Source organism: Pituophis catenifer, unplaced genomic scaffold (assembly GCF_029215685.1).
Source record: "Pituophis catenifer annectens isolate HBS135680 unplaced genomic scaffold, rPitCat1.0.hap2 SCAF_1, whole genome shotgun sequence".
In the NCBI taxonomy this organism is placed as follows: domain Eukaryota; kingdom Metazoa; phylum Chordata; class Lepidosauria; order Squamata; family Colubridae; genus Pituophis; species Pituophis catenifer.
In genome coordinates this window covers 235,147,413-235,210,384 of record NW_027256881.1, presented here as the reverse complement: position 1 = coordinate 235,210,384, position 62,972 = coordinate 235,147,413, and the positions used below count along the sequence as shown (strand labels likewise).

General features: G+C 39.0%; 7 protein-coding genes across 7 annotated transcripts; 1 reads left to right on the top strand and 6 right to left on the bottom strand.

The window, feature by feature from the left end:
- The first annotated feature begins 11,312 nt into the window (after positions 1–11,312).
- LOC139310410 (olfactory receptor 5AR1-like) lies at positions 11,313–12,275 on the top strand. Its single transcript, XM_070934569.1, has one exon. It carries the CDS (start codon positions 11,316–11,318, stop codon positions 12,273–12,275), a length of 960 nt encoding a protein of 319 aa, XP_070790670.1. The 5' UTR covers positions 11,313–11,315.
- A 6,657-nt stretch (positions 12,276–18,932) lies between these two features.
- On the bottom strand, positions 18,933–19,883 carry LOC139310401 (olfactory receptor-like protein OLF1). The gene has a single exon (XM_070934561.1). It carries the CDS (start codon positions 19,869–19,871, stop codon positions 18,933–18,935), a length of 939 nt encoding a protein of 312 aa, XP_070790662.1. The 5' UTR covers positions 19,872–19,883.
- Positions 19,884–26,024: 6,141 nt separating this feature from the next.
- Positions 26,025–26,990, bottom strand: LOC139327384 (olfactory receptor 4S2-like). The gene has a single exon (XM_070957202.1). It carries the CDS (start codon positions 26,973–26,975, stop codon positions 26,025–26,027), a length of 951 nt encoding a protein of 316 aa, XP_070813303.1. The 5' UTR covers positions 26,976–26,990.
- Positions 26,991–33,001: 6,011 nt separating this feature from the next.
- Positions 33,002–33,958, bottom strand: LOC139327383 (olfactory receptor 4S2-like). Its single transcript, XM_070957201.1, has one exon. It carries the CDS (start codon positions 33,956–33,958, stop codon positions 33,002–33,004), a length of 957 nt encoding a protein of 318 aa, XP_070813302.1.
- A 5,154-nt stretch (positions 33,959–39,112) lies between these two features.
- On the bottom strand, positions 39,113–40,275 carry LOC139327382 (olfactory receptor-like protein OLF1). Its single transcript, XM_070957199.1, has 2 exons — positions 39,365–40,275; positions 39,113–39,146 (listed from the first exon to the last, which is right to left on the bottom strand). Exons 1-2 carry the CDS (start codon positions 40,273–40,275, stop codon positions 39,113–39,115), a joined length of 945 nt encoding a protein of 314 aa, XP_070813300.1.
- Positions 40,276–47,072: 6,797 nt separating this feature from the next.
- LOC139327381 (olfactory receptor 4S2-like) lies at positions 47,073–48,038 on the bottom strand. The gene has a single exon (XM_070957198.1). The coding sequence runs from the start codon at positions 48,021–48,023 to the stop codon at positions 47,073–47,075; it is 951 nt and encodes a 316-aa protein (XP_070813299.1). The 5' UTR covers positions 48,024–48,038.
- Positions 48,039–59,839: 11,801 nt separating this feature from the next.
- LOC139327380 (olfactory receptor 4S2-like) lies at positions 59,840–60,796 on the bottom strand. Its single transcript, XM_070957197.1, has one exon. It carries the CDS (start codon positions 60,794–60,796, stop codon positions 59,840–59,842), a length of 957 nt encoding a protein of 318 aa, XP_070813298.1.
- Between the last annotated feature and the right edge of the window lie 2,176 nt (positions 60,797–62,972).

Here is a 62,972-nt window from a genome sequence, read left to right as displayed (position 1 = left end):
ATATCTCTCTCCCGAATAGATCACCACTAGGCCGGCTGGCACTTCCCATCTATACTGTATTTGGCGTTTTTTCAGTTCATCCACCAGAAAGGCGTAATCCCTTCTAGCTCTCAACATTTTGGGAGGGAATTCTTTCATTGTCATCACCTCCTGGCCTTCCACCTGAAGCTTGTTTTTAAAGGTAGCCTGTAAAATTTCATTGCGTAATCTCCTTGTAGTAAAATATATTACAATGTCTCTTGGTAAATGTTTCTGTCTGACCACCCACGAATTGACACAATATATCTTGTCAATCTGTCAGCCTAACTCCACTTTCATCCCCCCCAACATCTGGGCCAATGCCTCTGACATCATTTCTTTCAAATTATCTTGTTTGTTCTCCTTCACCCCTCTTATTCTTAATGCAAATTCCATATCTCTGTATTGAATCATTGTTACATCAGCTTCAGTCCTCTCAATTTTATTCTGAGTCTCTCCTAATTTATTATCCAGAATTTCCATAGATTGTTTAATTTCTTCAACTTTATCATCCAATATTTCAATATTACCTGCCAGACCTTTAAATGCAAGTAATATGTCTTTCCTAATTTGCTGATTCCGAATTAAAATCTCCTCTGAAACAGCCTGTATTTTTTCATTAGTTTCATTAATTTTTTCATTAATCACAATAGTGAGTTTATTCTGCGTGGCTATTAGGGCTTCTTGTATCATTTCAAACATTAAGGTCTGTGGATCTGTTGAGGGGGGCAGAGGCTTGCATTTTAAAAGTGTGAGCTGGGGAGCTTCCAGCGCTCCCAGTTCCTTTAATAGGAACAGTCTTTACAGGTTTTGAGGCCATTTTCAGTTTGAATTAATCTTTATATTTTAATCAGAAGCCAAAAGGAAAAGTCCATCAAAGTCAAAGATTTTCCCCAGTCTTAAATTGATGCCTTAAAATCCTCCTTCTCTCATTACAAAAGTTCTTTTCAGGCAAGAGGCTACCAGCGAAACTTCCCTTTAACTTTAACTTTCCACGCCCTTTCCAGCCTCAATTGCCATTTTGATGCAAATTTACTAAATCGTTACTTCTGAAGGAGGCAATAAACATTGGAGTTAAGTTTGAATACTTGCAGTCTGACTTCTCCTGGCTTGTTCTGCCTGCAGCAATTTAGGATGTTGGAAATCCCCTCATTTGTTATTGGCAGAATTGGTCGTGGCTTCTTGCTCTGCTAATTAGCAGAGTCATCCCAGGTCCAGAGCAGATTGACAGGCTTCTAGGGAGCTCTCGCCCTTCGCACCCCAGAATTTCTCCTAGGGCACTTGGGGGGGCTCTACCTCCACCTGTTGGCTCTCCTCTCTCCCCTTTGCCTGGGGGGAAGGGTTTCAAGCCTCCAGACAGCTGTTTTTCTGCTGTTCTGGAGGCTTTTACGGTGCCAGGGATCGGGCACTCACGGAGGAGCATCTATGAGGCATGCAGAGCCAACCGGAAGTCGAGGATATGTGCATTTTTAAAGGGTATGGCCCTAGACAAATTTAATAGGCAACTTAATAATAATCCCTACCACTTTAAAAAAATGCAAGAATATGGGAGGATTTGGACTGCCAAATTGGGAATTATATTACTAAATAGAATTGACATGAATGAAAGAATGGATCAAATTAAGAAATATAAGATTACTAACTTTGGAAGGACATGCTTTATGGTATGGTAGAAGTAAGATACATACATATTTTCATAGACACTATGTAAGAAATGCATTGTTATTAGTGTGGGAGAAGGTTAGAGATAAATACTATGTGAAAATTCCAATATGGTTATCCACAATGGGAGCATTGATACACCCAAATATGGTTAATTTTAGAAATATTTTTAGATATAAAGACTTATTTACAGACAAGGGGAATTGAAAGGGAAACAAGAAATGGAAGAACAAGGCAGTGGTGGGTTCCTCCCGGTTCGGTCCGGTTCGGCCGAGCCGGTAGTGGTGACGATATGACGTCACCGAACTGGTTCTCCCCCCCCGCCCTCCCACCCCTCCACCCACCCACGTTATTCTTACCTTTTATTTGGTCCCACCCCCAATCTATTGCTGCCTCCTGAGTCCCAGCTGATGACTAGAGGGAAAAAAACTGTTTAAACTCTTGCCGCAGGGCTTCAAAGGGCTGTCCTATAGCTGATCAGTGTTAAAAGCAAACAAATGAGTTGGGTCATAAGTGCGAGGACTGGTCGTAAGTGCGAGGACCTTCCAGAAATGACTCTGACCAACTAGCCACACCCACCTAGTCACATGACCTCCAAGCCACACCCACAAAATAAGCCACGCCCACAGAACCGGTAGTAAAAAAAATTAGAACCCACCCGTGGAACAAGGGATTGTGATAGACTGGTACACGCATATGCAAATACAAGCAAGGTATGAAAAAGACGCAAAATTATATGGTTTTATTTAGAAATGACAGATTTGGATAAGATACTCATGGGAACAGAGGATAAAATAATTTTAAAAATCTGTAGCTTTATGCTTAGTATGGAATTAGAGGAAGAACAAGTAAAGGAAACATGATTGCTTGGGCAAAAAAATTGTGAATATGCAATTGAGCTCGATAGATGGCAATGGTAATGCGAAAGGAACTATAAACTAACAATGTCCACTGCATATAAAGAGACTCAATATAAAATGTTTTATAAATGTCATATGCTTCCAGAAAAAATGTTTAAAGGCAAATCAGCTAAATGTTGGAAATGCCATCAAATACCAGGATCTTATTATCATATGTGGTGGACAAGCCCAGAAGCTAGATATTATTTGTTAGATCAGGCACAGGAAAAGAAGACACAACCAGCGTGGTCCATTCAGCACTTTATTGGAGTGAGAATAAGACTGGCGGCTGCGCTGCCAGAGCTCTCCTTTTAAGCACTCCCGGCAGTCGCACCACCCAGAGACAGCATTTTGAATTTCCCGCCGGAAGATTAGCCAATCCCCGGCGGGTGTCCTTATAAGGACATAACGCCCCTCCCCTCCTAGTTAGTAAACTGTCCATCAAAGTTAATCAGAGTCACGTAGTCACGCAGGTACACTGGGCATCTGGGCATCCTAGTTGACCTGCACAATCTCACTTGAGCTTTGCCACCAACCCGGATAGGCGGGGCTCCTGTGTCTCCCGGCTCCCTCCCTGGAACCAGACTGGGCTCGGCCGTCGAGTGTGTGGAGTTCGCCCCAGCACTTCCGGCCGGGTCTTGGACTTCTGTCTGCTGGTGATGCTGGTCTTCTTCCTGCCCTGGATGTCGGGTTTCTCGCTGCAGCCGTTCGGTGCAGATCGGTGGGGAACTGCTGAATTCCGGTAAGTCTATGGTGTTCCTTTTTTCTTTTCTGGCCATCGGGGTTGTGTAGTCCGGTTGGGTGTCCAGTTCTCGTTGCCATTGTTGTGAGTCCTGTTGGTGACCTTGGGTCTTGGATGACTGCTGTCGTTGATATTGCTGTTGTTGGTGTTGGTCGACCTCGCCGGGGTGGTGGAGGCCCTCCTCGCCAGAGTCGTGTCGATCTACCTTGCCGGGGTGGTGGTGACTGCCCCTGTCAGGGTGCCGCAGGACTGCCTCAACGGAGTGGTGGAGGTCTCCCTCGCCAGGGTGGCACAGGCCAACCTCGCCAGAGCGTTGCAGGACTCCCTCTTCCGGGTGTTCCTGGTCTACTGCCTTGTTGCGATGGTGGTCTTCCTTGCTGTGGGCTTGCCGGCCAGTCTCGCTGGGATGTTGAGGGTCACCCCCTTCAAGAAACCGCCGGTCTACTCCTTGAGAACGCCGCCGACTGGGTTGACTGGATTGTTGCTGGCCCACCTTGACGGGGTGTTGCAATCCTGCCTCGTCGGGGTGTTGCAGGCCTATCTCAACGGGGTGTTGCAGACCTACCTCACTGTGGTGTTGCAGGTCTACCTCGCCAGGGTGTTGCAGGCCTACCTCATCGGGGTGTTGCAGGTCCATCTCGTCGGGTTGGTTCTATCCTACTTCCTTCCACCTTTTCCGGAGCTGGTCGATGTGACGTCTACAAACTTGTCCATCTTCCAGCTCCACTCTGTAGAACTTTGGGCCGGTTATGCTTTCTATCTTCCCCTTCAGCCACTTTGGAGAGCCGTGAAAATTGAGTGCAAATACCGGATCTCCTGTGGCGAAGGCACGAAGCAGGCGGCTGGCGGTTGCTGGCATCTCTGGGTAATACTGGGGGTGCAGTCAGTCCAGGGGTGACCTTAGCCTTCTGCCCATCAAGAGTTCAGCTGGGCTCTTGCGGGTGGTGGCGTGTGGTGTGATGTGCTGGGTGAGGAGGAAGTTATTGATCCTTTCTTGCCAGTCGCCCGTGCCCATCTTGGTGAGTGCCTCCTTGGTGAGCCTCACCATTCTCTCTGTCTGACCATTCCCAGCTGGTCTGTAGGGTTCTGAGAGGGCATGATGGATGCCCAGCCCAGCCAGGAACTCCTCCATGGGTTTGGACATAAGTTGGGGCCCATTGTCAGAAACTAAGACATCCGGCAGCCCGTGTGTTGCGAATAGGCACCAGAGTGCCCTGATGGTTGCTTCAGATGTGGTAGATGCCATGGGGACGACCTCTAGCCACTTTGAGAAAGCATCCACGACTATCAAGAGGTACTTCCCTTGCATCGGGCCTGCTAAGTCAATGTGTACCCTCGCCCAGGGGCTACTTGCTGTCTCCCACTCCGACGGTTGGGCATGGGGGGAGCGGGGCATACTTCTTGGCACGGGTCACATCTGGAGACCCATTCTTCGATGTCTTTGTCCAGGGATGGCCACCAGACATAACTACGTGCCAGCCCCTTCATTCGCATGATGCCTGGGTGCCCATTGTGGAGGGTTTCCAGCGTCTTCCATTGCAGGGCACTGGGAATCAGCACTCGGTCTCCCCATAGGAGGCAGCCTTTCGTCGTGGACAGCTCCTGCTGCTTCCGTGCGAATGGGCTGAATTTCTCTGCCATCTTCTCCGTTGGCCAGCCTCACAGGACCCATGATATGATGTGTTTGAGTATTGGGTCCTTTTGAGTATGGGCTGCCACATCTGCAGATGTGACTGGGCAGTTTTTGTCAATGTCAATGTGGAAGAGCCTGAGTGTGGGGGCTGGGTCTTCCACTGGGTCTTTGGATGGGCATCTGCTTAGCGCGTCTGTGTTTCCTATGGATTTGCCAGGTTTGTGGACCAGTCTGTAGGAATACCCGGCTAGGAAGATTGCCCATCTTGTCATTCTGGGTGACATGAATGTTGGGGTAGGTTTGTCGCCCGCGAGTAGTCCCAGCAGAGGCTTGTGGTCGGTGATGTTCCTGAAGCTTCTGCCGTAGAGGTACTCGTGGAAGCGCTTGGTGCCTACGACAATGGCCAAGGCTTCCTTGTCCAGTTGGCTGTAGTTCCTTTCCGTGCTGGACATGGTCTTAGAGAAATAGGTGATGGGTGCCTCAGAGCCGTTCAGAAGTTCGTGGCTGAGTACTGCTCCGACCCTATAGGGTGAAGCATCGCAGGTCAGTCTGAGGGGAAGTGTCTCGTGGTACTGCATGAGTACACTGTCTGAGGAGAGCAGTCTTTTAATGTCTCTGAAAGCTGATTCCACTTCTTCCTCCCATTTCCAGGGAGCCGCTTTCCCCAGTAGGCCATGGAGTGGCTCAGCAGTCGTGGCTTTCTGCTTTAGGAAAACACCATAAAAATTGAGTAATCCTAAGAAAGCCTGAAGCTCCACTTTGTTTTTGGGGCTGGGAGCTTCATGAATAGCCTTAACTTTGGTTTTGGTGGGGTGGATGCCTGTGCCATCAATGAGATAGCCCAGGAACTCGACCTCCTGGACTCCAATGCATTTGTCTCTTTGGACTCTCAAGCCCTTCTCTTTGAACCGCTGCAGGACAAGCCTGAGCAGCTCAATCAGTTGGGCTTTCGAGTCTCCAGAGATCAACACATCATCAAAGTATGGCACCACCCCTGGAATGCCTTGGAGGAGGAGTTCCATCATGGATTGAAAAATGCCTGGGGCTGCGCTGACTCCAAATTGGAGGCGGTTACATTTAAAAGCGCCCCTGTGGGTGACAATTGTTTGAGCTTCAGCCGTTTTTTCATCCACTGGTAGCTGCTGGTAAGTCTGGGCCAGGTCCAGTTTTGCGAATATTGACCTGCTCCCAAGTGAATGCAACAGATGTTGCACCACTGGAACCGGGTATGCACTCTGCTGCAACGCCTTATTGATTGAACATTTATAGTCAGCGCAGATGCGCACTGATCCATCATGCTTCATTGAGGTCACAATGGGGGTTTCCCATGTCGCATGATCGATCGGTTCCAATACCCCCTGGGCGATTAATTTGTCTAGCTGTTCATCTACCTTGGGCCGCAAGGCGAATGGAACCCGGCGAGGCTTGAGCCAAATTGGTATGATTGTTTTATCTAAATTGAATGAGATGGGCTTCCCCACAAATTTCCCCAGCTTACCATCGAAGACATCCTTGAACTCTTCGATGATGTTGTCAAGTTCATCCTGTCAGATTTGGTGGATCCCTCCAATTGAGAGCCCTAGTGGCTTGAACCACTCCACTCCTAACAGGTTCAGGCGGCTGTGCTTCACGATGGTGATGGGCAGGTTCCCATGGAACTTGTGGTAGGATATCTGCAGGGAGGTTCTTCCTAGGAGTCCGATGGGGTTCCCTCCAAAATCCACAAGCCTCAAGTGCAGGGGTTTCAGGTCCTTCTTGCTGAAGCCGGGTTTCAGTCACTTCAGCTGGTGCCAGTCCATTATGGAGTAGATCGATCCCGAGTCTACCTCCATTGAACATGGCATCCCCTCCACGTGGACGGTCACATGGAATTTGGTGGTGTCGTCAGCATTGGTGTGGGTGATGGTCATTTGATGGACTGCCCCACAGCTGGAGAATTCTTCCTCATCTGCGTCTGGATTGGAAAGAGGACCGTTTGGATGATCTCTGGTACTCTTTCCGGATTTCACAGTTTCTGTGCTTGGGCAGTTCTGGGGCCAGGTCTTTGGCTCTGCAGGCCTCAGCGATGTGCCCTCTCTTCAGGCAGCGTCTGCAGGTGGCATCTCTCCATCGGCCCTTGCATGGTCGCCTCTGCAGCTGCCGCAGCACTCTCTTCAGTCGCCATTTTGCACGGTTTCCCGCCTTGGCGGTCTGGAGACCTTGTGGATGGCCATTTCCTCCTCGGACTCGGATGCAGCTGTGGATTCATCCATGGAACTTTGGGGAGTCTTCTGAATTTTGTGGACCACTTTAGCTTTCAGCATCGTGGCTGCCGCTTTTTCAGACGTCTCGGCAGCTGTGGCTTCCTCCAAGACGTCCTTAAGCAATAACTTCTTTCTGCTTAAGAATTTTTTTTGGAGAGCCCTGTCCCTCATGCCGAATACAATGTGGTCACTGATGGCATTATCAAACTCGCAATTGGCAGCGATTTGGCGCAGGGCGGCCACAAAGTCTTTGATTGATTCACCTTCCCTTTTGTCCCTCTGATGGAAGGTGAATCGGTTGGCGACCAGAGTTCCTGTTGGTGCGTAGTGTTCTTGTAGCACCTCCTGGAGATCGGTCCAAGACATCTCCTCGATGTCCCTTGGTGCCACGAGGTCGATGGCCATCTCCAGCACTTCGGATCCGCAATGCGCCAGGAAGAGGGCTCTTTTTCGGTCATCATTAAGGTCCTGATAGTTGTTTCCCCTCAGGAACTGGCGAAACCGGACCATGTAGGACCTCCACTTTTCCTTCCCGGGGTTGAAAGCTGGTAGTGAAATGAGTGCGGCTTGTGATGTCACCATGGCTTCGGTGGCTTTGTCTTCGTGACTTCAGCTCGAGTTCAGCTCTTAATTGGGTGGCGGTATGCCACGAGGTTGTCGCTGCAGTTCTTTGAATCCTTCATCGCCAGTGTTAGATCAGGCGCAGGAAAAGAAGACATGACCAGCGTGGTCCATTCAGCATTTTATTGGAGTGAGAATAAGACTGGCGGCTGCGCTGCCGGAGCTGTCCTTTTAAGCGCTCCCAGCAGTCGCACCGCCCAGAGACAGCATTTTGAATTTCCCGCCGGAGGATTAGCCAATCCCCGGTGGGTGTCCTTATAAGGACATAACATTATTGGAGCAGAATTAAGACATGGTTAGAAGAAATGATCCAACAACATATTGATTTAAAACCTGAGCTGTTCATATTGGGTATACTACCAGAGAAAATTAGTAAAGAAAATATATACTTGATTATACATATAATAACTGCAGCTAGGATAGTACTTGTGCAAAGATGGAAAGGAGAGAAAATCCCTTTGGAAGGGGAAGTAATTAAAAAAATCTTAGACTGTGCAGAAATAAACAGATTAACTTTGATGTTTAAAGAGAGAGGATACGGACTATTATAAGATATGGGGGGAAATTTATGATTGGTTAAAAAAGAGATATAGATAAGATATAGATAAGATTGTGATAATTAAGTAAGGAGAATGTTATATTAAATGTATTGTAATTTGGGGGAAATAGCACAACAGAGAAATGGAAATTATCAAGGAAAAATGAAGATAGGAGGAGTAATAAAAAGAAGTAGTAGTCATGGAAGAAACACCGAGAAGACACACCGAAGGATTTATGTATTATGTGTTTGTTTGTTTTAAAACATAAAAAAAACTTTTATAAGTTTATTGAGGAAATTGTAATTGTCAAAATGACTGTTTTTAGACTGGAACCCTCTTTCAACAGAGGAGGAGTGATACGACATCATCTATCTCCAGTTTACAACACGGTCCTTTCAATAGTTCCAAGAAGGCTTCACACCCATTTGCACTATTCAGATGACCCTGAGGGCACAGATAAATCTCCAGGTGGTCTCAACAACTCCCTGAAAGAATGCAAATGACCAGTTGTCTGAAAGGAGTATAACTCCTTCCATTCCCCACCATCCACTCAGAGCTGAAAAAGCTTCTTGGATGAGAAATGAAATGTCTTCAAAGAAAGATTTTAAAAAGTCCAGTTTCCTCTTGAAAAAGCACCTTTGGGGCACCATCAATCATGGTTCCTGACATATAGGTCCAGAGTCACTTTCACCTTATAAGAAAATACCAAGTAAAGGCTCTCCACTCCCTGATTACACATATCCTCTTCTGTTTTTTGATATGGATCTGTATGCATTGTTTGGAAAATAAGTCACATATGTTGGTTGCCATTTCCATGTTCCAGCCCTCCTCTCCTGCCCCCCATGCTCAGTTCCAATGTTTGATGTTGGACTTCAGAGATTTAGCACCTTTGCTTTCTGGCTGTTACATCCATGTGACCAAATTGATTTTGCGTCCTTTTTTGCAGTACTCATTAAGTAACTCACTACAATAGTTCACTAAGGGTGCAGTTTGGCCAAAAACTGGAAATAAAGGCCAGTTTCACAGCAAAATGGTTGTAAAATGTGTCATATGGCTGCAGGATACTGCAAACAGCTGTAAATATAGCCCGTTTGCCAAGGGCCCAAAGTACAGTCAGGTGATTGCAGAGGGAGGGGTGACCATCAGAAACTATTAAGATAGATCTGTTGGAACTTGGAATGGCTTTTAAGTGACCAGTCATAACTCGAGGACTACCTCTGCCAATTAGTGGGATCATGGATGATATATGTACAAATAACATTAGAGCTAAACAGTTGAATTTAACTCAACATGAATTAAAGAAACTTCAACATGACTTTATTTTTTACTCTAAGATTCCTCCAATTAAAACTATGACAAGAAAGTATGAAAATGCAACCACTTATCTGCAGGATCTGGGGTATTGAAATGCATGAGGGATATTATCCCAGATGGGTTGAAAAAATATTTAAGATCTCTGCCCCCATTTACTGGTGTTGTAAAAGCAAAGAAGCCACTGACTTAATTCCAGGTATGTTAATTTAGAAAAAGATTTATGTTAGTGTTAAACTTTGCCATTCTTTCCTTTTTTTTTCTTCCTAATGTTTTTTCCTGCAAGTACAGTCTATGCTTTTTTTTCAGATCAATTGAGTGCTTTGATCCATTGATTAGAACAAGAACTGACCCATCAGCTTGTGCCCAATGCACAATGGGAGTGCATTGAGTGAATGACTAACTCAAAATGACCCAGCCAGCTTTCATGCCTAAGGCAGGACTAGAAATCAGAGACTCCTAGTTTTCAGCCTGGTGCCTTTAACCACTAAACCAAATAGCCTCTCCCTAGACTTTTTGCCATTACACACTGCCTATTTATAGTAACAGTATCAGTCCATATACTTCATATATAATATATTTTAATAGACTTCAAATTCTATATTGTGCGCCACTAAAACATTCAAGAAGTAAATTATTTCAGTTTTTTGTTTTTTTTAAAAAAGCATTATCATGATCCTTCTCTATCTGGGATCAGGCTCAGATCTTGTGCAAAGAAGCTTTGCTATCCTTCGTGGACAATCATATTAGCAGACACATAGGAAAAATGCTATGCCTAACATCTTTCGGTAACTTTTTATAGCATTCACCGACTCTTACAAGGGCTAAATAAATTTAAAATTTGGACCCTGAACAAATAAAAGGGAAAAATGAATTGGGTGGGAAATTCACCTGCTGTATTTCCGGTCAACTCCTACTCTATTGAAAAAGGAGGTGAAATAAACAGGAATCTAGCATTAAGTCCCCTTCTCCAGAATATAATGGAAGGTTTCTAAATTGGAGAGGGTAGAATAGAGATGCCAGCAGCTAAACATACATTATGGTCCAACATATAGTTTACAGCAACAGATATAGCAATATTGTGATACATTTTTTTTTCAATATTTTATTAAGTTTGTGAAAATACATTAAATATCATTTCTATTTACATTGGATGTGCAGTGTTTATACATATATACAAGATATATACCTGGTGTTTCTTAAGCTACTTATTCCTTTTATTAGGCACACCTTTTTCTCCTTCTTTTATTTTATCATTCATCCATTCATACCACCTTCCCCAAACAGTATAGTTCAGATTACTATACTATAGCAATATTGTGGTACATTATTCTGTAGCCTTCACTTACACAGCAGTGTGTAAATGAGTTTGTATATAACATGCTTCATGATGAATTTTCATTAACTAGGTTTTAAAAAAAAATTGTATTACTCTATATAATAAAAGTTCTCTTGATAGCATATGATATATGTGATATATTGTAGTAGATATGATAAAATCCTCTTGAAAAAGTATCCAGTTGTTTTAGGAAGAGAGGCACATGAACGAAGCCCTGAATAATGCAATTTTCTTTGCCGTTACAAAGGATCAGAAAGGCATTTCAGGATCAGCTAATATTTTGAACCCAGTGCCCACAGAGAAAAATCATGGATAACAAAAATGAATCTGTCATTACTGAATTCATTCTTCAGGGATTCAGAGGAAATCCCCAAATGCAGTTTATACTTTTTACGATTTTCCTCCTGGTTTATGCCATCACTGTCTTAGGGAATCTGGGCGTGATTCTGTTGATTTCCACTAAACCCCAACTTCACAAACCCATGTATTACTTCCTGGGCAACCTCTCCTTTGTTGATCTCTGCTGCTCTTCAACCATTTCTCCAAAAATGCTGATTGACATGTTGGTTGAAGGAAAAAGAATTTCATTCGGTGCCTGTGCTACACAGCTCTTTCTGGTTGCTATATTTGGAGATACAGGATGTGTTTTGTTGGCCATGATGGCCTATGACAGGTATGTGGCCATCTGCAATCCACTCCTCTATCCAGCCATAATGTCCAAAAAGGTCTGCCAGCAAATGATTGCAGTTGCATATTGCGTAGGCCTAATGGATACAATAGTATTCACTTCCTCAACATTTCGACTGATATTCTGCCGGTCAAATGTTATTAATCATTTCTTCTGTGACATACCTCCACTCTTAATGATCTCCTGCTCAGATACATACATCAGTGAAATATTGATAATTGTCATTGCTAGCTTTATTGAAGCATGCGGCATAACTATGATTCTTGTATCCTATGTTTATATTTTGGCTACAATCTTGAGAATGCGCTCTGCTGAGGGTAGGCACAAAGCATTTTCCACCTGTGCTTCTCACCTGACTGCTGTTGGGATATACCACGGGACAGTACTCTTCATATACGTTCGGCCCAGCTCCAGCTATTCCATAGACCAAGACAAATGGGCCTCATTGTTCTACACGGTCGTGATCCCCATGCTCAACCCTTTGATCTACAGCCTGAGGAACAAGGAAGTGAAAGATGCTGCAACCAAATCAGTGGGTAACATATGGATTTTTAAAGGGAATAATCCTAGATACATTTAATGGACAACTTCATTGCAAACACTGCCATTTCCAAACAGGAAGAGGAAAACCATCAATGAGAAAAAGAGTGTACTTGGTAGCAATCAACAAAGAGAAGGTTCCTGACAGTGGTGGAATTCAATTTTTTTTACTACCGGTTCTGTGCGCATGGCATGGTGGGCATGGTGTGGCTTTGTGGGCGTGGCAGGGGAAGGATACTGCAAAATCTCCATTCCCACCCCAATCCAGGGGAAAGATACTGCAAAATCCCCATTCCCTCCACACTCCTGGGGCCAGCCAGAGGTGGTATTTGCTGGTTCTCCGAACTACTCAAAATTTTTGCCACTGGTTCTCCAGAACCTGTCAGAACCTGCTGAATATCACTCCTGGTTCCTGGTAACCTTAAATCATGTTTTTCCACATCACAGGATCAATAACCTTTATCACTATGGATAGTAAAAATCAGAAATTTGTAAATATGATACACCAGTGGTTCTTAGCCTTTTCTTCACCATGGACCCACTTTAAATCAAGGGCCACAGACCTCCAAGACCCCCAACACTTAGCTCAAGATTTAAACCATAACATTTTTCCTGCCTTCAAGAGACCCCCTTTGATGACATCATGGCCCCCTAGGGCTCTGCAGACCACAGGTTGAGAACCACCATGATACATTATTATATAATCTAACTATAAATATTATAATAGTTCACAGTGCAACAAAAATGCTTATATTTCTGTGATATATATATAGCTTTAGCTATTATCTTTATACACTTAAAAATATCCAAATCCAATTTAGTTTTGTGGAAAATGTGATCACCTGTTGAATTAGCCTTGCCAAACTAGAGCAATATTGCAATACTAGGATTTACGTGATTTGGAATATTAAAGAGCTCATAAATGCCCTGAGAAAAAACACTTGGTAATTTGTTTCATAATTGTTGTTTCTAAAGAAGAAGAATATTAGTGAAAATCAATATATTTGTACAGCTTTTCTAAAGCTGGGCTTCTGTGTTATCATCCTTTTGAGGATTATCATATATTAATTGGGTGCAGTGCAGGTTAATATTGTAAACAATCATACTATTGTATCATAAGCCTGGTATTTTTCCAGATGGTTTTTTGATTCAAAATTATCACATTTGCAATGTTAATAATAGCTATTTCCACATTATTCAGCTAGGTTTATCTAATCTATTGCCATGAACGCTTGGGTTTATTGGAGCTGGAATTCATCATATCCAGAAAGGAACCAGAATGAAAAAAAAATACAGTATGCTAGACATTATTCCATTATCCTTTAAACAAAAATCTTTTAACAACTTTGACTGGAATGATTTCTCTATTTCTTTAGAGTTAGTTCTGAATGAATATTCTTCTTCATCGGAAAATTGCCCAAAAAGGGACAAAGACAACTTCTGATTAAATTAATATGGAACTTTGCAACCAGCAGAAACTGACAATGTTTATATTTTATTTCAGTCTATTCATGAATCCTATTTTTTTTACTTAGAATATATAACTCAGTGCATTTTTCCCATCAGTCAGTAAAACTGTGTGATGATAAATTCAGTATATGTAAAAAGAAGAGGTTCTCACACAATATAGAATTTGTCCACTCCAAAACCAATATGTTGTATAAAGATTATACAAATTCATGAACACTGGGGTACTTGGTGACATCAAGTGAACTTCAGATTCAGCTTTTGTAATAAGGAAAAAACAGAGCACTGTCAAGAACATTTTGAGAGATTACATTGGATTTTCATGCTATCTAGACCAGGGGTGTCAAACTCAAGGCCCACAGGGTGCTTAGATCTGTCCCATGGGGCCACCCTGGAAACAACAAAGAACTGGCTCGTGGTGCCTCTGCCAGTGAAAACAGAGCTCACGCAGCCCCCCTGAGCTCCGTTTTCGCTGGCAGAGGGCTTCAGGAGGTCATTGCAGCCAAAAACGGAGCTTGGGAGCCCGCCTTAGCACTTGGCCACCACTGGTGCCCCCGACACAAGTGATGTCAAGATGGCCACGCCCACCCTGGCCACACCCACCTCGGCTCCCTGAGGTCAAACACCACCCTGATGTGCCCTCAATGAAATCAAGTTTGACACCTCTAATCTAAACCCTATTAATTTTATGTAAAGGATGGATGTGATCAGTGGTGGGATCCAAGTAATTTAACAACTGGTTCTCTGCCCTAATGATTTCCTCCAACAACCAGTTTGCCAAACTGCTCAGAAAGTTAACAACCGGTTCTCCCAAAGTGGTGCGAACTGGCTGAATCCCACCACTGGATGTGATTCATCTAGAATCTCTTAATCCAAAATTGTCTGGAATCAACTGAAACCGAAGAGCACTGAGTAAAAATACCCCAAGAAAAAGATGTAGCAATGTTAAAATGTTAAGTACAGAATAAATACCAAACTAGGAAGTACCAGATAGCTTTTAGCTGAATGTTGTGTAGAAATGTATAGTATATAGGGGGTAAAATAGCTTAATGTTATGTAGAAATGTATAGAACACAGGGGGGAGAATAGAAGGGTGGTAAAGTATGATATAATATAATGTGGATGGATTTCACCTTGGGGAAGTCATGGGAGGAGGGGAGGGTTAGGGAGGGAAAGGGGGGGGGAATGGGAAAATTTGTATCTGTAAAACTTTTTCAATAAAAAAAAATGTTAAGTACAAAAGAATTTCATCTGGAGTGAAAGCTCAAATTAATAAATATCCAAACGGTAGTTCCCATTCTGCATATTTAAATATAAACATGGCCCCAAGATAATTGCATTACAAAAGTGCAAAAAAAAAAAAAACCAGAAAAAAATCCATCGGTCACTGGAAGTGTCGATTGCTCCATAATAAAAGAGAAATCAATTAAGTCTGCTGTTTCCATATGAAACAATGTTTAGGGCATCAGGAATATTGCTAAGTTCTTGCCTCAAGACTGAATGAGAGCCACCCTTTTTTCCCAGCCTTTTGAATTGAATATGCCTTCTTCTTTACCCTATCCTGACTTATTATATGTTGACATAATGGAGTCTTTCTGTTTTGATTGCCATATAAGCCTTAATAACAGCAGCAGCAACATTTTTACTAGAAACAGAATTAGGACTTTAAGCAGACTAATGGCAGGAAATTGCTGCTTTGGACCATAGAATTATAGAATCATAGGGTGGGGACCTTACTGGTCTTCTAATCCAACCCTCCTGCCCAACATAACCATTATTAATGGTGAAAATAGTATTACCATTATTTTTCTCAGGAACAAGCCCAGTGGTGGGATTCAGCTGGTTCACACCGGTTAAGGCAAACTGATTGTTAAATTACCCACCTTCTGCTATCAAAGTGAATCCTGGGTGCTGCACTGCGCTGCAATGGAGAAATGCACAATGGAGCAGCCAGCGCAAGGGAAGGAGAAGGCCGCTTTCTCTCCTCCTTCCCTCGTGCCGGCCACTCCATTGTCCATTTCTTCATTGCAGCGCAGTGCAGCACCCAGGATTCACTTTGATAGGAAAGGTAATTTAACAACTGGTTTGTCCAGGGTCAGATTGGCCGTCGCGGGAGGCTCTTTCCCACATGTGCAGCAGAGCTGGAGGATAGGGATGGGTGACTCCTCCCACAATAGCCAACCTGACCTGGGCAAACCAGTTGTTAAATTATTTGAATCCCACCACTGAGCAAACCCTGGCCTGCTTCAGAGCCAGTCTGTACATCATAATACCCATCAAGATTTGTTTGTGTGTGTCATCATATTATGACATAGCACTCTTTTACATGTGGGAGCTCATGGTATTCCATGGTATATGAAGCACAAGATGATGGCAAATGACTGGAGCTAGTATCAAATCAGGCATGATAGCATGTGAAGCCTATGTTGCAGCAATTAAACAAGGGGTGAGCACTCTCTCTGATTGCCTCTCCGAACAATTGTTCAAAGGTCTCAGGACTCACATATGAAAGACCAGCTTCCAGGGTTTCCCTCTAGTACCTGAACAGCCTCTGAATTCCATCATGAACAGTTGATTATAGACCTGACATCTCTTTAGGCAATGGACAGATTATCCCTCATAATATCTAATAAGTTTCTCTGAGTAAGTTTTGTTGCTTGTCTCTTTAGAAAGCATGTCTCCCTCTCTTTTGATTTGTTTGCATATTAGTTCTCTCCCCAGTTTAATTTGCACTTCATCCTGCCAACGATCACTCAGATCATTAATATCACTTTTTATTCAAGTGAGCTCCCCTGCCACTTTGGTGGTGGTGAGATTCTTTCTGAAGCAACAGTCTCAGACACAGCATTTGATATTTAACCAAGTTGAGGGGGATAATAACTTCAGGAGCTATTAGTTACAATAAATTATCTTGATCCAACCCAGCCATGGATCAGGCCCAAATGTAGTACAGAAGTTTTGCTTACCCTGATGGGTTATCTATACTAGCAGAGACATAGGGAAAGTAGAACCCTGTTTATAGTCTTATATCTTTCAATGGATTTTTACATCACTGATCATGGAGCATTGGAATTAGGGAGGAGGGAAGCTTTGGTGTCAACCTTTTGCAATATCAATTGCTAGAGTAATTTTGTCTAATTAACATTGAATTAGTTTTTTTTTAATCATGCTTTTCCTTTCTTGCAAGATCAAAATTGCCTTCCTCTAAAATATGAAGAACTGGATCTGGGAAAATTGGTTGAATTCAGACAACACAAGGTTATTACTGATTCAAGGGTGAATGACAAATTTGGGAAATATTCTTGCTCTGTATAAGATCACACATTTTCTTAACAAACAAGTTCCATCTTATCCCTTCTGGACAACCATGTAACATCTATGTTATGGAATATATGATCATCTTCAATTGATTCATCAGTTCATTCCTATCTAAAATATAACAAATTATATTTGATCACTCATCTATTGCAGGAGTGTCAAACTCAAGGCCTGCAGGCCAAATCTGGGCTGTGCAGTGCTTAGATCTGGCCCACAGGGCCACCCTGGAAACAGCATGCAAGAAGGGACAGGAAAGGAGAAAGGGAAAGAGGAAAGAAAAAGAAAAAGAAAAAGAAGGGAAGATGGGAAGAGAGCAAGGAAGGAAAAATAAGGAAAGAGGGGAAGGAAGAGGAAAGGAGAATGAAGAGGGTAAGAAAAAGAAGGAAGGAAGGAAGGAAGGAAGGAAGGAAGGAAGGAAGGAAGGAAGGAAGGAAGGAATATTATAATGAGAGTGAGGGACGGTTTGAGGGAAGTCCTGCCTTAGCAGTTGGCCACCACAGGTACCCCCGACACAAGGGATGTCAAGATGGCCATGTCCAACCCGGCCATGCCTAGCCTGGCCATGCCTACCCTGACCAGGCCTACCCCAGCCCCCCGAGGTCAAACACTACCCTAATGCGGTCCTCAATGAAATCAAGTTTTTACACCCCTGATCTATTGTTAATTTCTAGGTTGGGAAGGCAGTCCTTCCATAAATTACATATGGACTGTATTTGAACAGCAAAGGTAGGAAGATGCTTCAATCAATGAAAATGGGCTGAACTACAGCACACGAGATGGATTACCAACCTGCAGTTTGTCTGTAGGTAGAATAGTGTAGGATTTTTTAATATAAAGCTGTAATAGTTCTAATCTTTGGTTAATTGAGATTTTTCTGGAAACAAGGCAATGATAAAAGGTTCTTCCTTCTATTACTTTCTCTTTTGAAAATCGAATCTGTATTCTGAGGGATGACAAACATTCTTTCGCATTTGGTGAAATGCTATTCTATTACATTTGTCTTTATAAACTTCCAATTCCCTACAAAGAAGACTAGTCATTTAGTTAGAAATCATTATCTTGGATCAGTGATTAATTTTTTAAAAAAATCAACACCAGCTATTAATTCAGGCAGGATAACCTTGAAGATGAAGGGCAAAATTTGTTCTCAATGCAGGTTTTGTTCCTTTTGCCACAACATAAACTGAAAGAGAAATTTGCAGATATGATAAGATAACCTTTATTGTCATTTTTTTTTTACTGTGAGCACACTGACACACATTAAAAATGAAATTCTGCTCTCAAAAGAAAGTATATATCTATCCATATATATAAATCACTGTCCATTTTGAATACATAGTGGAAAGAGGAAGCTTGAGAGTTCACAAAGTTGATACTGTATGGAACAAAACTGTAAGTGAATCTGGATCTTCTGCTTCAGACACCACAAAGCCTCCTCCCAGAAGGTAACAAGGAAAACAGGTCATGAAGAGGATGTGTAGCATCCCAGACAATCCTGTGTACCTTGCTCACGTAATCCTTATATGCGATGTCCTGGATAGAAGGAAGTGAATTATCAACAATCTTTTCTGCCATCTTCACCATTCTCTGCACCGCTTTCCTGTCTGAAGCAGTAATGGTTCCAAACCGTTTAAGCTAAATAAATAGTTATATCCTTAGATCTTTCCTTCAGCCTCTGGATCAACACCCCTATTTATGTAAAAGTATTTTGTTGGTCACAAGTCTACAGATCACTACATAATGAAGTGATTAGTTTGCTGAGTTAGCATTGGGAGATCAGGGTCAGAGCTTACTCAGGAACCTTCTTCAAACTTCCCTCCCAATACGATTGTGAAGATGAAACCATGCTGGGAGGCAAGAATATGCACCACCTTGGGAGAAAGATGGGAAGCAGCTAGCCAAAATAAGAGCATCAGTGAGGGTTTATTGCCTTCCTTAGCAATCTTTTGAGGGCCCCCTTTACATCAGCATTTCTCAAACTGTAAATTAGAGGATTCAACATGGGGATGATCAGAGTGTAAAACACAGAGACTTTTTTGTCAGTGTACATGAAGAAGCTGGATTTGGGTCGGAAGTACATAAAGAGGATGGTGCCATGGAACAAAGCAAAAGTTGTCAGGTGGGAAGCACAGGTCGAGAAGGTTTTCAGCCTACCTCCTGAGGAGGGCATCTTGACAACTGCTATGATGATGAAGCTATAGGAGGCAGCAATAGTCACAGTGTTCAAGCCTTCAACCAAGATGCCAAAGGTGAAGAGCAGCAGCTCGTTGAGGGAAGTATCTGAACAGGCAAGGGCCATCAGAGCAGCCAGGTCACAAAAGAAATGGTTAATGGAATTCCTTCCACAATAAGAGAGCCTTAGAGATGCACAGGTATGAATGAGAGAACTCAAGATACCCCCAGCATATGCTCCCCAAAGCAGCCAGAGACAGAAGGATCTAGACATGATAACTGTGTAAGACAAGGGTTTGCAAACAGCTACATAGCGGTCAATTGCCATGGCAGCCAGAAGGAAGGCTTCCACATCTGTAAAAGTGCAAAAAAGGAAAAATTGGACAATGCAGCCCCCATAGGAGATGGTCTTTCTCTTTGCCAGGAAGTTCAGCAGCATTTTAGGAGCAACAGTTGAGGCTATACAGGCATCCATTAATGAAAAATGTTGCAAGAAGAAATACATAGGGGTCTCAAGCTGAGGACTACTCCTGATCAACACAACCATTCCCAGATTCCCTAACAAGATCCAAAGGTAGATTACAAGAAATATCAGGAAGAGACTGTTCTGTAGCTTTGGGTACTCTGTGAATCCTTGCAGAATGAATTCTGTCACAGCAGTGCTATTTATCTCCATCATTTCTTTAAAAAAACATATATTTTTGTGGGGTTGGGAGGGTACTGATTTAGCATATTATCATCTTGTGACTACCTTACAATAAAGAATTGGATGTGTCTGAGATCTTCTTGGGGATGGTTTTAGTTGCTCCAAAGTGTGAAATCTTGAACTTCCTGGAAGGCACAGGAATTAATGATTAATTGTTTATGAAGGGAAAGACAGTTTCCTGACTATAAGGAATGGACTCTGTAATTAATTCATAGTGCAAAGAGTTTGCATTTCGTCATGCAAAGGACAGTCAATCCAACTAAGTTATTCTAGATACTGATTTTATTTACATGCAAGCATTAGCTGATTGCAATAAAGGAAGGAAACAAATGACTAACCAATGTATATATATCACATTTAAATAAGTTTGCAATGAATGACACAATATGCTCTCATATGATCTGTAATGCACATGGTAATTGCTAAGAATTTCTCTGTGGGTAGTATGTGTAAGGGATTGTAACGTACACAGTAAGCTATTTGCAACTATAGAGAAAAATATGAAAAAATAAAAATTAAAGAAAGCTCATTCTCCCCACACCCTCATAGAATCACATAACTATAAAATTAGAAATGTCTACAAGGGCCATCTAGTCCAATTCTGCAATATGCAGGAAATCCTGTTAAGCCATCTGTAACAGGTAACTGACCAGCTTCTTCTTAAAAGCTTTCAGAGATAGAAAACTCACAACTTCCACTGTTCTTATTGTCAGGACAATTTTTTTCTTATATTTAAGCAAAATCTTTGCTTATTGAAGTCCATACTTTAATACTCTACTACTTAACTATGGGTTAAGCTTTGAGCAACCCTTTAGGAGCTATGCAGATTTGAACATAACTTCTGATTTTACTCGTCATTATGAAGCTACCTAAATAATTGCAAACTCCTGGGAAATAATATGCAGATACCAATCTTCCTACCTTGATGTAAAAGGTCTAAAAGATGCTTCTACTCAGGTTTTCCTGGACTTTGAAAGACAAGTTCACAATCCCACAGTATGTTGTAGATACTGTTTACTTTTAAATCTACTCATGGGTTTTAAATCAGTGCTTCCCAAACCTGGTAAATTACCCAAAGGTTGATAAAAATAGTTTGCTCTGGATAACCACACAAATTCATTACCCAGTCACAATAGGGACATTTTAATTGACTCACATTGGATAATAAGGACTTTCTGATAAGCAGTTTTGGGTAATGAAGGAAAAAAAATTGGAAGCACTGTTTTAAATGCTTTTCTTTAATATATCCTCTGCCTGTCCTTCAAGAGCAAAAACCTGTACGGCAAGTCACTCCAATTTTTCTCCACAAAAGCCACTTCTTGAAAGTAGGCTAGTTTGAGAAATGCTAATTGAAAGACACCTGGTGTTTTTCTACATTTCTATCATACTAGCTGAAATACAAGTTAGTATGTTGACTTAATTTTTTTCATTGATATTCACTTTGAACATCCCTTCCTTTGAAAAAGAAGAAATAAATCCTTCTGCTCACCCATTGTGTCCCCTTGGAGGAAAAATGAGATAGACAACAAATAGAAACAAAACAAAAATAATAATTACAAGGTTTTTCTTTTCATGTTCTTTTTGTCTGGATCTATAAAAAGTGGCCTAAACAAACATGTTTGAATTGGGTTTGCAGCCATAAATATTGAAAAATAATGTAATTAACTTGTTAACTCTTTACCAGAATGTTTTAGAAAGTAATGCTAATTATAAATTAGATTAAAGAAAATTATTTCTATACTTTCCATTTGATATTTTTAGGCATTTTGATATTTTTAGGCATTCAGCGGGGCTTCCTAGCCCAATGCAAAAGTAACTTAAAATCCTTTATTGTTCTAATTGACAGATGATCTCATTTCCGATCCTAACTCAAAATTACAAGATTTACCTCTTGTAAAAACGCATTGCCTTAACGGACTCTCGATGCTTTCCCACTACTGCAGTAATAAAAGGTGGTTTAGTGTCTAGCTTAAGTCCTTGGACCCTGAGGTTATAAAGGTAGCTTTGCTCAGAAAGGGAAGAAGTGTGCAGTGAAATGGTTTTTTTTTTCTCCTTAAGTAGAAAATCATTTAAATAACAGGCAATTCCTCTATGGTTTGTGTGAACACCAAGCTTTTTCTTCACTATGCCCATAGGAATATATGTTCATTCTTCCTTGAACAGTATTTATTTATTTATTTTATTTTATTTTATTTTATTTTATTTTATTTTATTTTATTTTATTTTATTTTATTTTATTTTATTTTATTTTATTTTATTTTATTTTATTTTATTTATATACCGCCCTTCTCCCGAAGGACTCAGGGCGGTGAACAGCCATAATAAAAACAATGTACAAAAATAGAATTTAAAAGCAGATTAAAATAATTAAATCATAGGCTGAATTTTAAACTCTCCTTTTAAAACCAATTTTTAAAACCCCATTAAAACCAAATTAAAATCATTTATCCCATCAGAGCGGCTTGCTGGAATAACAGGGTCTTCACTGCACGACGGAAGGCGCAGAGGTCGGGGATCCTTCGTATGTCCAGGGGTAATTCATTCCAGAGGGCAGGGCCCCCCACAGAGAAGGCTCTCTCCGTGGGGGTCGCCAGTCTACATTGTTTGGCTGACGGCACCCTGAGGAGGCCCTCTCTGCGTGAGCGTACCGATCAGTGGGAGGCAATCAGTGGCAGAATGCAGTCTTGTAGATAACCAGGTCCTAAGCCATGGAGTGCTTTAAAGATGGTAACTAACACCTTGAAGCGCACCCAGAAGACCACCAGGAGCCAGTGCAGCTTTCTCTCTTGAAAAGTGCCGAAGGGAACAACTATGTTGTGCCACAGGTTCTGCTCTTTTTCTCCTCCCCTCTCCCCCATAGCTTCAGATGTCTCCTGTCCATCTTGTACCTCCATGGTCTTTTACACCTTTCCTAACACTTCTGGGTTTTATTTTTGCCTCTTTAGTCCTTGACACAATCCCTGTCTTATCTGTTGGTCCATAATTCAAACATCCTTCATTGGCCCAAAACTGTCTAAACGCAATTGCCTTCTCTCTTCCTTCTTTCCATCTAATTGAACCTCCTTCTTCAAGAGGTTTTAATCCATCTGTTTTTGACTACCAGTTATGGCCCAAAACTGGCACACCATTTTTTTTAACTTTCTTATATCTCATGGCACTAATTATTTCTTTTAATGCCTTCCCAGTTGGGCAACTGATGGAGGCTTCCTAGCATTCCAATGGCAGTGTGGCAGATGGAGTGCACCATTGATCAGAAGTTGGCTAATAAGGTAGTTATTGGCACAGTGCTTCTGGTTGGAGGAACATGAAGCTAGAAGACAGATCTTTCTGATAGTCAGTATGGCTGCATTTTCTATTCTGGCTGTTATGCCAGCCTTCCTTGGTTTTGGGGTCTGCACAAGTCACACAACTTTTAGTGAATTATAGTGGCAACAATAGCCATGGAAAGCCTATTCTCAGACTGGCACTTATTACTTGACATCCATTCCACATCCTTGAAGTGGAAATGAGAGTGGGAGCAGTTCTGTGGCTCTGGGAGGGAACTTATCTGTGTCTTGCAGCTGCTATGTACCCTACCTACCAGTCCAATCCTTTATTTTCATATACATAATGGACTGAACTACATTATAACCTTCTGATTTACTAGATATATCCTGGGAGATTCTATGATGTGGCTACTGTGAACTTCTTTCCCTTTCCTCCATCCAGCTCAGGACTGCACACTTTCTTGAGCTGGGCTTCTCTCTGCCAAAAAGTTCTGTGTTGCCAAAACTCTTATCCACTGATTCTCGACGTGCACAGGAAATCACAATAGGAGGAGGAGGACCAGGGGTGGGTTCTATAATTTTTTACTACCGGTTCTGTGGGCGTGGCTTATTTTGTGGGTGTGGCTTGATGGTCATGTGACAATTCTTTAGGATTTAGCAGAAGTACTGGTCTACCAGCTTTTAACTGCTTGTAGAGCTATACCAGTCTACCCATTTATTTTTGCAGGCAGTGGTCTAACCATGTATTTTTGCAGGCACTGGTCTACCCATTTATTTTTGCAGGCACTGGTCTACTCATTTGTTTTTGCAGGCACTGGTCTACTCATGTATTTTTGCAGGCACCGGTCTACTCATTTGTTTTTGGAGGTACCGGTCTACCACCAAACTGCCTTTACCACTGATCAGCTGTAGGGCGGCCCTTTGAAGCCCCACAGCAAGAGTTTAAACAGTTTTTTCCTTATAGCCCATCAGCTGGGATTCAGAAGGCAGCAATAGATTGGGGGTGGGACCAAATAAAAGGTAAGAATAACGTGGGGGGGGCAGAACCGGTTTGGTGATGTCATATTGTTACCTCTACCGGCTTGGCAGAACTGGGCGGAACCGGGAGGAACCCACCACTGAGGAGGACCAAGTATTAGCTATGTTTGTCACCTGAATTATTTATAAAAATGATAAAGGCTAGGCAGGTGTAAATAATTTTTGTCTTGCTTCCATAGAAGATCATAGAGAATATTATGGCTTGCATGATCCTGATTTTTATAGGTATAGACCCATCACTTTGTCTGAATACACTTTCCAAGGCCTTCATGGTTGTTCTACTGAGTGCTAGTCTGTAATATATTCCTTGACTGCTTGTTTCTTTACTATTGATGGTACATCATAAAAGGCAGAAGTTATCACCATTTGGACGTCTTTATTGTCAGTTCTAAGGGTGGTTGTTCTACCTGTTATTATTAGTTTGGTCTTCTGTACGTTAATTTTAATTCAATTTTTTCAGTATGGATGATAAGCAACAACATGCATAATAAATCCCAATGACACCAATATAACAGCATGCAACCGATGATGTCATCACTAAACACCACAATTCTGCATCTGCATCTGCATCTTGGTATCTTATGATGTACACACTCCCTCTCATCTCTAAAGTCATACAATTAAGCCATCTTTTTTTTAAAAAAAAAAAGTCTTTGGAATTCTCCAACTTATCCAAACATAGACACCTATTCTCCTTTATTTTTTGCAAAGCAAAAACATCAGGAAACTAGGCCCTTTTTAGTGTTTCTTTTGAAGCTTGAGAACACATATATACTGCCAACAGGATTCAGATATAATCTTTGACTATCTGCTGCTAGGCAGGTAAGCTGTGTGTTTTTAAAATTAATTTTCTGCATGGATTTCATCAGATGCAAATGATTCTAAACAGTAATTGCATTCAAATGTGACTAAATAGAGTTAAGACTTATACAACTTCCTGGTACCTCTCAAATAGTTAACACACAAAAGTGCTCTTTGAATTACCAGAATAGAACTATCACAGAAGGGGAAGAATAAATTAACCCTCCAGAAACACAGATAACGACATTATATGAGCTTTACAAAAAATAAGTGAAACATTTTTCCCTCTGTGTTGACCACACAGGTAAATAGCAACATGAGTTGTAACAACAATATTTATTTTTAACTAAATATTAAATCTCAAGATGTAACAGTTACAGTTTTCAGTGTTTATCAGGACAAGAAATTAAATCTTCTTTCAGTAACCGTGAATCTTAGGGAAAAACATCCTTTATACATTGCATTAAAACTTAAAGGTAAAGGTACCCCTGCACATGCATGCTAGTCATTCCCGACTCTAGGGGGCAGTGCTCATCTCCGTTTGAAAGCCGGAGAGCCAGCGCTATCCAAAGACGTCTCCATGGTCGTGGCTGGCATGATTAAACCCCAAAGGCGCACAGAGCGCTGTTACCTTCCCACCAAAGTGGTCCCTATTTCTCTACTTGCATTTTTATGTGCTTTCAAATTGCTAGGTTGGCAGAAGTTGGGACAAGTAATGGGAGCTCACTCTGTTATGCAGCACTAGGGATTCGAACCGCTAAACTGCCTACCTTCCGCTCCCACAAATCCTACTGTGTCCTAGAGTCGGGAACGACTAGCACATATGTGCGAGGGGAACCTTTACCTTTACATTAAAACTTAAGGCATACTAATTAGACATCTCACTTATTATTTCAAGAAGCAAAGATGCATTTTTATTTAAACTTTGCTTAAAGATAGAAAAATCTCTTTTCCAACAGCCTCAGTTCTGATACTAATACACTTTTCTGAACCATTTATATGACATGTGATTAAACCAAGGTTATATTTTTAAATCCACTTTTAATTTCCTAGACAAAATTACATTTTTGCTCCATAATTTTCTCATGGCATTCTTTACCTCCTCATTTCTCAAAGTGTAAATTAAAGGATTGAGCATAGGAGTTATAATAGTATAGAAAACAGCCACACTTTTGTCCTCTGAGAATGTGGTCGAAGGCCTCATGTAAAGGAAGATGCAGGGGCCAAAAAACAGAATCACAACTGTGATGTGAGAGCCACAAGTGGAAAGAGCCTTGAGACGGCCTTCAGAAGAACGAGTTCTGATTGTGAGTAGTATAACAATGTAAGAAAAAGTCAGCACAAGAAAACAACTGAGGGAAATCATGCCACTGTTGGCAATGACAATAAGTCCAATAATGTAGGTATCAGCACAGGCTAATTTCAATAAAGGGTGAACATCACAAAAATAGTGATCGATTTCATTAGGCCCGCAGAAGGGCAGCTGTGTAGTAAGGAGTGTCTGTACCATTGAATGTACAAAGCCACCCAGCCATGACATAAACACCATCCAACTGCAGACCCTCTTGTTCATAACAGTGCTATAATGGAGAGGTTTGGAGATTGCAATGTATCGGTCATAAGCCATCACTGTGAGAAGAAAAATTTCAGTACAACCAAAAAAGTGAACCCCAAAAAGCTGTGCTATGCAACCAACAAAAGAGATGGTTTTCTTCTTCACAAGGAAGTCCGCTATCAGTTTGGGAGCAGTGACAGAGGAATAACAGATATCTATGAAAGAAATGTAACTGAGAAAGAAATACATTGGAGAAATCAGGTGGCGACTGCTCTTGATTGTGACTATGATCAGTAGATTCCCCAGCAGAATTGCCATGTAGAAGATCAAAAACAGACCAAAGCAGATTTTCTGCAACTCTTGATCCTGAGTAAGCCCCAGCAAGATGAATTCAGATACATTATTTTGGTTCTTCATATTCTTAAACTTAGATAACACATTATAACATATCATTTAAAATTAGGAATACCAGTGATTAAAGGTTTAGTGTTTTTCTTACAAAAAAAATGTATACACACCAACACAGATTGAAAAAAATCTTGAATTGGATGTTCTCAAGGTCCTGATTCCTTCACATGCAAGGAATGTTTACCCTAAAATTTAATGAAGATAAACAGTTGTCAGAAATTTAATGTGTATTCAGCAAATCAGAGAAGTCACTTTAGGAAGTACTGAATCAAAGCAATATTAATATAGGACATTGGAGAAACTTTTCTTTAAAAAAAAAAGTTTGTAACCTATACAAACTTGTAAAGTCAAATCAGAAATTTGTAAAGTGAAATGTTTAAACATCAAATGCATTTTTTTCAATGTTTATTCAAACCTCATGTTGACCAATCATGGTTTCATTCAGTCATACAAACAACCCTATCAAAATCTTCACATTTCATAGATGCTCCAAAATTTTTTATACCAAAATGGTTTTATAGAAAAGCATCCCTGAATGCCATTGGTGTTGTTTTGTTCTGTTGGATGTAAATGTAAACCATAGCCAATGTCCTGATTTAGTCATCTAGCAGTAAGAAAGACCCGTGACAAGAATAAATTTTTCAAATCCTGTTTTCCCTTTTTATACACAGCGTTTTCAGAATCTCTTGCAGAGAATTGAGTTGTAATATTCTACTAGATAAGAAGGCACTCAAATATTGGAATACCGTCTCTTGCTGCCCTTTTTGTTCTTTTCAACTGGATGAAGTCCAAATAATTAAGACTGCAATTTAATGCCCACTGGCTTAAATGAAACAGTAAGTCACACTGTGACTGAGATGTAAACATTTAGACAAGCACTGAATGGCATTAAAATTGTTGCTATGTAATGATCATCTGGATTTCTACATTCCTTCTCTGAATTTTCTAAGACATAGAAGTTTAAATACTGTATTGGCATACATGCAGTTAGGATCTGCAACTTAAATGAGCTTGTTCTACTACTGTAAAATCAAAACCAAAATCAAAACAAACAGAGTTCAGATGAACAGCATTTGTGTTATAGATGGTATAAGAATATGGTATAAGAACTGAAAAATTCTTATATATAACCAGCATGTTTTCCCTTGTTTTCAAAGCCTCCTACAATGGCTAACCTGGATGCTTCATGTTTACAAAAGGCACCAATAGAAGAATATATATATATAGCTCAGAGTTGAACTGTGGAATCCTTGGTGTTGTCTGATCCTAGTTATTTGCTTGTAGACATTTTGTCACCATCCATCTTCAGTAGCACTGAACAATGAAATGTCTACCAGCAAACAACCAAGCTCAGGAATCACTAAAGACACGTACATAGAAAATGTTACCTAATAGTAATTCATATTTTTGCAGGCCAGTATGGTAGTTATGTTCACTCTTTCCCTTCCCATTGGTTAGCTTACCCTGCTACTCCTCCCTAATGTTTTCATTCAGCTAGGAATTTTACCATATTTATTTGGTAATTAATAGAATAGCTCCTAGTGCTTTGGGGAGGAAAAACCAAATTGTACATGATAAATTATGACTATTTTAAATTTAGATACATATCGGAAATAATTGCAGAACAAGAGTATTTCTCAATAGCATATATATGCCACAGAGTAAGTCTTAAACAAAACTTTGAAACCAGGTAGAACTTGCATCTTTATGGAATACAGTAACTCACTTCTGCATACTTATAGTCAGTTATAGCTAATCTCCATTATTACCCAATTGGTTGAGGCCTCTCTAGTCTACAGGATCTTCCAGCTCTACCAAAGATGCCCTCAGATTTTTGCTTACTCTATCTATCTATCTATCTATCTATCTATCTATCTATCTATCTATCTATCAACCAGAAGAGTTTCCATGAAGCTCTTCAATAAATAAGACTTTGAACGCTCTGTAATTTTGCCTACCTACATCTTTTCCAATTCTGTAAGCCATAGTATCCTTTCTTCAGCTGCCCACTGTGTAAGAAGAGCCCAAATGAAACCAATGGTATAGCAGCTTTCTCTCTCCATCAAAATAACTTGTTTTTACAGGTTATTTCTCTTGCCTTATTAAGAACTATGAAATGAAATGTTTAAATAAATTCTACCATTACATCACTGATCCAGTTAACAACCTCCCAGAAGAATTTCAATCTTTCTCAAAAGAAAATAAATGCTAAATTATGAGCTCTTTTTAACTATACAACTCAATCCAATTTATTTTGTAGTAGTTAATTAGCACCTATTTAAAGTGAAGTCTTATAGCAGTCTTCTGCCAAGTTTGAAGACCTCTGTTCTAACACATCTTCTGGACAAAATGAAAAAAACCCAGTCCTTACAGGCATCCATGGAAATGTACAAAAATATGTACATGATAAGAAACAAAGAAAGTAATTAAAGGGGATGCAAGAAAAAGGAAGAGGAACACTGGAATTTAGTGGGAATAATCCTAGGATCTAAAGTTCCACAATCTTTAATCTTGCAGTGTCACAACAAGGCAATCCAATTTCAAGGATTCACCTATACCTGTAAGCCAAAGTGTTGTAAAAGAAAACAAATTTGGGTGATTGCAGGACCTTTGTCACTTTCACCCTGCTCTGAAAAATGCACCCAACTTTCCCCCAAGGAATCTTGCAGGGGGGAAAAAACTGCAGGTCAGCATGGCAGATACAATCAGGTAGAAATGATGGTTGCAGGTCACTGTGACAAACAGATTTTTATTGATTGATCCAACTCTTCTCCTTTCTCTTTTTCCTTTCTTCCCAGTGTGTGTGTTGAAACTTAGAAAGAAGTGGAATTTGCATAGAACCAAATAGATTCTCAATCAAAATCCTGCAAATGGCCACAAACGAGTCTAAAAATAATGATTTGGGATATTTCTTTGAGGCTCATTTTGGAAATGGAAGTGGTCTGTCTCCCAGTCATATTCTCGTCCTTAAAGCTTTCTAGAAGAAAAAGAAGAAAACTTTGATCCCCAAGGAGTTATATCACCTCTTCATTGGATGATATACTGAAGCCTTCCAGAGAGTTTAGGGGCTGAATGTACCCACTATTATTCAAAAGTTGCCTACTGTCATGGCCAAAGATAAGCAGATTATCATGACTGGGCACTCCTTGATGATACAGCCACTAGTAGGAGAGAGAGACAATAATATGCCAGTGGTTTTTTTACTTCTGGACTCTTAGTACTATATTTAGGTTCTGCCTTCTATTTATGTTCTGCCAAAGCCTTTACTTTTTCTTTACTTTTTCTGCTTGTTCATTCCTGGCTGGGCTTCTAGTGTTTTCTTCTCTTCACAATCTTTGCACCATCTGAGGGAAACAACTCAATGAACTTTTTTCTTTCTTTAGTCTGAAGAAAGGAAATAAATGCCCCTCTCTCCCATTTTCCTCAGCTGCTGCCTACTTTCTGATTGCCTCTTCTCTTCAGAGCTGCCTTAATTTACTTCTTTATTTAGACTCCTGGGCTTGGACTCTGTATAGTCAGCATCTTTCTCACAAGTTCTGTGGCATAACAGCACCCAGGCAGCCATCTTGCCTCCTGCCTGCATCTTTTCAAACTGCTTTTTTGATTGGCAGTTGCAAATTGATTGGCAGATGGATCATCCTGGTATGGAAACTGAACAAACAGGGATGAGAAGGAAGCAGCACTGGTGCCTATAAACTACTCAGGCAGTCTGTCCTCCCACAAATTTGATTACAAGTTTGATTGTGTTCCCACCCCCAGGGCAGCTTTCATTATTTTAAAATATCTTGAGGATTTATCCAAGTTCTCTTAGTCACCACAGATTAGCTGTTCTTTAAAATAATCAGTATTGTTAATACAAGCCCTTGCATAGCAGCAATGTGAACATGTCTCCAAAGCAATTTGATAGCATGTCTGCTATCAGTGTATCTGAATCTTTTTAGGTCTGGCTGGTCCAATGATCTAATCCCTACAGCTGCACCGTCTGCCTCATCCCCATCTATTTCAATTTCATGCTTCCACTCTAGTAATAACCAAGAATTAACTATTTCATTAAGTAACCAAGCTTCCTGAAACATCCAACTCATCAATGACTCTGGATGGCATACAAAGTTCCAAACAACAGTCCAATATAAAAGCCAATAAATAAAAGAGGGAAAATATATGTCAGGCATATGCTAATCTAATAGTGACACACACCCCACCTTAGCTCAAGGTTCTTGTGAAGGAAAGCAGTATTAGGCAGCTCTAGCACAGATGTTGCTGCACAGCAGAGAGCCAGAAGAATAGCACAAAACATCCAATTATTGTCAAAAGCCTAATATCACTCCCAGGATCTCATATCTAGTTATCTGCAGCATAGGTTAGGAAACAATGTAGACATGGCCCTTGCTCATCAATTGCTATAGATCCTCGGTGGATAGTTGAATCCTCTGGGAATTGGAGGTCATTCCTAAACGTCCTCTCTTTGAAAGTGAGCATGAGTCTTGGAAGATTGATGTCAGCCTTATGAGGAACACCAGACAGAAAACACAATGAGATGACCTAATTCGACTTTGTTGAAAAGCTACATTAACAGGATCTTGTAAGTCTGAAAGTACTTCTGTACCCTCATCCCCTTAACAGCTCCCAAACTAGGGCACATCTCTTCTGACCCTCTGGTCCACCCACATTCTTGCTGCAGGCTCAGCTGCCTTTTATTTGATCATTCCCTTGGTCGTGTCTCTTTGCCTTGTCTTCCAAATGTCATTCTCACATACCATTACGGTAATATTGTATAACTGATTTTGTATCTGCAAACTACAACACTTTGTCCAGTTTGGCTATATTGTGGAAAATCCTCTTTTCAGCAATTAATGGGGCTTCAAGGATACAGGTAGTCCTTGTTTAACTACCAGTTGCTAAACAACAATTCAAAATTATGAGAGAGCCTACAATGGCCTGTCCTCAAAGTTACGACCACCGCTTCCCCCAATGAACACATGATCACATTTCAGGTACATGACAACTGGTTTACATTTACAATCAGCATTCACAATCAGACCACAGTCATGTTACTTTGGTTGTTGGTTTCTGACATTTTTTGCCCATTAAGTGGACAATTCAGTTAACAACCATCATTACTCAAGTCAGGTCACATGGTGATCCACTTAACAATCAAAATGACTTACAACCCAAATTCCAACCTAACTTGTAATTGTTGTAAATTCTGTCCCAAACCCAGCTCTACCTTTTGTGTAGTGGATGACATGTTTCCTGGATATATTTGAGCTAGTCCTCTCAGAAAATGCTATCTCTTTCAGTAAATGGGAATATCTATGCGAGAGTTAGAGAAATTGTATGCAGTTTCCTCCTCAGGCCAGCCTTTTTTTTTTTACACTAAGGTAGGAGAATCCCTGCATGGATTTAGATTCATAGACCTGTTGCTATTATGGTAAGGAAAAATACAATAATTTGTTGTGGGGTGGGGATGATTCAAAACTGTGATCTCTTTAGTGTAATATATCACAGGATATTTTTGCTGAGCTAGTGGCAACTGTCTAGTCCTCTGCATTTTTATATTGGAATGTGCAGCATTCCTCTTGATTGCCTTGCTATGCATTTCTGTATCAGTGTGTGATGGTTTTGTAGCTAGAACATTTTCTGACCTGGATTTGAGCTTCCAAAAGGTGATGTCCAATGTTGTATGGTCAAAATCAGTTTGCAGTTTCACATACCTGCTAGAACCTGTGCATATATCTAAATAAAGTTAACAAAGAGAAACTGTATAAAATAATAAAATCCCAATGGGAAATCTTGAATGCTTTGTCAAACCAAATTTGATTTATTTGTTAACTTATTCCCTGCTACCAAGTGAGGTTCAATCCAGTGTTATATTGTTCTATAATCAAATCATCAAATGATTTACAACAAAGTATAACAAAGTAAAATGCAAAGTGTCAATGGAATAACTATATTAAAAGCAGCATAATTTATTGACAGAAGTAAAATAAAATCTTCACAAAAAGATGTTTTAACTATTTCTATGCATGCTCTGTTTACATATTTGTTTTTTCAGTTGAAAATATTTTTCTGCTCCATAATTTTTTAATGGCATTCTTCATCTCTGAATTTCTTAATGTATAGATTAATGGGTTCAGCATCGGAGTGATAACCGTATAAAACAAAGCTACTGTCTTATCTTCTGAGAAGTTGCTAGAAGGGCGTATATAGGTAAAGGTACATGGCCCAAAAAATAAAATCACTACTGTGACATGGGAAGCACAAGTAGAAAGAGCCTTACGACGTCCTTCAGAAGAATGAGATCTCAAGGAGGCCAAGATTACAATATATGACACCACTAAAATGAGGAAGCAGCTTAAAGCAATCATCCCACTGTTCGCAACTACTATGACACCAACTATATAGGTATCTGTACAGGCCAATTTCAGTAGAGGGTGGACATCACAAAAATAATGGTCAATTTCATTGGGGCCACAAAAAGGAAGCTGGGTGGTGAGAAGAGTTTGCACCAAGGAGTGCAGAAATCCTCCAACCCAAGAAGCTGCTACCATCTGCCCACAGATTCGCCTAGTCATGATGGTGGTATAGTGGAGTGGTTTGCAAATCGCAATGTACCGGTCATACGCCATCACTGTAAGAATGAAGATCTCTGTGCAGCCAAGGAAATGGACTCCAAAGAGCTGAGCTATGCAGCCAATAAATGAGATGGTTTTTCTTTCCAGAAGAAAATCTGCAATCATTTTGGGAGCTGTGACTGATGAATAGCAGATGTCCACAAAGGATAAGTAACTGAGGAAGTAATACATGGGAGATGTCAAGTGGGTGCTGAAGATTATAGTGATTACTATAAGAAGGTTGCCCAGCACAATGATTAAATAGAAGGACAGAAACAGGACAAAGCATATTTTCTGGGTTTCTTCATTTTGCGTGAGGCCAAAGAGGATAAATTCAGTCACATTGTTTGTGTGGAATGTCATGGATGGGAAGTCCATACCTAAACGATCTGCAAAACAGCATAAATATTGACTGACATATTTTATTAACATATATTTCTGATTATTTATGTCTGATCTAACATGCCTAAAAGAATTGTGATAGATGTCCAAAGATACAGAGTACATATTAATCATTTCAGATGGCAGACCTGGGATCATATACTTGAATTCTTGATTGAGAGTCTATGCATAAATCAATAAATGTTCTCATAACATTTTTAAAAACAGTGGTGCATCAGGGGAAAGTACTTCATGCTGTTTTATTTTCCAGTTGCTATTACCTTTTTTTTTTCTTACAAAATAAACAAACATGGGAATATTAAAATAGAAATTGATAAGCAGAAATTCCAGAGCTTCTTTTGGTACCACTTCAAAATTCTATCCATCCATCCACCCTATCTACTCCATCCACCAATCCACTATATCTATCCCTATCGTGCTATTCCCATTCAGAGTAAATAGTATTATGGAAAGCAAAGAAAGAGAGTCAGAAATAGTAAGCCAAATAAACTGAAGGAATGAGGACAGGGGAAGGAAGGGAAGAGAAGATAGTTTAATCAGTTTATAGCAACAACATGCATTGTTCTTCTCCATAATCTTTCCATTCTTGCAAAACATTCTCTGCTTCAAACACATCTATATTCACACATAATCTGTTTTGTTCTCTTCACCTCTTTCTGAGAATCAACTTCATCCAACTATAACTTTCTCATCTTTCCTTTCTCTTGACCTTGCTCCTTTATAAGTTTGTGATATGATTCAGTCTCTTAAGTTATCTCTATATGACTAAATCTCCTCAATATACTTCTTCCATACTAATCATTCATGTTTGTTTTCCATCCATATTCATTCAACACTCATCTATTCTTGACCCTATCTTCTTCTTTTATTGCAAATACACTTCCAATATTAAGGGCTCTGTTCCTATTGCATTCAATTTACTCTCATGTCTTTCCTAATACACCCAACTCGCACTTCTATATATCAGAGTGGGGAAAAGCACACTCTCACACATAAGTGTTGTTGCTTCTGACGACAAATATTCCTTCCTTGCAACAAACCACATACCTCCCACCATGTTTACACCAATGTTTGTAGCTCATAAAATTTTCAGTTGTTTTCTCCTCTTTAGTAAACCATTCTACCAAGGGACACAAATTCATCAGCTTGCTGTATTTTTCTTCCATTTATGTATAACATTCTGCAAGCATTCACCCAGTTTTTCTGCCACTTACAAATTAAATATCTTGATTCTTGATATACAGCTTTATAAGATCCCTACTTCTCATTTTATCATACAATTTATCTTACATTTAGTAATATAATCCACAGAAACAATATATTGTCTGCACACAAAACTGCATCCTCATTCATCCTCCTCCTTATTCACATCCTCAGTCAGATGCCTCTAACATTACTACAAGCATTCCTTATACATGCATCCATATGCACATTAAAAACTAAGGGACATTATACCTCCTCAGTGTTGAACTGTGATATATTTGATTTATTCTCATACATGCTTGATTTCCCTCATATACTGCTCTTATCACATTCAGAATCATCCTTTAGCTCCATGTTAATGTCAAACATTCCCTAATTCAAGACTTTATTGAATGCTTTCTTTAAATCAACTAGTGTACAATAAACTTTCATTCTCATACTTGTGCATTTCTCAGTGAATATTTCTTACTGATTTTCAGGTGTGGGAGAAGGAGATGGGTAAGATTTTCATTCCCTTAAGAGAAAAAAGTATTCAAAATTCTGCTCCTGCTCTTTACCTTGACATTTTTATATGAGTACCTTGCTAAATATGTTCAGCTTCTGACTGCCAAAATGTTGCCCGCCACTTCAGTAAGCAGAGATATTTTTCAGAGGAAGTATATAAGAATTCTTATAGTCTAATAAATGCAGAAATTAGTTTCCAACATATTTGTAGATTACATGGAACAAACAAGGGGTTAGGAGAGACATGTTACAGATCTTCATCACTTAAATCAACTAATCCTGAAAAGTTCATAATAAGTAGGCTTCTTATTTTATTATTGTAATAATCTGTAAAGCAAATCTTTCTGCATTTTATGTAATCTGGCTAAACAATATCTCTACTATGCATCGGGTAATTTTATTTAAAAAGAAAACACTGAGACCAATAGTAAGATTACTAACAAATAGACACGAACATATATTGCTTTCATGCAGTTTTAAATCAGTGGACAAAAAGCTCATTTAGATTTTACTGATTACAGTGGAATTATTTGGAAACCTGTTTGTTTTTGTTTTAAAAGGAAAGGAAGTAATTGACACATACGTCAAGACACAATATATCTTTTAAAAAGAAATGCATTCCAGAATAGCATACCATGTTTATTATTAATTTTTTATGCCCTGATATCTGATATTATTGTTGAAAAGCAAAACGCACATAAAAACTAAGGAGGCTTAGACAAAGCCCTATATTTTATGCTACTGGATGAATAATCTCTAAATTATACCTTAAATATTTGCTGGCACCACGTCCTTCAAAAAAGCAGCTTACCAGTATTCTGCTGCTCCAGGAAATGTCTGTCCTATTAATATAATGACTCATAAGTTAAATGCCAGTGGGATACATACAATCAATGTCCCTTAAGTTGTTAACTTTCTTGGAGTGTTCTCAGAAAACAGAGTATTTTTAAAATTTCTGGTTTTGGAAAATGTTATTAACTTTGGTCATTACTGAATGAAACTTGTCCATTGATAGAATCCTTAGGGAGGTGAGTGGTGGAGCTGGAATATCTCACTATTATTCTTTTTGCAGAGTTTGAACAGACATATGAGTCAGGGACTAATACAAAATCATAAACCAAGATAATAAGAGCCCAGGAACAAAATGAAGGGCAGCAAGGGGAGGAGCCAATGAAGGAGCTAAATTTTATATTACATTCAAATAAGTATTGGTAGTTTGTTTAAAGATTTCTTTTAGCATCCTAGCTTCATCTTTATGTTTATTTCTGGAAAGAGAATCATTTAAGACGCTGGCAGTGTTGCACTACTGAGGGAGGCAGGGAGTTACTTTTCATCTTTTCATATGAAAATTAAAAAGTTGTCTCATTCCTTTCTTTTCCCCTCCTGTAATAGAAATTTTCTTAAGAAATCATTAACAATTTTATCTGATCATAATGAGAGAAATTTTGCTCTCTTGGCCAATGTTGAGTATTGAATGGCAGATTTGAACGGACCAATCAGGGACACGAGCGGGAAATTCGTAGGACCGTCAGTGGCTGTAGCCGCGGACAGCTCCTAGCTATAAAAGGAGCTGCCGTGGCTAGGATTGCCATTGCGATTTACGGAGCTAATAAAGGTGTTGGAGTTTACTACGTGTCCTGTCCTTCCTTGTGCCCATGACTTAACAGCCAAGGTGTAGAAGGCAGAAAGATTCTAGTTGCTTTTGAAGGTGAGATGGGTGGCAGATAAATTTAATAAATGAATAAAATCATACAGTTCAAAGCTAGCAAAGAGCTTTATAAGTAATAACCACTACTTTAAGATGAACTCAGAAACCAACTGGCAATTAATGCATCTCCTGCAATATTGGTGTTATTTTGCTATACAAGTTTTGAATAGTTAGAAAATGAGCAGCTGCATTTTGTACATGCTATAGACTAACACTGACACTATATGGTCAACATAAAAGCTCCTGAAATTCTTTTGACCATATGATAGTTAATGTGAATGCATGAAACATACCATAAATACTACTAAGCATAGTGCTGAAGATGGGAAGAGAGCAAGGAAGGAAAAATAAGGAAAGAGGGGAAGGAAGAGGAAAGGAGAATGAAGAGGGTAAGAAAAAGAAGGAAGGAAGGAAGGAAGGAAGGAAGGAAGGAAGGAAGGAAGGAAGGAAGGAATATTATAATGAGAGTGAGGGACGGTTTGAGGCAAGTCCTGCCTTAGCAGTTGGCCACCACAGGTACCCCCGACACAAGTGATGTCAAGATGGCCATGTCCAACCCGGCCATGCCTAGCCTGGCCATGCCTACCCTGACCAGGCCTACCGCAGCCCCCTGAGGTCAAACACTACCCTAATGCGGCCCTCAATGAAATCAAGTTTTTACACCCCTGATCTATTGCTAATTTCTAGGTTGGGAAGGCAGTCCTTCCATAAATTACACATGGACTGTATTTGAACAGCAAAGGTAGGAAGATGCTTCAATCAATGAAAATGGGCTGAACTACAGCACACGAGATGTATTACCAACCTGCAGTTTGTCTGTAGGTAGAATAGTGTAGGATTTTTTAATATAAAGCTGTAATAGTTCTAATCTTTGGTTAATTGAGATTTTTCTTATCTTTAAGGCAATGATAAAAGGTTCTTCCTTCTATTACTTTCTCTTTTGAAAATCGAATCTGTATTCTGAGGGATGACAAACATTCTTTCGCATTTGGTGAAATGCTATTCTATTACATTTGTCTTTATAAACTTCCAATTCCCTACAAAGAAGACTAGTCATTTAGTTAGAAATCATTATCTTGGATCAGTGATTAATTTTTTAAAAAAATCAATACCAGCTATTAATTCAGGCAGGATAACCTTGAAGATGAAGGGCAAAATTTGTTCTCAATGCAGGTTTTGTTCCTTTTGCCACAACATAAACTGAAAGAGAAATTTGCAGATATGATAAGATAACCTTTATTGTCATTTTTTTTTTTTACTGTGAGCACACTGACACACATTAAAAATGAAATTCTGTTGCCTGCTCTCAAAAGAAAGTATATATCTATCCATATATATAAATCACTGTCCATTTTGAATACATAGTGGAAAGAGGAAGCTTGAGAGTTCACAAGGTTGATACTGTATGGAACAAAACTGTAAGTAAATCTGGATCTTCTGCTTCAGACACCACAAAGCCTCCTCCCAGAAGGTAACAAGGAAAACAGGTCATGAAGAGGATGTGTAGCATCCCAGACAATCCTGTGTACCTTGCTCACGTAATCCTTATATGCGATGTCCTGGATAGAAGGAAGTGAATTATCAACAATCTTTTCTGCCATCTTCACCATTCTCTGCACCGCTTTCCTGTCTGAAGCAGTAATGGTTCCAAACCGTTTAAGCTAAATAAATAGTTATATCCTTAGATCTTTCCTTCAGCCTCTGGATCAACACCCCTATTTATGTAAAAGTATTTTGTTGGTCACAAGTCTACAGATCACTACATAATGAAGTGATTAGTTTGCTGAGTTAGCATTGGGAGATCAGGGTCAGAGCTTACTCAGGAACCTTCTTAAAAAATTCCCTCCCAATACGATTGTGAAGATGAAACCATGCTGGGAGGCAAGAATATGCACCACCTTGGGAGAAAGATGGGAAGCAGCTATCCAAAATAAGAGCATCAGTGAGGGTTTATTGCCTTCCTTAGCAATCTTTTGAGGGCCCCCTTTACATCGGCATTTCTCAAACTGTAAATTAGAGGATTCAACATGGGGATGATCAGAGTGTAAAACACAGAGACTTTTTTGTCAGTGTACATGAAGAAGCTGGATTTGGGTCGGAAGTACATAAAGAGGATGGTGCCATGGAACAAAGCAAAAGTTGTCAGGTGGGAAGCACAGGTCGAGAAGGTTTTCAGCCTACCTCCTGAGGAGGGCATCTTGACAACTGCTATGATGATGAAGCTATAGGAGGCAGCAATAGTCACAGTGTTCAAGCCTTCAACCAAGATGCCAAAGGTGAAGAGCAGCAGCTCGTTGAGGGAAGTATCTGAACAGGCAAGGGCCATCAGAGCAGCCAGGTCACAAAAGAAATGGTTAATGGAATTCCTTCCACAATAAGAGAGCCTTAGAGATGCACAGGTATGAATGAGAGAACTCAAGATACCCCCAGCATATGCTCCCCAAAGCAGCCAGAGACAGAAGGATCTAGACATGATAACTGTGTAAGACAAGGGTTTGCAAACAGCTACATAGCGGTCAATTGCCATGGCAGCCAGAAGGAAGGCTTCCACATCTGTAAAAGTGCAAAAAAAGAAAAATTGGACAATGCAGCCCCCATAGGTGATGGTCTTTCTCTTTGCCAGGAAGTTCAGCAGCATTTTAGGAGCAACAGTTGAGGCTATACAGGCATCCATTAATGAAAAATGTTGCAAGAAGAAATACATAGGGGTCTCAAGCTGAGGACTACTCTTGATCAACACAACCATTCCCAGATTCCCTAACAAGATCCAAAGGTAGATTACAAGAAATGTCAGGAAGAGACTGTTCTGTAGCTTTGGGTACTCTGTGAATCCTTGCAGAATGAATTCTGTCACAGCAGTGCTATTTATCTCCATCATTTCTTTAAAAAAACATATATTTTTGTGGGGTTGGGAGGGTACTGATTTAGCATATTATCATCTTGTGACTACCTTACAATAAAGAATTGGATGTGTCTGAGATCTTCTTGGGGATGGTTTTAGTTGCTCCAAAGTGTGAAATCTTGAACTTCCTGGAAGGCACAGGAATTAATGATTAATTGTTTATGAAGGGAAAGACAGTTTCCTGACTATAAGGAATGGACTCTGTAATTAATTCATAGTGCAAAGAGTTTGCATTTTGTCATGCAAAGGACAGTCAATCCAACTGAGTTATTCTAGATACTAATTTTATTTACATGCAATTTACATTAGCTGATTGCAATAAAGGAAGGAAACAAATGACTAAGCAATGTATATATATCACATTTAAATAAGTTTGCAATTAATGACACAATATGCTCTCATATGATCTGTAATGCACATGGTAATTGCTAAGAATTTCTCTGTGGGTAGTATGTGTAAGGGATTGTAATGTACAAAGTAAGCTATTTGCAACTATAGAGAAAAATATGAAAAAATAAAAATTAAAGAAAGCTCATTCTCCCCACACCCTCATAGAATCACATAATTATAAAATTAGAAATGTCTACAAGGGCCATCTAGTCCAATTCTGCAATATGCAGGAAATCCTGTTAAGCCATCTGTAACAGGTAACTGACCAGCTTCTTCTTAAAAGCTTTCAGAGATAGAAAACTCACAACTTCCACTGTTCTTATTGTCAGGAAGATATTTTTTTTCTTATATTTAAGCAAAATCTTTGCTTATTGAAGTCCATACTTTAATACTCTACTACTTAACCTGCTTTGAGCAACCCTTTAGGAGCTATGCAGATTTGAACATAACTTCTGATTTTACTCGTCATTATGAAGCTACCTAAATAATTGCAAACTCCTGGGAAATAATATGCAGATACCAATCTTCCTACCTTGATGTAAAAAGTCTGAAAGATGCTTCTACTCAGGTTTTCCTGGACTTTGAAAGACAAGTTCACAATCCCACAGTATGTTGTAGATACTGTTTACTTTTAAATCTACTTATAGGTTTTAAATCAGTGCTTCCCAAACCTGGTAAATTACCCAAAGGTTGGTAAAAATAGTTTGCTCTGGATAACCACACAAATTCATTACCCAGTCACAATAGGGACATTTTAATTGACTCACATTGGATAATAAGGACTTTCTGATAAGCAGTTTTGGGTAATGAAGGAAAAAAAATTGGAAGCACTGTTTTAAATGCTTTTCTTTAATATATCCTCTGCCTGTCCTTCAAGAGCAAAAACCTGTACGGCAAGTCACTCCAATTTTTCTCCACAAAAGCCACTTCTTGAAAGTAGGCTAGTTTGAGAAATGCTAATTGAAAGACACCTGGTGTTTTTCTACATTTCTATCATACTAGCTGAAATACAAGTTAGTATGTTGACTTAATTTTTTTCATTGATATTCACTTTGAACATCCCTTCCTTTGAAAAAGAAGAAATAAATCCTTCTGCTCACCCATTGTGTCCCCTTGGAGGAAAAATGAGATAGACAACAAATAGAAACAAAACAAAAATAATAATTACAAGGTTTTTCTTTTCATGTTCTTTTTGTCTGGATCTATAAAAAGTGGCCTAAACAAACATGTTTGAATTGGGTTTGCAGCCATAAATATTGAAAAATAATGTAATTAACTTGTTAACTCTTTACCAGAATGTTTTAGAAAGTAATGCTAATTATAAATTAGATTAAAGAAAATTATTTCTATACTTTCCATTTGATATTTTTAGGCATTTTGAGCATTCAGCGGGGCTTCCTAGCCCAATGCAAAAGTAACTTAAAATCCTTTATTGTTCTAATTGACAGATGATCTCATTTCCGATCCTAACTCAAAATTACAAGATTTACCTCTTGTAAAAACGCATTGCCTTAATGGACTCTCGATGCTTTCCCACTACTGCAGTAATAAAAGGTGGTTTAGTGTCTAGCTTAAGTCCTTGGACCCTGAGGTTATAAAGGTAGCTTTGCTCAGAAAGGGAAGAAGTGTGCAGTGAAATGGTTTTTTTTTTCTCCTTAAGTAGAAAATCATTTAAATAACAGGCAATTCCTCTATGGTTTGTGTGAACACCAAGCTTTTTCTTCACTATGCCCATAGGAATATATGTTCATTCTTCCTTGAACAGTATTTATTTATTTTATTTTATTTTATTTTATTTTATTTTATTTTATTTTATTTTATTTTATTTTATTTTATTTTATTTTATTATTTTATTTTATTTTATTTTATTTTATTTTATTTTATTTTATTTTATTTTATTTTATTTTATTTATATACCGCCCTTCTCCCGAAGGACTCAGGGCGGTGAACAGCCATAATAAAAACAATGTACAAAAATAGAATTTAAAAGCAGATTAAAATAATTAAATCATAGGCTGAATTTTAAACTCTCCTTTTAAAACCAATTTTTAAAACCCCATTAAAACCAAATTAAAATCATTTATCCCATCAGAGCGGCTTGCTGGAATAACAGGGTCTTCACTGCACGACGGAAGGCGCAGAGGTCGGGGATCCTTCGTATGTCCGGGGGTAATTCATTCCAGAGGGCAGGGGCCCCCACAGAGAAGGCTCTCTCCATGGGGGTCGCCAGTCTACATTGTTTGGCTGACGGCACCCTGAGGAGGCCCTCTCTGCGTGAGCGTACCGATCAGTGGGAGGCAATCAGTGGCAGAATGCAGTCTTGTAGATAACCAGGTCCTAAGCCATGGAGTGCTTTAAAGATGGTAACCAACACCTTGAAGCGCACCCAGAAGACCACCAGGAGCCAGTGCAGCTCGCGCAAGAGGGGTGTTACATGGGAGTGACGGGTCGCCCCCATCATTACTCACGTGGCCACATTCTGGACCAGTTGGAGCCTCCGGGTGCTCCTCAAGGGGAGCCCCATGTAGAGAGCGTTACAATAGTCCAGACGGGAAGTGACGAGGGCATGAGTGACAGTGCGCAAGGCGTCCCAATCCAGAAAGGGGTGCAACTGGGAAATCAGGTGAACCTGATAAAAAGCCCCCCTGGCCACAGTAACATTTTATATTAAACTTGTGATAATTTAATGAAGTCTACAATAAATATGACATGGAATATTATTTCATGGGGGTGTTTCAAATAAATGATTTGTCTTACATAATGCTAAGGCAACTTATAAAGTACTGTAGCCTTAGCTGCGTGTTTAAAAATCCAAATATTGTTAATCTTTGAAGAAAACAAAAATAAGCCACCAATACCAATTATTATTTTTATGTCTCTGTAAGTCTAGGGAGCAGAATTGATTGAATGCACACTCCTTTACTTTGTTCTATATAAAGGGTTGCTTCTGATTAAAGTAACACACCAGTCATTTTACAGAATAATAATGTAATTATGGAACTAGTATAATAGTCATTCCTTTCAAAACCTCTTTCAAGTATTTGTTTCCATAAATTGACACTCTTTCTCTCTTGAAAAGTGCCGAAGGGAACAACTATGTTGTGCCACAGGTTCTGCTCTTTTTCTCCTCCCCTCTCCCCCATAGCTTCAGATGTCTCCTGTCCATCTTGTACCTCCATGGTCTTTTACACCTTTCCTAACACTTCTGGGTTTTATTTTTGCCTCTTTAGTCCTTGGCACAATCCCTGTCTTATCTGTTGGTCCATAATTCAAACATCCTTCATTGGCCCAAAACTGTCTAAACGCAATTGCCTTCTCTCTTCCTTCTTTCCATCTAATTGAACCTTCTTCTGCAAGAGGTTTTAATCCATCTGTTTTTGACTACCAGTTATGGCCCAAAACTGGCACACCATTTTTTTTAACTTTCTTATATCTCATGGCACTAATTATTTCTTTTAATGCCTTCCCAGTTGGGCAACTGATGGAGGCTTCCTAGCATTCCAATGGCAGTGTGGCAGATGGAGTGCACCATTGATCAGAAGTTGGCTAATAAGGTAGTTATTGGCACAGTGCTTCTGGTTGGAGGAACATGAAGCTAGAAGACAGATCTTTCTGATAGTCAGTATGGCTGCATTTTCTATTCTGGCTGTTATGCCAGCCTTCCTTGGTTTTGGGGTCTGCACAAGTCACACAACTTTTAGTGAATTATAGTGGCAACAATAGCCATGGAAAGCCTATTCTCAGACTGGCACTTATTACTTGACATCCATTCCACATCCTTGAAGTGGAAATGAGAGTGGGAGCAGTTCTGTGGCTCTGGGAGGGAACTTATCTGTGTCTTGCAGCTGCTATGTACCCTACCTACCAGTCCAATCCTTTATTTTCATATACATAATGGACTGAACTACATTATAACCTTCTGATTTACTAGATATATCCTGGGAGATTCTATGATGTGGCTACTGTGAACTTCTTTCCCTTTCCTCCATCCAGCTCAGGACTGCACACTTTCTTGAGCTGGGCTTCTCTCTGCCAAAAAGTTCTGTGTTGCCAAAACTCTTATCCACTGATTCTCGACATGCACAGGAAATCACAATAGGAGGAGGAGGACCAGGGGTGGGTTCTAAAAATTTTTACTACCGGTTCTGTGGGCGTGGCTTATTTTGTGGGTGTGGCTTGATGGTCATGTGACAATTCTTTAGGATTTAGCAGAAGTACTGGTCTACCAGGCTTTTAACTGCTTGTAGAGCTATACCAGTCTACCCATTTATTTTTGCAGGCACTGGTCTAACCATGTATTTTTGCAGGCACTGGTCTACCCATTTATTTTTGCAGGCACTGGTCTACTCATGTATTTTTGCAGGCACCGGTCTACTCATTTGTTTTTGGAGGTACCGGTCTACCACCAAACTGCCTTTACCACTGATCAGCTGTAGGGCGGCCCTTTGAAGCCCCACAGCAAGAGTTTAAACAGTTTTTTCCTTATAGCCCATCAGCTGGGATTCAGAAGGCAGCAATAGATTGGGGGTGGGACCAAATAAAAGGTAAGAATAACATGGGGGGGGCAGAACCGGTTTGGTGATGTCATATTGTTACCTCTACCGGCTTGGCAGAACTGGGCGGAACCGGGAGGAACCCACCACTGAGGAGGACCAAGTATTAGCTATGTTTGTCACCTGAATTATTTATAAAAATGATAAAGGCTAGGCAGGTGTAAATAATTTTTGTCTTGCTTCCATAGAAGATCATAGAGAATATCATGGCTTGCATGATCCTGATTTTTATAGGTATAGACCCATCACTTTGTCTGAATACACTTTCCAAGGCCTTCATGGTTGTTCTACTGAGTGCTAGTCTGTAATATATTCCTTGACTGCTTGTTTCTTTACTATTGATGGTACATCATAAAAGGCAGACGTTATCACCATTTGGATGTCTTTATTGTCAGTTCTAAGGGTGGTTGTTCTACCTGTTATTATTAGTTTGGTCTTCTGTACGTTAATTTTAATTCAATTTTTTCAGTATGGATGATAAGCAACAACATGCATAATAAATCCCAATGACACCAATATAACAGCATGCAACCGATGATGTCATCACTAAACACCACAATTCTGCATCTGCATCTGCATCTTGGTATCTTATGATGTACACACTCCCTCTCATCTCTAAAGTCATACAATTAAGCCATCTTTTTTTTAAAAAAAAAAGTCTTTGGAATTCTCCAATTTATCCAAACATAGACACCTATTCTCCTTTATTTTTTGCAAAGCAAAAACATCAGGAAACTAGGCCCTTTTTAGTGTTTCTTTTGAAGCTTGAGAACACATATATACTGCCAACAGGATTCAGATATAATCTTTGACTATCTGCTGCTAGGCAGGTAAGCTGTGTGTTTTTAAAATTAATTTTCTGCATGGATTTCATCAGATGCAAATGATTCTAAACAGTAATTGCATTCAAATGTGACTAAATAGAGTTAAGACTTATACAACTTCCTGGTACCTCTCAAATAGTTAACACACAAAAGTGCTCTTTGAATTACCAGAATAGAACTATCACAGCAGGGGAAGAATAAATTAACCTTCCAGAAACACAGATAACGACATTATATGAGCTTTACAAAAAATAAGTGAAACATTTTTCCCTCTGTGTTGACCACACAGGTAAATAGCAACATGAGTTGTAACAACAATATTTATTTTTAACTAAATATTAAATCTCAAGATGTAACAGTTACAGTTTTCAGTGTTTATCAGGACAAGAAATTAAATCTTCTTTCAGTAACCGTGAATCTTAGGGAAAAACATCCTTTATACATTGCATTAAAACTTAAAGGTAAAGGTACCCCTGCACATGCATGCTAGTCATTCCCGACTCTAGGGGGCGGTGCTCATCTCCGTTTGAAAGCCGGAGAGCCAGCGCTATCCAAAGACGTCTCCATGGTCGTGGCTGGCATGATTAAACCCCAAAGGCGCACAGAGCGCTGTTACCTTCCCACCAAAGTGGTCCCTATTTCTCTACTTGCATTTTTATGTGCTTTCGAATTGCTAGGTTGGCAGAAGTTGGGACAAGTAATGGGAGCTCACTCTGTTATGCAGCACTAGGGATTCGAACCGCTAAACTGCCCACCTTCCGCTCCCACAAATCCTACTGTGTCCTAGAGTTGGGAACGACTAGCACATATGTGCGAGGGGAACCTTTACCTTTACATTAAAACTTAAGGCATACTAATTAGACATCTCACTTATTATTTCAAGAAGCAAAGATGCATTTTTATTTAAACTTTGCTTAAAGATAGAAAAATATCTTTTCCAACAGCCTCAGTTCTGATACTAATACACTTTTCTGAACCATTGATATGACATGTGATTAAACCAAGGTTATATTTTTAAATCCACTTTTAATTTCCTAGACAAAATTACATTTTTGCTCCATAATTTTCTCATGGCATTCTTTACCTCCTCATTTCTCAAAGTGTAAATTAAAGGATTGAGCATAGGAGTTATAATAGTATAGAAAACAGCCACACTTTTGTCCTCTGAGAATGTGGTCGAAGGCCTCATGTAAAGGAAGATGCAGGGGCCAAAAAGCAGAATCACAACTGTGATGTGAGAGCCACAAGTGGAAAGAGCCTTGAGACGGCCTTCAGAAGAACGAGTTCTGATTGTGAGTAGGATAACAATGTAAGAAAAAGTCAGCACAAGAAAAGAACTGAGGGAAATCATGCCACTGTTGGCAATGACAATAAGTCCAATAATGTAGGTATCAGCACAGGCTAATTTCAATAAAGGGTGAACATCACAAAAATAGTGATCGATTTCATTAGGCCCGCAGAAGGGCAGCTGTGTAGTAAGGAGTGTCTGTACCATTGAATGTACAAAGCCACCCAGCCATGACATAAACACCATCCAACTGCAGACCCTCTTGTTCATAACAGTGCTATAATGGAGAGGCTTGGAGATTGCAATGTATCGGTCATAAGCCATCACTGTGAGAAGAAAAATTTCAGTACAACCGAAAAAGTGAACCCCAAAAAGCTGTACTATGCAACCAACAAAAGAGATGGTTTTCTTCTTCACAAGGAAGTCCGCTATCAGTTTGGGAGCAGTGACAGAGGAATAACAGATATCTATGAAAGAAATGTAACTGAGAAAGAAATACATTGGAGAAATCAGGTGGCGACTGCTCTTGATTGTGACTATGATCAGTAGATTCCCCAGCAGAATTGCCATGTAGAAGATCAAAAACAGACCAAAGCAGATTTTCTGCAACTCTTGATCCTGAGTAAGCCCCAGCAAGATGAATTCAGATACATTATTTTGGTTCTTCATATTCTTAAACTTAGATAACACATTATAACATATCATTTAAAATTAGGAATACTGGTGATTAAAGGTTTAGTGTTTTTCTTACAAAAAAAATGTATACACACCAACACAGATTGAAAAAAATCTTGAATTGGATGTTCTCAAGGTCCTGATTCCTTCACATGCAAGGAATGTTTACCCTAAAATTTAATGAAGATAAACAGTTGTCAGAAATTTAATGTGTATTCAGCAAATCAGAGAAGTCACTTTAGGAAGTACTGAATCAAAGCAATATTAATATAGGACATTGGAGAAACTTTTCTTTAAAAAAAAAGTTTGTAACCTATACAAACTTGTAAAGTCAAATCAGAAATTTGTAAAGTGAAATGTTTAAACATCAAATGCATTTTTTTCAATGTTTATTCAAACATCATGTTGACCAATCATGGTTTCATTCAGTCATACAAACAACCCTATCAAAATCTTCACATTTCATAGATGCTCCAAAATCAGCTACTGGTTTTATAGAAAAGCATCCCTGAATGCCATTGGTGTTGTTTTGTTCTGTTGGATGTAAATGTAAACCATAGCCAATGTCCTGATTTAGTCATCTAGCAGTAAGAAAGACCCGTGACAAGAATAAATTTTTCAAATCCTGTTTTCCCTTTTTATACACGGGGTTTTCAGAATCTCTTGCAGAGAATTGAGTTGTAATATACTGCTAGATAAGAAGGCACTCAAATATTGGAATACCGTCTCTTGCTGCCCTTTTTGTTCTTTTCAACTGGATGAAGTCCAAATAATTAAGACTGCAATTTAATGCCCACTGGCTTAAATGAAACAGTAAGTCACACTGTGACTGAGATGTAAACATTTAGACAAGCACTGAATGGCATTAAAATTGTTGCTATGTAATGATCATCTGGATTTCTACATTCCTTCTCTGAATTTTCTAAGACATAGAAGTTTAAATACTGTATTGGCATACATGCAGTTAGGATCTGCAACTTAAATGAGCTTGTTCTACTACTGTAAAATCAAAACCAAAATCAAAACAAACAGAGTTCAGATGAACAGCATTTGTGTTATAGATGGTATAAGAATATGGTATAAGAACTGAAAAATTCTTATATATAACCAGCATGTTTTCCCTTGTTTTCAAAGCCTCCTACAATGGCTAACCTGGATGCTTCATGTTTACAAAAGGCACCAATAGAAGAATATATATATATAGCTCAGAGTTGAACTGTGGAATCCTTGGTGTTGTCTGATCCTAGTTATTTGCTTGTAGACATTTTGTCACCATCCATCTTCAGTAGCACTGAACAATGAAATGTCTACCAGCAAACAACCAAGCTCAGGAATCACTAAAGACACGTACATAGAAAATGTTACCTAATAGTAATTCATATTTTTGCAGGCCAGTATGGTAGTTATGTTCACTCTTTCCCTTCCCATTGGTTAGCTTACCCTGCTACTCCTCCCTAATGTTTTCATTCAGCTAGGAATTTTACCATATTTATTTGGTAATTAATAGAATAGCTTCTAGTGCTTTGGGGAGGAAAAACCAAATTGTACATGATAAATTATGACTATTTTAAATTTAGATACATATCGGAAATAATTGCAGAACAAGAGTATTTCTCAATAACATATATATGCCACAGAGTAAGTCTTAAACAAAACTTTGAAACCAGGTAGAACTTGCATCTTTATGGAATACAGTAACTCACTTCTGCATACTTATAGTCAGTTATAGCTAATCTCCATTATTACCCAATTGGTTGAGGCCTCTCTAGTCTACAGGATCTTCCAGCTCTACCAAAGATGCCCTCAGATTTTTGCTTACTCTATCTATCTATCTATCTATCTATCTATCTATCTATCTATCTATCTATCAACCAGAAGAGTTTCCATGAAGCTCTTCAATAAATAAGACTTTGAACGCTCTGTAATTTTGCCTACCTACATCTTTTCCAATTCTGTAAGCCATAGTATCCTTTCTTCAGCTGCCCACTGTGTAAGAAGAGCCCAAATGAAACCAATGGTATAGCAGCTTTCTCTCTCCATCAAAATAACTTGTTTTTACAGGTTATTTCTCTTGCCTTATTAAGAACTATGAAATGAAATGTTTAAATAAATTCTACCATTACATCACTGATCCAGTTAACAACCTCCCAGAAGAATTTCAATCTTTCTCAAAAGAAAATAAATGCTAAACTATGAGCTCTTTTTAACTATACAACTCAATCCAATTTATTTTGTAGTAGTTAATTAGCACCTATTTAAAGTGAAGTCTTATAGCAGTCTTCTGCCAAGTTTGAAGACCTCTGTTCTAACACATCTTCTGGACAAAATGAAAAAAACCCAGTCCTTACAGGCATCCATGGAAATGTACAAAAATATGTACATGATAAGAAACAAAGAAAGTAATTAAAGGGGATGCAAGAAAAAGGAAGAGGAACACTGGAATTTAGTGGGAATAATCCTAGGATCTAAAGTTCCACAATCTTTAATCTTGCAGTGTCACAACAAGGCAATCCAATTTCAAGGATTCACCCATACCTGTAAGCCAAAGTGTTGTAAAAGAAAACAAATTTGGGTGATTGCAGGACCTTTGTCACTTTCACCCTGCTCTGAAAAATGCACCCAACTTTCCCCCAAGGAATCTTGCAGGGGGAAAAAAACTGCAGGTCAGCATGGCAGATACAATCAGGTAGAAATGATGGTTGCAGGTCACTGTGACAAACAGATTTTTATTGATTGATCCAACTTGTCAGATGTAAATGCCTTATTCCCTAATGTGTAAATAATGTATATATGGGACATCGGGGGTTAACTTATTCTTTGGTTCCTAATGTATTCATAATTCACCACTCCCATTCTTGGCTCCACCCTTTGTATATATAAGGAGCCACCTTCACCATTTTCCTTGCTTCTATCTGTGAATATTCAGTGAATATAGAATGCCTGTTATAATTAAAGAGAAATATATTTAAACCTCTAACTCTTATTATCATTATTGAGTCTGATCCTGAAAATATTGCAACAAGCTGGTAGCAGAGGATGGTTAATTGACTCAATAAATACTTAAAAATGTCTAAGAAAGATAGGCCCAACACCAGGGCCTACAGCAAAGAAATAGAAACTGAACAAGAAATAATCAACGAATCCACAAACGCGAGTTCGAGAGAATCCGAAGAATACACCACTGAAGAAGAAGAACTAATAAATGAAAATAATGACCAGGAGGAAATCGAAATAGAAAATAACGAGCTCAGGTCAGAGATATTGAAGATATTAAAAAGCCAGAAGAATGATGAAAGCCTCATCGCGAATCTCCAAGAAATGCTGAAGAACAGCGGAGCAGCGAGAGAGAAAAACATCGCTAAAGAGAAACCCAAAGATCAAAAAACTGTGAGTGATATGACTACAGAGAAAGTCGTTATGAAAAAGAAAAGATGTGATCCCGCGCGAAATTTTGAATGGCAGCCATCTTGGTTTCAACAAGCCTCCAAAGTGAGCGAAGCAGAGCCAATCAAAATGCTCAGTTCAAAATTTCTGGCGCGAAAAACGTTATCAGACAACGAAAGTGAAAAGGAAGATTCAAACTCTTCAGAAGAACCAGAATCAGAAAGCGAAGACGACTTAACGAAATCCCAAGTAAAGTCAGCAATGAAGACGCTTTTTGCTGCATTTGGGCCAAAATTAAAAATTTCCAAAGCGCCAACGAAGAAGCAAGCGAACAAGCCGATACCTCAAGACCTGCACGCTCCCATCCTGACTTCGAGAGCGACGACGCCCGAGCCCAGAGAGCCATGTCGATTCCGCCCTACACCGCAGACCGGATCAAGTACCAACGCACCCAAAAGAAAGAGAAGAGCAGTCGCCGCCATCAGAACTCCTAAAACCGAGCCAGAGACCGACTCGTCTGAAGAGGAGCGAAGCGAGCGAGCCGCAATGGAGAGAACCTTCCACGACGACGCCAAAGAAGAAATGAGCAACGCGCATGTGCGAAACTACGTAGACGGTCCGGAAAGACTTGAACTGGCCAGAGAACCGCGCAGACTCGTTGCGAGCATCCCCATGCCGTTTTGCAATTTCCTGCACTTGCGAGACCACGGACTACCTCAGGTTGTAAGTAATGGACAAAATAATGTGGGAAACTTACCCAGTGACTTCCCAAAACTTAGAATTGATGGCATTAATTTGCAAGAATGGTATCAACAGCTCCAGGTTGTCTTTATGAAAGAAAATTTACTATTCTTTATCACTAGTCCTCCAAGAAGACCTTGGACTTTAAAAATAGATTGTTTACATCATAGAGCATTTTTCTTAATAATATCTAGCGTGTCTCCTGCAATGTATCATAGCATCAAACCAAACCTAACTGTTTCAGAAATAATTCAATGCATGTTTAATCTGTTTCACAGCGATAGTGTAGCTACCACTACAAGAATGTCTAAGGATTTCTTTTCTTCCAGAGTAAAACCAGGGGTTTCCATAAGTGAGCATTTGATATCTCTAAACAAAATAAGAGCTGAGCTGCATTTGAGGGGGGAAGTGATTTCAGATCAAACAATGAAAAGTGTTATTATCAATTCACTTGATTCATCATGGGATAGTTTTATGTCACACTTAGACACCATCAATCTAGGATATTTATCCATAGAAAGTCTATCTAACAAATTGATAGCAGAAGACAATTCAAGAAAAAATCGTTCCAGCAATCACACAGAACACAAATCTTTTAGGAAGGTAGCTTTCCAAGAAAAATATAATGAAGCTTTTAAATGCCATAATTGTGGGTCCAGGGAACACAATAGAAGAGACTGTCCCAAAATCTCAAAGGAGAGACATAGATCAGAATATAGGAGCAAATACAATTATAGACAGTCTTCCACAGATAGACATAAATATAGAAGCCCACCAAATTACAGAGAAAGTAGAGGGGGTAGAGAAAATTCAAAAGAGAGAAAATCTGGTTCACTGAATGGACTAAATAAACAAGACAGCACTAAAACACAACAAAATGAGAACAATAATTGGCTTATTGATTCTGGAGCAACCAATCACACCACTAATAACAAAAATATATTGTCTTCATTTACAGAAGATAAGTTTGTAATAAAGGTAGCTAATCAAGAAAAGGTTCAAGTATTAGGCAGAGGAAATGTGACCTTGCCTGGTCTAGGAAAAATAGAGGGGGTATTGTTAATTCCAGAAATACCTCATAACATACTAAGTGCCATAAAACTAAGCAGAGATTCTGACATCAATATAGTTTTCTCAAAGGGAAAAGCAACTTTAGAGAAGGATAAAACAAATGTAGGCACTGTGATGATTAAAGGAGGCCTACCCTATCTGATAACAAAAGAAAGATGGTTACATAACATTGATTCAAATATGGAAGATTGGGTTGAGGCAGATGATGAAAATATTAGTAACAGTGACAATGATGAATGTAAAATACCTCATGATCACACAAATACACACAATGAGAAGAAACCAAGAATAGGTAAACCAATTCATGATGAGTGTGCTCACATCTTACATAGGAAGTTAGGACATGCAAGTTTTCCTGTAGTACAAAAAATGACTGAACACGCAGAAGGTGTCAAAATAAAAAATTGTGAAAATTATTTGGAATGCTCAGTATGTAAATCCACCAAACTAAAAACTAGTCCCAGGCCAAAAAAATCCAACAGATCAACTAACAAAATTTTTGACTTAGTACATATGGACTTAGTTGGTCCATTAACTCCATCAATCACTTATAGAAAACGTTACTTCCTAACAATAGTAGACGATTACAGTCGCTATGGTTTTGTTTACACATTAAAACACAAGGATGAAACCTTTCAGAAATTTAAGGAATTCTACAAACGCATAGAAACACAACATAATATCAGAATAAAACAAATTATGACAGATAGGGGATGTGAATTCATGTCTAAAGAATTCTCCCAATGGTTAAAGGATAGAGGAATGCTACATTTCACGTCTAGTCCATTTTCTGCGTTCCAAAACGGGATTGCAGAGAGAAAGAATTCCACACTACAAACCATGATTAGGTGCACATTAGAGGATGCTGGTTTAGGCAAACAATTTTGGTCAGAAGCCTTACATTATTCAAATTACACTCAAAATAGAACCTGGTCCAGTATTGTGAATAAAACACCATATGAGGTGATGTATAATAGGAAACCTAAATTAGCACACATGCACATATTTGGAGTCACTGCAGACGTACACATACCTAAGCAGTTGAGAAGAAAAGGAGAAAACGTATCCAGAAGATTAAGATTTATGGGATATGAAACTGGCACCAAAGGGTACAGATTCATTGATAATAATAACAAATTTATAGTCTCCAGAACAGCTGTGTTCCATGAACAGGCCAATTGGTCTAAATTACATCTTAATGAAATATTTCCAAATAAATGCAAAGATACAAAATCTTGTGAGGAAGGGACAATAGAAAATCAAAATATCAACAAAAATAAAAACAAAACCAAAACTTGGACAAATAGTCAGCACAAAATAAAGACAGACACATTAACAAAAAAGGAAGCAAGATATTTGCATGACAACCATAGCAAACCTGAAAGAGCTATTAGAAACAATAGAAATCAAATACCAAATAAATACAGAGATTACATAATGCATATGGATGGTGAACAAATAACACCTAATACATATGAGGAAGTATTAAAACTCCCTCGTGAAGAAAAGGAAAAATGGGAACTAGCTATGAAAAAAGAGATGGAAAGTTTGCAAGGATTAAATGTATTCACACCTGCAACTGCACCTAAAGATAAAACAATTATAGGTACCAGGTGGATTTATAAAATTAAGAATCTAGAAGGAGGCAATACTCTATACAAAGCTAGATTGGTTGCACAAGGTTATGCACAAAAATATCCGGAGGACTATACTGACACATACTCCCCCACAGTGAGAACAGAGAGTGTTAAAACAGCTCTAGTAGTGGCATCTGCACTCAATCTTGATGTATTTCAATATGACATACAGACTGCGTATTTACACGCAAAACTAGATAAGGAAATATATGTAAGAGCACCTCACAGTCAATACACTAATAAGAATGAAATTTGGCTATTGAACAAGAGTTTATACGGATTAAAGCAATCTGGCAAAAGATGGTACGATTGCTTGGTAAAAGTACTTAAGACCATGGATTTCAACGCTACCACTGCTGATAACTGTTTCTTTGTAAAAAAGAGTGATAATTACATTGAATTTGTATTAATTTATGTAGATGATATTTTATATATAGGAAAACACAAGGAGAGAAGAGAAACCTTTGTAAATAAGCTAAACGAACATTTCTCGTTGAAATCCCTAGGTAAAGTAAACAAATACCTTGGTGTACAAATTAACAAAACTAGAAGGGGATTCAAACTTACTCAGAAAGATAAGATTATTGAACTTCTAAACAAATGCAATTTAAACAATGCCAAACCCTGTGACACTCCTATGCAAACTGATTTCCTTAGAAACACTGATGAATCTTCCCCTGAATTCAAGGATAATACATTTTATAGATCAGTCATAGGTTCACTTCTTTATATATCTAATTGGACTAGGCCAGATATTGCATTACCACTCAATTTATTATCAAGACATGTTAGCAAACCAACAATGTATCATTGGGAAGCTGTCAAAAGAATTCTAAGATATCTGAAAAGTACATTAGATTTTTGCTTAGTATTAGAACCTAGTAATGATAAAGAACCAAAGCTTACATGTTACGCAGATGCGGATTGGGCTGGAGATATATCATGCAGAAAGAGCACTTCTGGTTATATTTTTCTATTAAATAACTGTCCAGTTTACTGGTACACTGGTAAACAAGAACTGGTAGCCACTTCAACCACAGAAGCGGAATATGTTTGTTTGTCCAAAGCTGCAAATAACCTTGTATGGTTTAATGATTTGATTTCAGATGTCTGAAAAAAACCTGCTTTGCCTTTTGTTATGCATGAAGATAATAAAGCAGCCATTGAAATATCTAGATCCGATGCCATTGGACAAAGGTCCAGACATATAGATATAAAATTTAAGCATGTGAGACAATTGTCTCAAGATGGATTTATCAAGGCAGTGCATTGTGATACCTCTGAACAATTAGCTGACATATTGACGAAGCCTTTACCTTCTAAACAGCACAAATATTTAACTTCCAAATTATATGTCTTATATTGTCCTGAATCTGAATGTAATTGGTGTTGTATAGCGAACCGGCATTTAGAGGGGGATTTGTCAGATGTAAATGCCTTATTCCCTAATGTGTAAATAATGTATATATGGGACATCGGGGGTTAACTTATTCTTTGGTTCCTAATGTATTCATAATTCACCACTCCCATTCTTGGCTCCACCCTTTGTATATATAAGGAGCCACCTTCACCATTTTCCTTGCTTCTATCTGTGAATATTCAGTGAATATAGAATGCCTGTTATAATTAAAGAGAAATATATTTAAACCTCTAACTCTTATTATCATTATTGAGTCTGATCCTGAAAATATTGCAACACAACTCTTCTCCTTTCTCTTTTTCCTTTCTTCCCAGTGTATGTGTTGAAACTTAGAAAGAAGTGGAATTTGCATAGAACCAAATAGATTCTCAATCAAAATCCTGCAAATGGCCACAAACGAGTCTAAAAATAATGATTTGGGATATTTCTTTGAGGCTCATTTTGGAAATGGAAGTGGTCTGTCTCCCAGTCATATTCTCGTCCTTAAAGCTTTCTAGAAGAAAAAGAAGAAAACTTTGATCCCCAAGGAGTTATATCACCTCTTCATTGGATGATATACTGAAGCCTTCCAGAGAGTTTAGGGGCTGAATGTACCCACTATTATTCAAAAGTTGCCTACTGTCATGGCCAAAGATAAGCAGATTATCATGACTGGGCACTCCTTGATGATACAGCCACTAGTAGGAGAGAGAGACAATAATATGCCAGTGGTTTTTTTACTTCTGGACTCTTAGTACTATATTTAGGTTCTGCCTTCTATTTATGTTCTGCCAAAGCCTTTACTTTTTCTTTACTTTTTCTGCTTGTTCATTCCTGGCTGGGCTTCTAGTGTTTTCTTCTCTTCACAATCTTTGCACCATCTGAGGGAAACAACTCAATGAACTTGTTCCTTTCTTTAGTCTGAAGAAAAGAAATAAATGCCCCTCTCTCCCATTTTCCTCAGCTGCTGCCTACTTTCTGATTGCCTCTTCTCTTCAGAGCTGCCTTAATTTACTTCTTTATTTAGACTCCTGGGCTTGGACTCTGTATAGTCAGCATCTTTCTCACAAGTTCTGTGGCATAACAGCACCCAGGCAGCCATCTTGCCTCCTGCCTGCATCTTTTCAAACTGCTTTTTTGATTGGCAGTTGCAAATTGATTGGCAGATGGATCATCCTGGTATGGAAACTGAACAAACAGGGATGAGAAGGAAGCAGCACTGGTGCCTATAAACTACTCAGGCAGTCTGTCCTCCCACAAATTTGATTACAAGTTTGATTGTGTTCCCACCCCCAGGGCAGCTTTCATTATTTTAAAATATCTTGAGGATTTATCCAAGTTCTCTTAGTCACCACAGATTAGCTGTTCTTTAATATAATCAGTATTATTAATACAAGCCCTTGCATAGCAGCAATGTGAACATGTCTCCAAAGCAATTTGATAGCATGTCTGCTATCAGTGTATCTGAATCTTTTTAGGTCTGGCTGGTCCAATGATCTAATCCCTACAGCTGCACCGTCTGCCTCATCCCCATCTATTTCAATTTCATGCTTCCACTCTAGTAATAACCAAGAATTAACTATTTCATTAAGTAACCAAGCTTCCTGAAGCATCCAACTCATCAATGACTCTGGATGGCATACAAAATTCCAAACAACAGTCCAATATAAAAGCCAATAAATAAAAGAGGGAAAATATATGTCAGGCATATGCTAATCTAATAGTGACACACACCCCACCTTAGCTCAAGGTTCTTGTGAAGGAAAGCAGTATTAGGCAGCTCCAGCACAGATGTTGCTGCACAGCAGAGAGCCAGAAGAATAGCACAAAACATCCAATTATTGTCAAAAGCCTAATATCACTCCCAGGATCTCATATCTAGTTATCTGCAGCATAGGTTAGGAAACAATGTAGACATGGCCCTTGCTCATCAATTGCTATAGATCCTCAGTGGATAGTTGAATCCTCTGGGAATTGGAGGTCATTCCTAAACGTCCTCTCTTTGAAAGTGAGCATGAGTCTTGGAAGATTGATGTCAGCCTTATGAGGAACACCAGACAGAAAACACAATGAGATGACCTAATTCGACTTTGTTGAAAAGCTACATTAACAGGATCTTGTAAGTCTGAAAGTACTTCTGTACCCTCATCCCCTTAACAGCTCCCAAACTAGGGCACGTCTCTTCTGACCCTCTGGTCCACCCACATTCTTGCTGCAGGCTCAGCTGCCTTTTATTTGATCATTCCCTTGGTCGTGTCTCTTTGCCTTGTCTTCCAATGTCATTCTCACATACCATTAGGGTAATATTGTATAACTGATTTTGTATCTGCAAACTACAACACTCTGTCCAGTTTGGCTATATTGTGGAAAATCCTCTTTTCAGCAATTAATGGGGCTTCAAGGATACAGGTAGTCCTTGTTTAACTACCAGTTGCTAAACAACAATTCAAAATTATGAGAGAGCCTACAATGGCCTGTCCTCAAAGTTATGACCACCGCTTCCCCCAATGAACACATGATCACATTTCAGGTACATGACAACTGGTTTACATTTACAATCAGCATTCACAATCAGACCACAATCATGTTATTTTGGTTGTTGGTTTCTGACATTTTTTGCCCATTAAGTGGACAATTCAGTTAACAACCATCATTACTCAAGTCAGGTCACATGGTGATCCACTTAACAATCAAAATGACTTATAACCCAAATTCCAACCTAACTTGTAATTGTTGTAAATTCTGTCCCAAACCCAGCTCTACCTTTTGTGTAGTGGATGACATATTTCCTGGATATATTTGAGCTAGTCCTCTCAGAAAATGCTATCTTTTTCAGTAAATGGGAATATCTATGCGAGAGTTAGAGAAATTGTATGCAGTTTCCTCCTCAGCCCAGCCTTTTTTTTTTTTACACTAAGGTAGGAGAATCCCTGCATGGATTTAGATTCATAGACCTATTGCTATTATGGTAAGGAAAAATACAATAATTTGTTGTGGGGTGGGGATGATTCAAAACTGTGATCTCTTTAGTGTAATATATCACAGGATATTTTTGCTGAGCTAGTGGCAACTGTCTAGTCCTCTGCATTTTTATATTGGAATGTGCAGCATTCCTCTTGATTGCCTTGCTATGCATTTCTGTATCAGTGTGTGATGGTTTTGTAGCTAGAACATTTTCTGACCTGGATTTGAGCTTCCAAAAGGTGATGTCCAATGTTGTATGGTCAAAATCAATTTGCAGTTTCACATACCTGCTAGAACCTGTGCATATATCTAAATAAAGTTAACAAAGAGAAACTGTATAAAATAAACTGTATAAAATCCCAATGGGAAATCTTGAATGCTTTGTCAAACCAAATTTGATTTATTTGTTAACTTATTCCCTGCTACCAAGTGAGGTTCAATCCAGTGTTATATTGTTCTATAATCAAATCATCAAATGATTTACAACAAAGTATAACAAAGTAAAATGCAAAGTGTCAATGGAATAACTATATTAAAAGCAGCATAATTTATTGACAGAAGTAAAATAAAATCTTCACAAAAAGATGTTTTAACTATTTCTATGCATGCTCTGTTTACATATTTGTTTTTTCAGTTGAAAATATTTTTCTGCTCCATAATTTTTTAATGGCATTCTTCATCTCTGAATTTCTTAATGTATAGATTAATGGGTTCAGCATCGGAGTGATAACCGTATAAAACAAAGCTACTGTCTTATCTTCTGAGAAGTTGCTAGAAGGGCGTATATAGGTAAAGGTACATGGCCCAAAAAATAAAATCACTACTGTGACATGGGAAGCACAAGTAGAAAGAGCCTTACAACGTCCTTCAGAAGAATGAGATCTCAAGGAGGCCAAGATTACAATATATGACACCACTAAAATGAGGAAGCAGCTTAAAGCAATCATCCCACTGTTCGCAACTACTATGACACCAACTATATAGGTATCTGTACAGGCCAATTTCAGTAGAGGGTGGACATCACAAAAATAATGGTCAATTTCATTGGGGCCACAAAAAGGAAGCTGGGTGGTGAGAAGAGTTTGCACCAAGGAGTGCAGAAATCCTCCAACCCAAGAAGCTGCTACCATCTGCCCACAGATTCGCCTAGTCATGATGGTGGTATAGTGGAGTGGTTTGCAAATCGCAATGTACCGGTCATACGCCATCACTGTAAGAATGAAGATCTCTGTGCAGCCAAGGAAATGGACTCCAAAGAGCTGAGCTATGCAGCCAATAAATGAGATGGTTTTTCTTTCCAGAAGAAAATCTGCAATCATTTTGGGAGCTGTGACTGATGAATAGCAGATGTCCACAAAGGATAAGTAACTGAGGAAGTAATACATGGGAGATGTCAAGTGGGTGCTGAAGATTATAGTGATTACTATAAGAAGGTTGCCCAGCACAATGATTAAATAGAAGGACAGAAACAGGACAAAGCATATTTTCTGGGTTTCTTCATTTTGCGTGAGGCCAAAGAGGATAAATTCAGTCACATTGTTTGTGTGGAATGTCATGGATGGGAAGTCCATACCTAAACGATCTGCAAAACAGCATAAATATTGATTGACATATTTTATTAACATATATTTCTGATTATTTATGTCTGATCTAACATGCCTAAAAGAATTGTGATAGATGTCCAAAGATACAGAGTACATATTAATCATTTCAGATGGCAGACCTGGGATCATATACTTGAATTCTTGATTGAGAGTCTATGCATAAATCAATAAATGTTCTCATAACATTTTTAAAAACAGTGGTGCATCAGGGGAAAGTACTTCATGCTGTTTTATTTTCCAGTTGCTATTACCTTTTTTTTTCTTACAAAATAAACAAACATGGGAATATTAAAATAGAAATTGATAAGCAGAAATTCCAGAGCTTCTTTTGGTACCACTTCAGAATTCTATCCATCCATCCACCCTATCTACTCCATCCACCAATCCACTATATCTATCCCTATCGTGCTATTCCCATTCAGAGTAAATAGTATTATGGAAAGCAAAGAAAGAGAGTCAGAAATAGTAGGCCAAATAAACTGAAGGAATGAGGACAGGGGAAGGAAGGGAAGAGAAGATAGTTTAATCAGTTTATAGCAACAACATGCATTGTTCTTCTCCATAATCTTTCCATTCTTGCAAAACATTCTCTGCTTTAAACACATCTATATTCACACATAATCTGTTTTGTTCTCTTCACCTCTTTCTGAGAATCAACTTCATCCAACTATAACTTTCTCATCTTTCCTTTCTCTTGACCTTGCTCCTTTATAAGTTTGTGATATGATTCAGTCTCTTAAGTTATCTCTATATGACTAAATCTCCTCAATGTACTTCTTCCATACTAATCATTCATGTTTGTTTTCCATCCATATTCATTCAACACTCATCTATTCTTGACCCTATCTTCTTCTTTTATTGCAAATACACTTCCAATATTAAGGGCTCCGTTCCTATTGCATTCAATTTACTCTCATGTCTTTCCTAATACAACCAACTCGCACTTCTATATATCAGAGTGGGGAAAAGCACACTCTCACACATAAGTGTTGTTGCTTCTGACGACAAATATTCCTTCCTTGCAACAAACCACATACCTCCCACCATGTTTACACCAATGTTTGTAGCTCATAAAATTTTCAGTTGTTTTCTCCTCTTTAGTAAACCATTCTACCAAGGGACACAAATTCATCAGCTTGCTGTATTTTTCTTCCATTTATGTATAACATTCTGCAAGCATTCACCCAGTTTTTCTGCCACTTACAAATTAAATATCTTGATTCTTGATATACAGCTTTATAAGATCCCTACTTCTCATTTTATCATACAATTTATCTTACATTTAGTAATATAATCCACAGAAACAATATATTGTCTGCACACAAAACTGCATCCTCATTCATCCTCCTCCTTATTCACATCCTCAGTCAGATGCCTCTAACATTACTACAAGCATTCCTTATACATGCATCCATATGCACATTAAAAACTAAGGGACATTATACCTCCTCAGTGTTGAACTGTGATATATTTGATTTATTCTCATACATGCTTGATTTCCCTCATATACTGCTCTTATCACATTCAGAACCATCCTTTAGCTCCATGTTAATGTCAAACATTCCCTAATTCAAGACTTTATTGAATGCTTTCTTTAAATCAACTAATGTACAATAAACTTTCATTCTCATACTTGTGCATTTCTCAGTGAATATTTCTTACTGATTTTCAGGTGTGGGAGAAGGAGATGGGTAAGATTTTCATTCCCTTAAGAGAAAAAAGTATTCAAAATTCTGCTCCTGCTCTTTACGTTGACATTTTTATATGAGTACCTTGCTAAATATGTTCAGCTTCTGACTGCCAAAATGTTGCCCGCCACTTCAGTAAGCAGAGATATTTTTCAGAGGAAGTATATAAGAATTCTTATAGTCTAATAAATGCAGAAATAAGTTTCCAACATATTTGTAGATTACATGGAACAAACAAGGGGTTAGGAGAGACATGTTACAGATCTTCATCACTTAAATCAACTAATCCTGAAAAGTTCATAATAAGTAGGCTTCTTATTTTATTATTGTAATAATCTGTAAAGCAAATCTTTCTGCATTTTATGTAATCTGGCTAAACAATATCTCTACTATGCATCGGGTAATTTTATTTAAAAAGAAAACACTGAGACCAATAGTAAGATTACTAACAAATA

Bases quoted from the DNA above. Each gene is read 5' to 3' on its own strand.
- LOC139310410 (XM_070934569.1), top strand. From the start codon at position 11,316: ATGGATAACAAAAATGAATCTGTCATTACTGAATTCATTCTTCAGGGA.
- LOC139310401 (XM_070934561.1), bottom strand. From the start codon at position 19,871: ATGATGGAGATAAATAGCACTGCTGTGACAGAATTCATTCTGCAAGGA.
- LOC139327381 (XM_070957198.1), bottom strand. From the start codon at position 48,023: ATGAAGAACCAAAATAATGTATCTGAATTCATCTTGCTGGGGCTTACT.
- LOC139327384 (XM_070957202.1), bottom strand. From the start codon at position 26,975: ATGAAGAACCAAAATAATGTATCTGAATTCATCTTGCTGGGGCTTACT.
- LOC139327383 (XM_070957201.1), bottom strand. From the start codon at position 33,958: ATGGACTTCCCATCCATGACATTCCACACAAACAATGTGACTGAATTT.
- LOC139327382 (XM_070957199.1), bottom strand. From the start codon at position 40,275: ATGATGGAGATAAATAGCACTGCTGTGACAGAATTCATTCTGCAAGGA. The intron at 39,147-39,364 runs GCTAAGGAAGGC...AGTGATCTGTAG, and splicing joins AAGGGGGCCCTCAAAAGATT to ACTTGTGACCAACAAAATAC.
- LOC139327380 (XM_070957197.1), bottom strand. From the start codon at position 60,796: ATGGACTTCCCATCCATGACATTCCACACAAACAATGTGACTGAATTT.